This window comes from Bufo gargarizans, chromosome 9 (genome assembly GCF_014858855.1).
Source record: "Bufo gargarizans isolate SCDJY-AF-19 chromosome 9, ASM1485885v1, whole genome shotgun sequence".
NCBI classification, from domain to species: domain Eukaryota; kingdom Metazoa; phylum Chordata; class Amphibia; order Anura; family Bufonidae; genus Bufo; species Bufo gargarizans.
Window position 1 is genome coordinate 12,623,229 of NC_058088.1, and position 72,089 is coordinate 12,695,317.

Sequence of the window (72,089 nt, forward strand, 5' to 3'; positions counted from 1 at the left end):
AATATTGCTTTCAGAAGAAACTCTTGATTGGAATAATTTTATTCCATAGTCAATACTAGGCTTGATCATTTATATTACTACCCAATATCCGAGATTTGTCATAGCTGTGTGCAGAGCAAGGGTTCGTATCTTTTATTAACGCTATTGAGTTTTTATATCTAAAATTGTGGTCAAGACGGATTGTGTTATATTCTTATGTCTGAGAGGTACTGTGTATACGCTGATATTTGTGTTGGGGCCATCTTGTGGCGGATTTTGGGTACTGCATTATTACTATTATTGTTTTTTTATTTATTGATTGTATATAAATTATTGTATAATTTATATTTTTGCATAAGATGCTTGTACCTTGTTTTACTGATTGCACAATATAATTAAATAACCGATCAAACTCTTTTTGAGGTGTCATATGTCCACATCGAGGATCAAAATCATTTGAAATTTTTCTTTGATCTCTTCTTTTATATAAAGCCTTTTGCTTTAGATCCCCGACAGGACCTCCTAATGCTGAGGATAGGCTGGGTGAGTTGACATGTTACTAGGTGAAGTAAGCACCAGCAGGAGAGTTCTCCACGCATCCAAGGTCAGAAAAAAAATCACTATCAAAATAATTTTTTCTGTGTTGCCATATTCCATACCTCATTTTTTATTTTAAGGCAGTTTATTTTGGGCTTGTTTTTCGTGGTATGGGTTGTAGATTGGTACGAATTACTTTTTGATAAATTTAATTTTATGGGGTCTACCGTATGGGGTAAATAATATGCTTAGCTTTATTCTGCTGGCTGATGCGATTAGGAGTATGCCAAATTAATATACTTTATTTTTTACACCATTTGCATAATAAAATTATTTTTTTTTAATACATTTTTCACTTAACATTTTTATTTTTTAAACTTTTTTTGTTCCACTTGGGAACTTGCACCATCCTGATTGCTTTTCTATTACAGTGCATCATACAAGTCAGTTTTGGGCCCCATGCACAATTTTCTTTTCCATATCCAATCTGCATTTTTTGCAGACTCGATGCAGACCCATTCATTTTTATGGGGCCACAAAAGACGTGGACAGCACACAGTGTGCGGTCCACATTAAGGTAAGAATTAGTTATTTTCCGTATTGAAGACAAGAATAGTTCAGGACCTGCGGAACAGTAAAGCGCAGGGCAAACACGGCCGGTATGCATGTTTTGTGGATCTGCAGACCACAAAATGGATAGTCATGTGCATGAGGCCTTACACTGACAGTAAGCATAATAGCCACTACTTGTGGTGGCTATCTAAGCAGTTTCTGTAGCTGGCAGAACCAGAGGTCGATCAGTCTCTGGTCAACATAGGCAACTATCAGCACCCCACATTCACAAGACACAATGCTTCGACAACAGCATCTGAAGGGCCTAACTGCCAGAACTGCAGCTGGCGCTCATCCTGCCAGTTGAGCACCTTGACAGCTGTACGTCACAATAGACACCCACTCTGGCTGTTGCATGCACAGCTCCTGAGATCGTGTCATCCACTCCATGTGGTAAATCACTAGGTGCCAGAGATTTACACCGTTTGATGGGATGGTTTAACCATTACAGATTGAATTGCTGGTTCTCAAAGGAGAAAGCTCTAGGGCAGTTAATTTTCAGTTACTCCCTATGTTTAATTCTTGTGCTGCTGGTAGGACTAAGGGAAAACAGATTAACGTTAGAAATCTTTGCTTCTGAGGTTTTTTTTTTCTCCTGCAGGGACTAATTTTTCCCGAAGCACAGCCAGGTTGCCTAACAGATAATTGCTGTTTCCTAGAGTTCCCAGGAGGGGGACACTTTGTAATCAGCTTATTATCAAGTGATCCATTTAACAAGCAGGGATTGTTCAAATAGGAGAATTCCTTTAACGCCAGCTTGCAGATTCTCCACACTGGGGATCCATCTTTTATCCTTTGTAAATCTGTAACTTCAGAAATAAGATCTGTTCCAATACCGTTCGATCCGCCTTCGCATTGGGTTTATTTATTATTTACAAAGTATACAAAAGAAAATGAAAACCATGGAGTTAGGGCTCCCTCTAGGGGCCCGTAAAAAGCAAGGAACGATTAAAAAAAATACAATATATCCTCAGACAGTTTTCACAGAAAACAAGTTTACAGGATCGGACTCAGAGCCTTCCCCCATCCTGTGATGTCAATGGGTACAAAGGTCAGAGCTTGTCCTGTTAATACTGTATTTAAATATGTTTCAGAAGGGTTAATGACAACGACCGCATTGAAGTGGTATCGAAACAGGAAAATTCTCATTGGATACTGATTGACAGCGATGAGCTCCTCACGTGTAGGCCACGACAGTATAAACACTCAGCATTATCGGTATATAGATACCCTGTACATCACACAGAGCAGCATGTTCACTATATACATTGTACAGATGCTCAGCATCATTGAAATTTACCAATTATACATATTTAAAAAAAAAAGTGGTCAAAAAAAATCAGTGGTTTTCAATGCCGATAAAGGAGTCCATATCGATCCAAGTCTTCCCGCATTAGTGTAGGGGGTTTTAGTCAGTGTAATACTTGTTCTTAGAAGGGAACACCGAGTCACATAGTACTGTTGTAGTGTTAACACAGGGAAGTAAAATTTCTGGAGGAAATGGAAAAATGAACCGGAGACTCATAGAAGGTGCAAGTGAAAAACGGGAAACCAGGGGGGTGAGGACAACAAAACACACACAAATATTGGAGAGGTCGCTTCTCCTTAAGTCACATTCGCTTTGTTTCCTTAGCAGTGGCATTCCAGGGCTCCACGCCATCTCCCCCACCGCAACATTGATAGTTCCTCTTAAGAGTCAAACGTTTCTAGAGTCAACGGAATAGGTGAGGATCCCCAAGATCACCCTGTACTTGGGAGTACTAGTTTGCTTTTTAATGTCATTCAAGTAGAGTCTTAGGTAATGTGAGGCAGGTGGAATTATCTGCTCTTTTCTAGTGGGGGAGATATTTGGGCCTCACAGAAGCCATAATAAAAAAAATTATAATAATAATCCAAAAAATTCTCAAGTCGCTTGTTCGCTTTCTTCCAGGAAAACACTGATTAAAAAATGGTCTTTGAGGGGGAGGGGAAGTGTCACTATAGGGGAGGGCCATTGATGCCTGGATGGTAGAAGGCACAGCCATTTTCATATCGGCAGTTTCCTTTCAACATGAAGTGACGGCAGACAGGGCGAAGGGACATATCTGAAAAGAGAAGAAAAATGTTGTATAAAGGGGCAGAAATATCAGGGGGTACCCCCACCTTAAGGCACTTATGGCAAATGACACCTATCTCCAGAACAGGGGTTGTAGCCGTTGCCGCATGGAGAATATATAGAGAACTGGGCAGGCACGGAAGCAAGCTCTCTCCAATCAAGAAAGTGCGTTTATACAACCATCTAATTTCATGCTCCACCTGGACCTGGCAGCATGGGGGCAGGATATCCTATAAGTGTCTAAGGTGGGAATAACCCTTTTAAAAAGTGCCAAGAAAAGAAAAAGCGCAAAAGCACTCCAGTAGTTGCTGGCCTTACCTCCACCATGTCCTCGGTGTTCTCCGCCATGACCCCTGTGTTCTCCACCGTAACCTCTGTGTTCCATTCCATGAGGTCCATCTCTTCCTCTACCAGGAGGCCCCCTCTCACCTCCTCTTCCACCTCTCCCTCTGTATCCTGGATCACCTCCTCTTCCACCTCTGTTTCGATGGAATGGAGGAGGAGGGTGTCCTCTCTCTCCTCTCATTCTACCTCTTCCTCCCATGTTTTCATGATGTTCGCCCCGCATGTCATTAGGTGGAGGCTCCCAGTAACCATCACGGGGAGGAGGTGGTCCCATCATCCGTGGACCACCAGGGGGTCCATGTGGACCTATAAAACAAATTTGATTTTCAGTCATTTAGATGTACAATTTCAAAAGATTGTATTAAGCTTCAATGGGAGGTTGGCTTTATCCTTAAAATGTAGGATAACCACAATTATATGGGACAATCAGAAAGGAGAACAAAACTCATAAGTGGTTCCAGACACGTGCAACTATTTCACCTGAATACAGCAGTTGCAATGAAACTAAAAAAAAAAAAAAAACACAAAAGAAAAAGAAAACAAACCTGGGTATGGACCACCAGGCCCAGGGGGTGGATAGTGCTGAGGTGGTGGTGGCTGCTGTAGATTTTTTGGTGCTGCTGGTGGAAAGCCATTGTTTGCCAGCATGGGTCCTGCCATTCCTGATCCAGCTATAAGAGTAGAAATAACAGATAGTTCGTCCAACTGCATGTAAATTTATGTTTATACAGAAAAATTCTCCACCATTCTAGGGACTAGGATAGTAAGAGACTATTGGATTTAACGTTTCCTACCCTGCTCTGTATATGTATAGTGATGGCATGGACTAAGGAGCTGAGACTATGCCAAGAACAGTTTAAAAAGTCATGCACACGACCATAAGTATTTTGGAGGTCCACAAACCGTGGCTCCGCAAACTACAGAAGTGGCTCTGTGTGCTGTCCACATTTTGCAGACAAGTACAGAACATGTTCTATCCTATGCGGATGAGGAAAGCACATGAAAGTCATCAGTGTGCTTTCCGCAAAAGAAAGAACATGTCCTATGGAACTTCTCTGTGCTTTCCGCATCACCTTATTACCGTTCTGCAAAAGACAGAACACTAAGGTCAATAGGTCCTCAAATAAAAATAAAAAAATGTAAAAAATATTTTTTTTTAAAAAGGGGTTGGGGGGGGGGGGGGGGGAAGCACACAGACCATTTCCGTATTTTGCGGACTACAAAATGCTTATGGTTGTGCGCATAAGGCCTTGGGATGGGAAAGCTGAAAAAAAAGCCAACGTTTATTGATCCAATGCAACTCACTGCCACTTACATGCTCCTGGTGGTGCCTGGTTCTGATTCTGTGTCTGACTTTGTAGAGATCCAAGCAGCAGTTTTATTTTGTCAGAGAAATCTGGTTGTTTCATCAAATCCTCTGTCTTAGCAGCACCCTGGACACTCTGAAATAAAACAATACAGTAAACACAGGTCATCAAAAATGAACTAAAGCGCTGCAAATTAATAATGGATACAGATCGTTGACTGCTTCAGTGTCCCCAGAAGCCACACTATATAAAGATTGCACATGCAATATTTTCTCTTACCATTATGGAAGTCAAGATCTCCTGCATCGTGTCAGGCAAGGGACTAGTTTGGGCTTTGGTGTTACCCATACTGCCCATTAGGTTAGCAAGCACAGGAGGCAATTTAGCACCGCCAGACAAGTCTGGAGATAGAGAAGCCCCGCTCTGATCCATCGGTTCAATATATGACCCATCATCCATGGAACAATCCTACGGAAGAATTAAAACAGATTAATAAACAAGTACATAACTGTACAGAGTGATAAAACATAGCTACATGGATTTATGAACATTGTCCGAATCCTAGAACAGACATGCAGGCACTGCATCAAGTTTATCACACAGGCACACCTCGCTAAATGTGTTAGAAGCTCTTCCCTACACCACCTCTTGGCTGACATAAGAGGGTGCCACTTTTTAAATCAAGATGGGTTCAGAGTGGGCAAAAAAAAAACAAATGAATATTTACCTTACCCATCATCGGCAGATGCTCCGGTCTACGTTCCTCTCCACTTCCTGGCTGTGTGGGTAGTCCAGAACAGGAAGTGGAGGAGAGCAGGACCAGAGTAGCTGCGGGTGATTGTTTTGTTTGCCCTCTCCAACCCCATTTACATTTAGGATTATGGCACCGGAATACCCCTTTAATTCACACTCTTGTGCCAAATTACTGAGGTGCATGCTACAACTCCATTGTCATGCACTCCATAAATTTGGAGCATGGCACGTACGACAGTTATTTTGGAACAATCTGGCCCCACTGTATAGGAATGTCAAAGACACCAACATAAAACCTTCATAGAGACACATGTATTGCTGGTTCATAACTGACAAAGGACCTGGAAACTAGTTCTAGCTATGAATCCACGAAGAAGGGATTCACATTACTATGAAAGCATTAGTTAGGATCTGGTGACTGAGAACATATGTACCTCATCCAGTGGTATGAGCTTTGGAGGTGAAGGTTCATAAGGCTCTGGGTCTGGCTCATGCGGTGTGTCAGGAACACTGTGGTGGGTAAAATAAAATAAGTTACAATTGTAATTTACACCTACTGGGGTATAATGGCTGCTTTGCCAACATATAAAAAAAAAGAAAAAAAAAAAAGAAGAAAAAACACAGCTAGAAATGTATATACCTTTCTTTGGATAGAAAGATCTCCTGCAGAATACCCATCTCTCGCTCAGCTTGGGTATGCTTCTCAGTACTATTGCTGCCCATTTGTACAAGGGATCCTGAAAGTATCAGTGGCCGTGGCAGTATCCAAGGCGTCGCTTCTTCCATATTATCGTGACTAAGCCTCCGGGCATTTTGGAAAGCACGGCGGTCCATTAGCATTTCCCGTTTGGCAGCTTCACCAAAGTCCTTAATCTTATTTACATTGACTGTAAATGAAATATATGAAATTATAGTTAATACAAGATAGACCAGGAAAGTCCATACACAGCTGTCCCATAAAGATAAGTTATCTGTTCACCAGATGGGCTGGGTCTGACTACGGGGATCCCACCAAGAACAAGGAGGGGGCCCTGTGTTCCCATCTGGTGGCGGCTGAGCATGCAAACCGCTGCTCCATCCATTCAAAATCTATGGGACTGCTGACGATAGCAAAGCCCCCGCCCCAGTCGATCACACTATCCTGTGGATTGGAAAAGAGTTAGCATTCTGATATGCTAAAACATACCTCTCTCTGTTTCATCCAGCTCAAAGTAGAAATATTCCCTGAGGTGACTCTCATCTGGCCAGCTGACAGTTTTCCTCTTTTTTCCCTTTTTTGTCAGCTGAGGGACTTCTGGTTCAGTAGGCTTTACTTCTGTTAATGCAGGTGCAGAGGCTACAAAAAAAATATATGATTAGGTACAGACCTAGCAAGAATGAAACCGTAAGAAACAGTGCGAGAGTTCAGTGGAACAAGGCCTTACGTCCTATGGGCTCCAAAAGTTCTACAGCAGGAACTGGAGTTCCTGGTCTCTCCACTTCCATCCCTTCAGCCGGTGGCTCTGGTTCAGGAGAAGATGGTTTGCTCACATTGGATGTCTCTCCTTGACACTTGCTGTCAAATGGACTAGACTGCAAGTACAAAAGTGGTACACTATAGATACAGATAGTACATCAACCAAAAACAGGGCAATGAAACTGCACCAAACTTACCTTATTACTGGTTGGAGATACTGCTTTTTTCTTCTTTTTGATCTTTATTCCAGGAATGGGGGCAGAATTCAGTGCATCCAGAAAACCTAAACTCTCCATAGCTGGAGATAGATAATGCAATGGGTTATTTAACCACTTCAGCCCCGCTAGGTGAAACCCCCTTCATGACCAGGCCACTTTTTACACTTCGGCACTACACTACTTTCACCGTTTATCGCTCGGTCATGCAACTTACCACCCAAATGAATTTTACCTCCTTTTCTTCTCACTAATGGAGCTTTCATTTGGTGGTATTTCATTGCTGCTGACATTTTTACTTTTTTTGTTATTAATCAAAATGTAACGATTTTTTTTGCAAAAAAATGACATTTTTCACTTTCAGCTGTGAAATTTAGCAAAAAAAACGACATCCATATATAAATTTTTCGCTAAATTTATAGTTCTACATGTCTTTGATAAAAAAAAAAATGTTTGGGCAAAAAAAAATGGTTTGGGTAAAAGTTATAGCATTTACAAACTATGGTACAAAAATGTGAATTTCCGCTTTTTGAAACGGCTCTGATTTTCTGAGCACCTGTCATGTTTCCTGAGGTTCTACAATGCCCAAACAGTAGAAAAACCCCACAAATGACCCCATTTCGGAAAGTAGACACCCTAAGGTATTCGCTGATGGGCATAGTGAGTTCATAGAACTTTTTATTTTTTTGTCACAAGTTAGCGGAAAATGATGATGATTTTTTTTTTTTTTTTCTTACAAAGTCTCATATTCCACTAACTTGCGACAAAAAATAAAAAATTCTAGGAACTCACCATGCCCCTCACAGAATACCTTGGGGTGTCTTCTTTCCAAAATGGGGTCACTTGTGGGGTAGTTATACTGCCCTGGCAATTTAGGGGCCCAAATGTGTGAGAAGAACTTTGCAATCAAAATGTGTAAGAAATGACCGGTGAAATCCGAAAGGTGCACTTTGGAATATGTGCCCCTTTGCCCACCTTGGCAGCAAAAAAGTGTCACACATGTGGTATCGCCGTACTCAGGAGAAGTTGGGGAATGTGTTTTGGGGTGTCATTTTACATATACCCATGCTGGGTGAGAGAAATATCTTGGCAAAAGACAACTTTTCCCATTTTTTTATACAAAGTTGGCATTTGACCAAGATATTTCTCTCACCCAGCATGGGTATATGTAAAATGACACCCCAAAACACATTCCCCAACTTCTCCTGAGTACGGCGATACCAGATGTGTCACACTTTTTTGCAGCCTAGATGCGCAAAGGGGCCCAAATTCCTTTTAGGAGGGCATTTTTAGACATTTGGATCCCAGACTTCTTCTCACACTTTCGGGCCCCTAAAAAGCCAGGGCAGTATAAATACCCCACATGTGACCCCACTTTGGAAAGAAGACACCCCGAGGTATTCAATGAGGGGCCTGGCGAGTTCCTAGAATTTTTTATTTTTTGTCGCAAGTTAGTGGAATATGAGACTTTGTAAGGAAAAAAGAAAAAAAAAAGAAAAATCATCATTTTCCGCTAAATTGTGACAAAAAATAAAAGATTCTAGGAACTCGCCGTGCCCCTCACGGAATACCTTGGGGTGTCTTCTTTCCAAAATGGGGTCACTTGTGGCGTAGTTATACTGCCCTGGCAATTTAGGGGCCCAAATGTGTAAGAAGTACCTTGAAATCAAAATGTGTAAAAAATGGCCTGCAAAATCTGAAAGGTGCACTTTGGAATATGTGCCCCTTTGCCCACCTTGGCAGCAAAAAAGTGTCACACATCTGGTATCGCCGTACTCAGGAGAAGTTGGGGAATGTGTTTTGGGGGGTCATTTTACATATACCCATGCTGGGTGAGAGAAATATCTTGGCAAAAGACAACTTTTCCCATTTTTTTTATACAAAGTTGGCATTTGACCAAGATATTTCTCTCACCCAGCATGGGTATATGTAAAATGACACCCCAAAACACATTCCCCAACTTCTCCTGAGTACGGCGATACCAGATGTGTGACACTTTTTTGCAGCCTAGATGCGCAAAGGGGCCCAAATTCCTTTTAGGAGGGCATTTTTAGACATTTGGATCCCAGACTTCTTCTCACACTTTCGGGCCCCTAAAAAGCCAGGGCAGTATAAATACCCCACATGTGACCCCACTTTGGAAAGAAGACACCCCGAGGTATTCAATGAGGGGCCTGGCGAGTTCCTAGAATTTTTTTTTTTTTGCATAAGTTAGCGGATATTGATTTTTTTCTCACAAAGTCTCACTTTCCGCTAACTTAGGACAAAAATTTCAATCTTTCATGGACTCAATATGCCCCTCACGGAATACCTTGGGGTGTCTTCTTTCCGAAATGGGGTCACATGTGGGGTATTTATACTGCCCTGGCTTTTTAGGGGCCCTAAAGCGTGAGAAGAAGTCTGGAATATAAATGTCTAAAAATGTTTACGCATTTGGATTCCGTGAGGGGTATGGTGCGTCCATGTGAGATTTTATTTTTTGACACAAGTTAGTGGAATATGAGACTTTGTAAGAAAAAACTAAAACAAAAACAAAAAATTTCCGCTAACTTGTGCCAAAAAAAATGGCTGAATGGAGCCTTACCAGGGGGGGAGTGATCAATGACAGGGGGGTGATCACCCATATAGACTCCCTGATCACCCCCCTGTCATTGATCACCCCCCCTGTAAGGCTCCATTCAGACATCCGCATGATTTTTTACGGATCCATGGATACATGGATCGGATCCACAGAACGCATGCGGACGTCTGAATGGAGCCTTACAGGGGGGTTATCAATGACAGGGGGTGATCAGGGTAATCACCCCCCTGTCACTGATCACCCCCCCTGTAAGGCTCCATTCAGACGTCCGCATGATTTTTACGGATCCATGGATACATGGATCGGATCCACAGAACGCATGCGGACGTCTGAATGGAGCCTTACAGGGGGGTTATCAATGACAGGGGGTGATCAGGGTAATCACCCCCCTGTCACTGATCACCCCCCCTGTAAGGCTCCATTCAGACATCCGCATGATTTTTTACGGATCCATGGATACATGGATCGGATCCACAGAACGCATGCGGACGTCTGAATGGAGCCTTACAGGGGGGTTATCAATGACAGGGGGTGATCAGGGTAATCAGGGTGATCACCCCCCTGTCACTGATCACCCCCCCTGTAAGGCTCCATTCAGACATCCGCATGATTTTTTACGGATCCATGGATACATGGATCGGATCCACAAAACGCATGCGGACGTCTGAATGGAGCCTTACAGGGGGGTTATCAATGACAGGGGGTGATCAGGGTAATCACCCCCCTGTCACTGATCACCCCCCCTGTAAGGCTCCATTCAGACGTCCGCATGATTTTTACGGATCCATGGATACATGGATCGGATCCACAGAACGCATGCGGACGTCTGAATGGAGCCTTACAGGGGGGTTATCAATGACAGGGGGTGATCAGGGTAATCAGGGTGATCACCCCCCTGTCACTGATCACCCCCCCTGTAAGGCTCCATTCAGACGTCCGCATGATTTTTACGGATCCATGGATACATGCATCGGATCCGTAAAAATCATGCGGACGTCTGAATGGAGCCTGACAGGGGGGTGATCAATGACAGGGGGTGATCAGGGAGTGTATATGGGTGATCACCCCCCTGTAAGGCTCCATTCAGACGTCCGCATGATTTTTACGGATCCATGGATACATGGATCGGATCCGTAAAAATCATGCGGACGTCTGAACGGAGCCTGACAGGGGGGTGATCAATGACAGGGCGGTGATCAATGACAGGGGGGTGATCAGGGAGTTTATATGGGGTGATCAGGGGTTTATAAGGGGTTAATAAGTGACGGGGAGGGGGGGGGGGGGGTGTAGTGTGGTGTTTGGTGGGACTGTACTGACCTACCTGAGTCCTCTGGTGGTCGATCCTAACAAAAGGGGCCACCAGAGGACCAGGTAGGAGGTATATTAGACGCTGTTATGAAAACAGCGTCTAATATACCTGTTAGGGGTTAAAAAATTCGGATCTCCAGCCTGCCAGCGAGCGATCGCCGCTGGCAGGCTGGAGATCCACTCGCTTACCTTCTGTTCCTGTGAGCGCGCGCCTGTGTGCGCGCGTTCACAGGAAATCTCGCGTCTCGCGAGATGACGCGCCGATGCGTCCAGGAGGAATAAATCAACCACCTCCCGGACGCATCGGCGCGTTAGGCGGTCGGGAGGTGGTTAAGGGTAAAGCAGCAAGGAACGGAAAATTACTGCTAGAAAGTATAAAGCATTTAAATAAATATGGGGTACAAACAAAAGCACAAGGAAATTACTGATCGAGAACTACGGATCTGGGAAATGGAAAAGCACAAATAGTAAAACTGCAGTCGATAGGCAGAAATGTATGAAAGGCTTGATACATGTATGTTCTCCCCATGTTTGCATGGGTTTCCTCCGGGTTCTCCGGTTTCCTCCCACACTCCAAAGACATACCGATAGGGACCTTAGATTATGAGCACCATTGGGGACAGTTGGATGCTAATGTCTGTAAAGCGCTGCGGAATATAGTAGCGCTATATAAGTGCATAAAATAAATAAATACATACGCTGAGGAGGAATGATCTTGACTTTGATTTCTTTGGCAGCATTTGGCGTAGTATTAAGAGGTTTATACTTTTTCTCGGCAGGAGCAGCATCAGCAGTAGAGGGTATCGATCTGGTGGGACAATACATGAGTAAGTTAAACAGACCATCAGAAAGCCATGGGCGGTAGGAAGCAGCTATATGAATTACCTCTAGAGTAGAACCCTACTATAATGGAGCACACACCCTGTTCTGTAAGGTCGGAGGACTAAAAGCTCTGAGCAGCGCAGGATACATCTCAGCTGCGCTTTAATATACAGACATGACACCTAGTGTTTTGTATGCTGAATAAAGCTGGTCAAATACACAAGATAGCTGTTTGTTAAAGGCTTGCTCAGCTGACAGCTATTGCTCCTAACCCTTCCATGCACACTTGGTTCAGGCGAGCATGCATGTGTTTTCATAGAGAAGAGGGAAATAAGCCTCTGGCAGCTTTTTTGTCCTGTGAGAACAAATGATTGGGTACGTTGAAATCTAACATGCCCAAACCTTCTCTCCCGCTGACATGTGCAGTTGGAGGACAGGCTGGACACACTCTGTTAGATGGTCAGCCAGTTTGTTCAACATTTATCTAATGCATATAAGAACCTTAAGGGGGTTATCCGGGAATTTATATTGATGACCTACCAACCGGTGAAAATCTGCAGATAACTGACGTAATGCAGCTTTGAAAATCTGTGCATGCGTGTTTTGCTGCTAGATGTGCATGACATTTAACCCCCCCTCCCCTCCCATATTTCCGATGCCTGTTATATTAGGTGATCCGCCAATCTCTGAGACATGGCTCACTGGGGGTCCTCGGGTGCCTGCCTAAATTTGTACTGTACCAAATGTGGAGGGGAGGTGATTATGTTGGGCTTTTGTTGTGTTCTGCCTACCCTCCGGTTTGCAAAGTTATTGTTTCTAAGTTGCGTTACTAACCCCATGCACTCCCTTTTTCTTCCCTTGATGTTCCTAATACTCCTTGCCCTTTCCTCTTCCCCCTTCACTTCCCTTTCTTCTTGAAAAACCAACTATAGTATTGGAAGGTTGGCGTAGTAACATCAATATTTCATTCTGATTTGGGACTTTTATTGATGACGTTATTGAACAAAATTATGTACAACACCACCTATCATCCTGCACTGTATGTACCCTTTAAATATGTCAACCTGGAATAAAAACATTTGAAATACAAAAAAATTATTATATATTCTACTGTGTTTGCAGTGTGGAATCCAGCACCCTAGCCTAACATTTACAGGCCACTTCCATTATGCGCAGGCAGCATATCACCAAAGCAATCAGCTTGCTCACCCCTGCCTCTTTACTGGGACTGGTTTCAAGTATTTTTCAGATATAACTGGAACAACTGTTGGTTTCTTGCTGGGGACAGGAGACTGGGCTTCAAGTTCAAGACCTGCAGATGAAGGAAGATAAAAAATAAGTAACCCATCAAATCAATGTAGTTATTTGAGAGAAAAACTGAAATGCTCATAGTGACGCCACTCACCAGTAGATCGGAATTTTGCATGACTTGGGGCTGTAGTGCGTAGGGTTTTTGGTTTTTCTTTCTTCTTGTCACCTTGATCCTCAACTTTAGATTCAGTTTTAGCCTCTGCGCTCCTATCAGCAATGGGCGATCGCAATTTTGTATCTTCTTTCTTTTTCTTTTTTTCCTTTTCTATTAGTGTAAAATAAAAAAAATAAAAAAATACAAATAAAGTAAGGTGAGGGTTGACTGGATTCTCAGGTCATATAATCATAGCCTTTCTTGAGAAGCAGAAAGCCATTTCATCATACCTGGAGGTATGAGGTTGCTCTGAGTTCGGATAACATTCATCCAGTCACCGACCAAAACCCCTGCTAACTTCCGAAGCTCTGGAAGAAAATGAAATGAAGAAAAACATTTAGCTTTACTTCCTTTAACAATACGCCATACGGCTGACTGCAGCACATGAGTAGGTTCACATTAGAATACCTTCATCCTCGCTGGTTTTGCTGAGCTGCTTGACTAGTTTTGCTGTGTTGTTCTGTGGAGATACAACAGAGAAGTATTTGAGAATTTAAAATCTCTACAGAATATTCAGTGTTTATTGTGTCCCTAAACATTAGAGACATGCATAAAGTGGAATTCCACCATAAAGGGTTTTTCTGAGATATTTTTATCCACAAGATAGGTCATCAGTATCTGATCTGTGAGGGTTCAACACCTGGAACCCCCACCAATCAGCTGTTTGAGAAAGGCGCTCGCAGTCGTGGGGCGGCGTTCTCTCTGCTCACCGAGCACAGCGCCGTATAGTGGCTGAGCTTGGTATTGCAGTGCAGTCCCATTCACTTCAATGGGAATGAGCTGTGCCTAGGCCATATAACCGATGAACGTGACCTCACATGGCCTAGGCAAAACAGTGAGAAGGCCGCAGGAATGCGGTGAGCGCAGTTGCCTTTTCAAACAGCTGATCAGTGGGGGTCCCAGGTGTTTGTTTAAACTACCTCTAAAATAATACATTTTCTGACACTGCAGATTTTTTCTAGAAAAGTCTGTTCCAAACATCTGAACGGGACTCTGGCTGCAGCATGAATGGAGACTTCTGGAAGTTTATGTGAAAATAATTGGTCATACGGTAACTATGCAAGTGATGAGCGTTTCTTTACCAGCTTCAGGTGGTCCACGGTCAGAGGTAAGTGCTGCAGTGTAAGGAGAATCTGGTGGAGCAGTGGGCTGTTGTTATTGGTGCGGGCATAGGTCAGCCAGTTATTCAGCAGCTTGTAGCCACCGACACGAATAAACCTGAAAGTCAAACATCAAACAAAATGTTGATTTTCACAGGTCCAAGTCTATCCCCTCCTCTGATTCTTGGCTAGAATTACAATATTATTTGTTTCAATGGTAAAATACTTAAACTAATTTACACGGCAATTCGTGTGAGAATACTGAAGTTCGCCTGCTAAATTTCACCCCAGAGGAGCCAATATGGATGCCTGGAGATTTAGTATGATATATATATATATATAAAAAAAAAGGCAGCCTCAGATTCGGGCCGGTTTTCGGCACCAAATCCAGGCCCAAAATCCTCCACCTGAACATACCCTTAGAAGGTGATCATGAACTATTGTTATAATGAACCATTATGTGATTGAATTACATGTAAACGTTTGATGCAGTGGTTATTTTTTGCCTGAAAACATGACATGACCAAAAAAAAAAAAAAAAAAGTCACTTACTTGGAGAGAATTTCTGGGGCTTGCGTCTGGAGGACAATGTTAAGGTAGATACAGCGGCTCACCAGCTTTTTAGACTCTTTCATTAAGCTGAGGAAAACATTTGGAAATGTTAGAGACTGAAGTGACCCCAGACTGAAGTAGTGATCTTAACACCTAGATACACCTACTTGAAAATTTTGGCCATTGCATCAACAGCTTTCGCTTCTCCTTCTTGACCAAGGATACTGTCTAGCCCCTTCAGGAGCTCGAGGGGGTCTATAGGTCCAGACCCCATATTGTTAGTTGCTAGGAAAACAGTGAGAAAATGGGTCATTAATTTACAAGTCGGCTTTCATCATGGACATATAGTAAGGAGGTTCCTGAAAGTAGCATGTGATAGATTCTTAGGAGGTGGCCAGGAACTGAGCTTGGACCCCACTTGGTTTTAGTGTTCCTAGCAGGAAATATAAAAAGGCTGCCCTACATTTACTGATGTGTTGGAGGTCACTTTAGGACATCAGGGTAACGGTAATGACTTGGGGCGAATATGAGAAACTTTTTGAATGTTAAACAGCTCATGCACATGGAAGCAACACATGTGTAGAGCAAACGATGGGCCCAGATCTTGGCCCCCAAGAACAGGATAGACTTTCGAGGGTTTTCCCGATCTCATGACAGGATCAGATCATGTCCTTAGCATGAAAGGCTATGGCTCATGGACAGAGAACCAATTTGATCATGTAGAGGAGCCTGATAATGGCAGATCATAGATAAGAACAATGGTGGCACATTTTATGGAACAGATATCTATAGCCTGACCCATTTATGCCAACCAGAACACTGATTGTTATCGTGCTGCCATTGGGCCATAAATCTATATCCCTAGACATAGAATAATATGTAAGGCTGGTAGTGTAGGAGTAGGGGTACATTCACACAGCCGTATGTATATCTCTTCTGTGCGCTTTCCGCAAAGGTTAGAACAGGTCCTATTCTTGGCTGTGGCTTAAGGACCCTATGAACTCAATGGCCCTACAAAAAAACGGATGCAACACGGACTGCACCCCTACTTTGCGGATTACAAAATACATATAGTCGTGTGAATGTCCCCTAAGCCGGAGGTCACATTGGGTTCAATGTTTATGTTCTCACCTAATGTATTGATGGAAATAGGCAACTGCCATGAAGCTGCATACATCTGCCATGAAAAGTCATATCCTGCGCTTATGTGTATTTTGTGTTTCAGTACATTTGGGGCTACATGGGGGTTTGTCCATTAAAGTCTACAACATATATGCCCCTACCTACATACACCAGCAGCACCTGAGCCTCACATCTTCCTGCACTATTGTGCCACTAGCTCTGTAAGGGCTCTTTCACACGAGTGGATGCCGTGCGTGGAATCCGCTGCGTGAAAGAGAGCCAAGCCCCGCTCCGGACAGCAGAGACACAGAGCACTAACATGACTGATAATGCTCCGTGCCTCTCTGCGATCCCAGTGAGATGAAGTTGTCACCGACATTTTGTAGTAAAAAGGTCACAGAGGGGCACGGAGCATTATCAGTCATGTTAATGCTCTGTGTCTCTGCTGTCCGGAGTGTGGCTTGGCTCTTTCACGCAGCGGATTCCACGCACAGGATCTGCTCGTGTGAAAGAGCCCTAATACTTTTTTTTTGTAATTTAATGGCACAGATTGCGAGCGTGGCTCGTACCCACACCATTAGCTAACCCGATATAGAATTTCCACCAGTCATTACAATATAGATTTGTATATAAGCTGATAAGCATGCACGCGAGAACAGAACAGATGTTTATCATCTCAGTCCTTATAATGACGTTTAATCGCTGGCTGAAGGAAAACCGGGATGGGAAACCGATTTCCTTCCAAGGGCTCCTTCCCCCTTTTAACTGTCCCAGGGCTTGTTCATCTCAGCTCCACGTTGTCTTCTTTTAACCAAAATAAAGTGAGACAATAATGAAAAGGCATGAGAGGCGTTCATCTCCTGTTAGAAGAGTTGGATCCGGTCCCAATTTTGGGGGGAAAAAAAGAAAAAGAGCTGAAACGTGAACAAGCCCCGAAGCTTAAGGAGAAGCAGGATATCCTTGAAAGCAAAATTCCCAATGGCAGATGTTATAGATTCCTATCATTACACTCAGTATGGAGATCATCATGCTAGACGCTGGGAATGGGTCACAGTCATAACTTAGGTCGAGGCAAGTCGTTTGTAAAGCTGCAGAGAACATCAGGACGCTGTTATGCACTTATGGTAGTAGAAACGACAAAGAAAAACTCTGGTTTACATCCTTATCGGCAAATGTATGAACTGAGGAATAGGATGAGTACAAAAAATCAGGACGCCGTTATGCACTTATGGTGGTAGAAACGACGAAGAAAAACTCTGGTTTACATCCTTATCGGCAAATGTATGAACTGAGGAATAGGATGAGTACAAAAAAAAAAAAATTTTTCTACTCCTGAAAGTTAAGCCAGCGAGACCCTCCTGCAGACGGACAGAGAAGGTGCCTAGAGGCAGAGATCTGGCTGTTACAGTCCTTGCATAATACATGTAGACATGGTCTTTCCCCTGCTGTCTGGTAGGGGGCGACAGAGACTTTGTAATGATGGATTAAAGTCCCCTTTCACACTGAGGCTGTTCCTGGATGATTTCCCCGCACAGACGGAGCTGCACACACATACACTCAGGGTAAAGGGCCATGCTGGCAGATGGAAGGAGTCAGCACTGGTCTGGCTCCATAACATGGAGGAATCTTCACTGCGCCTGTGACTGAACAACTGTCAGGGCGCACACAGGGTCAGCACATCCTGTATGTGAGAGACACTGCAGACAGTGGCTCATAGGCTAGGGCCATAGAAATGAACGTAACCACAAAAAATATCCAGCGATTCTGTGGTCGCCCGAAATGTGTGAGTCGCTCTGCAACCCTATTCATTTTCTGCTACACCTGTCGCCCCCAGCCTTATGTCTGCATGAGAGATGCAATCAACCACTAACGAGTGTTTGCTCATTTCCCGGCTGATTCCTGGGGCAATGATCAGGAAAAGCGGTCATTGGCCCGATCACCTGCCAGTGTAAATGGGCATTGACAAACAGATCTCGCCTTTTATCCCAATCTTTTTTTTATCACCCCATGTAACCATTTGGGATTTGCCATTGCGACAAAAACAAACGTGCATTTACACTGAGATTGCTTAAAACTGATGCAACCTAAGTGCACCATGTCAGCTTATGGCAAAGGGGCCCTCCAGTTTCAAGTTACCCCTTATCCACAGTGTAGGGGGATAAGGGTCTGGCTACGTGAATTCATGGAATGGATTTCAATGGTGTTGCTATGGGACATGCTACCTGCTGTGTTGCGACACTTGCAAAAAAGTCCGATTTTTCAGCGACTACTGTGTCGTACCATGTCATACTGACAGACCACTGAAATACATTATATAAAAGGTCGCCACATAGCCATAGCCTTTTATGTTGCACGGGAATGGACCCCAACTGTTGGATTGGTGGGGCACCGACCACTGGGATCACAACCATGTCCGGCAGTCCCACAGATTTTGAGTGGTGGTGTGCATCAGTCAAACAGGGGAAACGGGTCCTCCATTTCCATAATTTGTGGGGGTCCTAACAGTTATCCTTTACCCAATGTAAAACCCCTTTAACAAGTAAATGCATTCACACAATATCAGCACACGAGCCGCTTGCCCACACACACACCATACATTCGAGGGCTTGCATGAGATTAGAAATGCCGTACAGTAAAATAGCGCGTTACCGTGTAAAACAGAAAAAAAAATATAATCATGATTTTAATCACTTTTCTGTCCAAAAAGTCAAAAGTATAATAGAAGCGATACCTCTATTGGGAAACCAGGAAGCTTACAGTATATCGGCATGCTTTCTGAGCACAAGGGCCCCTTTACCGGGCAACTGTACAGTGTCTGTGTGAAAGTGGCCGGAGAGACATTACACAGTCCAAAGCTCACGTCTATCGGCTCCGCTCCTGGTTTTGGCTCCTAATCACTGACTGTGTGAAAGCGGTCTTACATGTTGCACTTGGGTAGACTGTAAACTTACCTGATGAAGGGGCCCCTTATTTTCGGAAAGTTCGCCAGTGCACCATAGTTATTCTCTTTACTCAATAAAGGTATCTCCTGTTAAACTTTTGTCCTTGACATGAGAGTATTTAAAGGGAACCTGTCACCAGGATTTTGTGTATAGAGCTGAGGACATGGGTTGCTAGATGGCCACTAGGACATCCGCAATACCCAGTCCCCATAGCTCTGTGTGCTTTTATTGTGCAAAAAAAAAAAAAAAAAGATTTGATATATATGCAAATTAACTTGCGATGAGTCCTGTCCCTGAGATGAGTCACGTACAGGACTCATCTCAGGTTCATTTGCATATGTATCAAATCGTCTCCCCCCCCCCCCACAATAAAAGCACACAGAGCTATGGGGACTGGGTATTGCGGATGTGCTAGCGGCCATCTAGCAACCCATGTCCACAGCTCTATGCACAAAATCCCCGTGACAGGTTCCCTTTAAAAATCACAGATTTTTCTCTGACACTGTAGCAGGCTTTTTTCTTCTTTTTACAATACAAGGTCAACGGGCCGAGACTGGCTTTGCGCTATTTCATTGAATGGAGGCACAACGCATGACCTGGAGCGGCGCTGTGTCGGGGGGGGGGGCAAATAGGGACACACAACCAACATGCGGACAGTACACACCTGTCTCATAAGCCATAGGTATGAGCTGCCGTCGGCACTCCAGCTGTTGTGAAACTGCAACTCCCAGCATGCTGCATTCTTCTTTTATGGGATTTCTGAGAAGAGCTGAACAAATATGCATGCTGGGAGTTGTGGTTTCACAACGGCTGGAGTGCCGGAGGTTGCTGACCCTAGTTATAAGAGATTGGAGAATATATATATAGTAGACACACACACCCACGCATCCATATGTATATACATACGCACGGACACACTGGTACTTGTAGTATCTTACCAACACTTGAGCCGGAGCCATCTGCAGGATCATCCTCTATTCCATTCATTACATGCAATGACGAAAGCGTTAAGAGTGGCCTCTGCGCTAAAAGCATTCACACGGCCGCCACAACAGCAAAACTGTTAGCGCCGGCTGCGTGTTACTCACCTTCTTTTTTCCTGGTCACACTTAGGGCAAGAAATCTGACAGGTAAAACCTACCCTACATGCTGATATAAAAAGTAGGAACAAAATATATTAAAAAATAAATAAAAGTAATAAAAAATAAATAAAATGTAAAAAAAAAAAAAAAAAAAAAAAAAGACTCCCTGGCAAATTTGGTTAGCCAAGTCACCTTTATGCTAAGTATCTACTACAAAAAAAAAAATATTTAAATGTACAATTTTTAGAGACGTGCAAAATGTGTGTATTTTTTGTGAACTACCCCCCCCCCCCAAACCCCTAGATGACGACCAAGGTCAATCATATTAACATCTGAGAGAACATCAAATGCTCACGATCGAGTGCCAGATGCGAAGCAGAATCCGTGCTGGATAGGAATCAGTATATGACTTCTCTCCATAAAGGAAGAATCCATCACACCAAGCAGCATCACATGAACATCGGAAAGGCAACAAAATAATGTAAAGATTGCTGTGCACAAAAATATACCGGTAGTTATTAATAAAAAATGGTTGCTAACAAAGTAAACTGTGCAATACCAAAACTACAATAGAAAAAATAAAAATAAAAAAATAACGTAAGATCGGTAACTAAACACAGTAAAGGCTTTGGTTGTTCCCTACAGAACTAAAAATATTGTACTGACTGAGCATCGAAAACCGCAACCTGACTGCATTTTCATGCCTCTTTTGCTGTGTTTTTTAGAGTAATATGTAAGTTTTAAGACATACCTGGGAGGTGAAAAACCCACGATAAAAAATATATATAAAAAAAACGTATAAAATGAGCTTACTGGTAAAAAATAAATCCATCTGTCTTACAAAAACCTATTGTATCGGCTACAACAGAATACAATGGCATTAGTAGGGATCGAAGCAGAAAAGAACAAGTTAAGCACATGTGTCATAAAAAGGCAATAGATTATCAATATGTTCACAGGATACTGTATAAACACATAAGTCTGTGGCAAATGACCCATTATATATTTTCTATATGATCTGCGGTCCTATTGTACACTAGTTTACGGTATAAAATGCTGGTCGGGGGAGACCAAACACCTTCACCGTCTAGCCTCTTCTCTCCCCCCCCTCCTTTATCATCACGAGGAGATGGCAATTGTTAACGAAACAAGGGCGTTCCCAGGGGCTGATCCGGAGGCCAACCCCCACTGCAGTACAACCCCCTGTCCGCCCGAGCTGACAACAAAGGAGAAGCAGGAAGCCATTTTGCTGTTGGAGCTTTGAGAATTGAAAACAACAAGCTGGGCAGCCATCTTGGGTGGGAAAAAAAATATATATATATATAAAAATCTATCTAAAAGCTCGAGATTAGCAGAAGGCAAAAAAAAAAAAGTAAAAAATTGCAATACACGTAAAAATAAAATCTATATAAAAAAAAAATGAGAGCTTAAAATCTTGCATTGCCACCTTTTTCTGCAAACAAATACAAAACTATATGCCGTATAATACACATCATAATAAAGTCATAAAATGGATAGCTAAGATGAAGTGTGTTGTAATCTTTAAGACGAAATGGATAGGTATGAAATGCCAAGCATGTCTAAAAAATTTAAATAAAATGCCACAGAAAGACAAGCGTCCGTCCCTATGTCACACGGCCTAAGACACAGTCATAATTGGAATATATCCTGCGCTGCACTGCTGCTCGGAGGGATTATAGCGTGGCAATCTTTATTGCTAGATTGCATGCAATTCTCTTAGGTCTCTTTTTTTGGCTCAGCTGCCATAGAAGGTATAAAAAAATTATAATGATATCTCTATATAATTGGGACCCGCTGCTGTGTAAATATTAATTCCTCACGGACACAAAACAACAGTAATACGGATGTAGAGCCCCAGACGGAAGTCGAAAAATATAGAAGCGTATCCATAGAGTTTATAGGGTCCCTTTTGATTTATGGCCCTGGTCAGGGGAGGGATAATATCTTGAAATTTGCCATCGGGGTTCATTTCTGCATCGTCTCTCCCTGCAATCTTTATGTACAGATTGCTCATGGATCTTTCGTGTTCTCATCCAGGGGGGGAAAGGGAGGGCGAGGAAAAAGCCTATTATCGTTCCCTTTCTGCCTCCTCGGGTCTCCCACACAGAGATGAAGCTTTTCCTGACCACCGCTCCCAACATCATCTCTCGTGTGGGAGCTCATTTCTAGATGTCTGCGGCTCATAAACGCCCGCTTATCCAACCTCTATTACTATACATCTTCTATGTATTTCGCCAGCTGGACTGTATGAGGTGAATAGGCATGCCAAAATTATAGAGACATGTAATGGCGTAGTCACGAGAGAAAAAAAATATATTAGGGGGTTCAATAAGTTCTCTGCAGCTTTCGTCTTGCCTCAAGGATTCAGACTGTGCCGTCATTTCTAGAGTCCATAAAAAAGCATGGGAAGGTCAAAGCGTGGGCTTTTTTTATGTTTTTTTTTTTGAAGGGGAAGATCTAGATCTTTCGAGTGGGTAGGATCTACAGGTCTATATTACAAGTTGGTTTTCCAAGGTTGGTCGAAAAAAGCAACACTTACTATCCAAAACTCTCCTCCTGTGCTTCGTACGTAGGTATTGGGCTAAAATAAAAAGAGGAAGGGCGAAAAAAAAATGAGGGGGGGGGGTAGGGAGGGAGGGGAAGTGGGTTAAGTACCCTTACAACGTGCCTCTGGTTTATGACCACATGGAAAAAGCTGCGGTGGCCATTTTAGAAAGGGCGTATCAATGTCGAGGCACTGGAAAATATCCAATATTTAAAGAAATCGTTCAAAAAACAGCTATAAGGGACATGGGAGGGAGGGGGTTATCTTTCACATGGAAAGACGGGTGACTAGCATTTATTACCACTGTTACTCTATAGACTAAACCGCCCTATGGTGGATTACGGTGGTAGTTTTCGTCTTTTTACGGGAAAGGAAGGGGTGAAAAAGTGTTAAGTCGTAGGCAGAGGCTTTCTTGAGCAGTTTGATCTTCAGACTCCAAAAATGTGGGGAAAGGGGAGAGAAGCTTCAGGCTCTTTAAGTTATTAATCTTTAACTGTCATCCATAATCATGGTGAAGACGTAGAAAAGCCAGAATATTCGTGAAGACCTGTGAAAAAAAAATAAGAGAAAATGGGTTGAGTACAAGGCAAAGCAAAGGGAACAGCAGCAGATAATGGCGTCTGAACAAACAAGGAAGGACACGAAATGGCGGCTGGTCGGAGACGAAGGACACTATGAGGGGGAGGGGAATTTTGCCAGTAACGCTAACAGCACCTAGACCCTACATACCTGACGACGAAGCCTGGAATGGCGGAGGCGTGACGCATTCTCCTTTATATAGGCTCGGCCCGTCAGGAGGGGGCGGAGAAAGACGAGAGTCGAAATGAGGAGCGCGATTGGCTAGAAGGTGCAGGCAGATTATAAGAGCGGTTAGCGACCGGTGACGTCGCGCGGCCGACCAATGACAGGCCGTTTACCCGCCGAGGCGCGTGACCCGCCCACGGATTTTACCTCGACGTTAAAACAGCTTCTAACGGTTTAACACCCGAACAACCGAATAGATTAGTGTCCGTCTTCCTTTAAGCGGACCAAACCGCGATAAGGCGGCGGTTTACCGAGCTAAAATATCGGTATTTATGCTGTATGAAGCAACTCTTAGGCGAGATGACGTAATAGCGTTAACGCCCTTAGCTTGTGATGACTGGGCAGCTTCACTAGAGCGCGGGCTGTCGTTTTGTAAAAACCCTCACAGCTGGCAGCCATTTTGCGTGAGTCACCGCCCATGCAAATACAGGGCCAGTCTTCAGAAAGATGGCGCCTGTTGTAGTCCAACTGAAAAAAAACTCACGTGTTCTGTAAGTTTCATACGTCTATGAGCTCGAATAAAAAGCCTTCTAACTTCTTTCTGTTTTTTATACATATCCCTAAAGAAGCATTATTACGGAAGAAACAGCCGTCATTTGAAACCCGGATGCTGCGTTACACTCTAAAACGAACAGTGTCCACAGACAGTGTGAATAAAGTTGATACAATAGCAGCAACTCTTCACCGCCTAGATATAAGGAATATATAAATCTCTGAGGCGGAGGCCTGTGGCGTTGTTTGTCGATGTGTGCATTGTTAATAAAGTTTTAATGGTAAAAAAAACAAACAGCTGGTTGGCCGATGCCCTTCTGACGAGACCTTTCCTCTCCAAGATGGCGGCCTCCTTGAGCAGGCTGTGTGTGACCGGCGTGAGAGGGGTTCTTTGGAGCAGGGTAATTGGGGGGGATTGTAATGAGGGGTCGGCAGTGTGTGGGGATGTGTTGTAACCTGTGTCCTCCCTGCAGGCCGCAGCCCTGCCCCTTGGGGTCCGCTCACTCTGTAGCCCCCCCGAAGAATTTGATTTGGTTTCTCGCTATAAGGAGCTCCCCTGGGAGTACCTGAGCAGTGAAGGTAATCATCATCATCATCATCAATCACAGGCTAGTGCTCTCTGTTATCAGCCTCTAGTGCTCTTCAATGTGTTCGATGACACATTCACCCTCTAGTGGTAGAACTACAACCCCTAGCATGTCCTGACAACCTCCGGCGGTGGTGAGAATACAACTCCCAGCGTGCACATTTGCTTGGCCGTTCTCAGAGCTCCCTTAGAAGTGAAGGGAGCGTGCTGGGAGTTGTAGCTCCACATGCTGAACTGGATGGACGGACGTCTTTTTTTTTTTCAGCCTAACAGATGATGACAGCTGACCCCTGTACTAGGACACGTTGGGAGTTGTAGTTTTGTACATCATGTGGAATACTGCTGAGATTTGCAGGTCCCCCCCAGTCAGCGCCCGTTAGTGTACCCCGCTATAGGGCTCCATTCACACGTCTGTAGTTTTGGGTCAGCATCCGTTCCACAATTTTGCGGAATGGGTGCGGACCCTTTAATTTCAATGGGGCCGCACAAGATGCGGAGAGCACACAGTTTGCTGTCCTTATTCCTAGTTATGTTCCGGGAAAAAATTTAGAGCATGTCCTATTCTCGTCCGCAACTGCAGACAAGAATAGGGATTTCTATCATAGTCCTGGCCATGTGCGGTCCGCAAAATGCGGAACGCAAGGGGACGGTATTTATGTTTTGCGGATCCGAAATTTACGGATGTGTAAATGGGCCCTAAGCTGTACCTGCGGAGCGGACGTGCGGCCTTACATTTTACCATTTCTCCTTTCTCTCTAGAATACTTGGAGCGCTATGGACAGAGATCCGTCTGGGCAGATTACAGAAGGAACCACAAGGGACCAATCCCCCCACAGAAAACCCGGAAGACCTGCATTGTGAGTCATGGCTGGCGGGCGGGCGGGCAGTCTTTACGTTGGCTTTGATAGGACCTCTTTTCCTCGCTGCTCCTGTTCTGATTACAGGCGCAGTGACATAAAGGAGTTGACTCTACAAACAGCCAGGGGGGCAGGAGCCTGAGGGGGCCCAAAGACCCTTGTGCCCCATAAGGCTACTTTCACACTAGCGGCACAGACCTCCGGCAGGTGGACACCCTGTCGGATCCGTCCTGCTGCTAGTGACCGTGTGCCTCTGGACTGCCGCTCCGTCCCCATTGACTATAATGGGGGCGAAGTTCCGGCGAGAGGCTGCTGGAATAGAACTACGACATGTCCGACATTTATTCCAGCAGCCTCTCGCCGAAACTCCGCCACCATTATAGTCAATGGGGACAGGGCGGCAGGCCGGAGGCACACGGTCACTAGCGCCAGGACAGATCCGACAGGCTGTTCACTCGACAGAACAGCCTGTCGGAGGTCCGTGCCGCTAGTGTGAAAGTAGCCTAAGAAGACGCTGGTATTATAGAAAGTGCATGCAGGTCAAGTTACACCTCTGGCTGGAGGAAAGGGGTAAGGTCAAGAATTTGGCATGGCCTCAGGCACCACAAAGGCTATCTGCTCCTCTGGCTACAAAGGGCCCAAGCTGAACTCTTGCACCAGGACACATGAGCCTTTAGCTAGGCCCCTACAAACAGCGCCACTCTCGTATATGGGTTGTGTCTGGTATTGCAGGTTGTCCTGCAGTAACTACTCAGCTTTTTTTCTTCCAGAGAGGCAGTAAAGTGTGCGGGAATCCCTGCCCCATCTGCCGGGACCAGAAGCTTGGTGTGGATTACCGGGTAAGTAAGCTCATGTATGGGTGCGGTGACTACCTGCGTGACCTCGCCCTGTTACTACGCCGGATCCTCCTGCACCAGCCCGGTGATTGTGACTGATCTTGTTTCCACAGAACGTGAAGTTGCTCCAGCAGTTCATCTGTCCGCACACCGGAGTGGTGTATGATCCTACCAGAACAGGTTTGTCTTGCTGCACAGCGTGACTCGGGGCGTAGGTCGTGGGGGTAGAGATGCTACTCATATGTTTATCTCTTAGGTGTGTGCATGAAGCAACACAAGCGGCTGGTGAAGGCCATAACTGAAGCCGAGGACCACGGTGAGCAGAAAATTAAGAAAGGGCTATAGGTGGCCTATCCTCAGGATCGCTCATCTATATCTATTCGGTGATCAGCCATTTGTAGACGCTGTGACCTCTTCCTAGGCCAGTGACCTCACATTCATTGGTCACATGGTCTATGTGCAGCTCAGTCCTATGCAAGTGAATGGGCCTGGGCTGCAATGTATGGCGCTGTGCCCAGTGGCACTCACCAGAGTGCCACAGCCTCTTTAAACAGCTGATCAGCAAGAGTGCCACTTGTCAGGCCTCCACTGATGACCTATCCTGGGGATAGACATACCTCCGGAGAACCCCTTTAATGAATACTGAAGGATATAAGGATACAGAAGATATTTCTTTTTATCTACACTATTAGAAAACTCTCAGTTAAAGGGAACCTGTCACCAGGATTTTGTGTATAGAGCTGAGGACATGGGTTGCTAGATGGCTGCTAGCACATCCGCAATACCCAGTCCCCATAGCTCTGTGTGCTTTTATTGTGTAAAAAAAAACACAGATTTGATACATATGCAAATTAACCTGAGGAGTCCTGTATGTGAGATGAGTCAGGGACAGAACTCATCTCAGGTTCATTTGCATATGTATCAAATCGTTTTTTTTTTTTACACAATAAAAGCACACAGAGCTATGGGGACTGGGTATTACGGATGTGTTAGTGGCGATCTAGCAACCCATGTCCTCAGCTCTATACACAAAATCCCGGTGACAGGTTCCCTTTAACCTTCATGTCTTGGCTGGAGGGGAAAGCAGTTACTAAGTGTCTCTCGCTCCGGAGGACCTCTCCTGTCCTCTATTACACAAATAAGCCATTGATGTGAATGAACACTGCAAAATCTGGATACTGGCCGTGTGCATCCTGCAATCTCCGCAGGCCCCTTTGTCAATGGTTTTTCTAGTCCTCAATATGGACAGGATTAGGACATGTTTTATTTTTTGCGGGGCGGACACGTACACAGTACACTGTGTGCTGTCCACATCCAATCCACAAAAAAATATGGTTGCGTGCATGAGGCCTTAGTGGCAGAAATCCTCACAGTTTACAGCTGATCCCTTGGGGTCCCTGCAAGAACGGGGGAAGGCACTTTGTTGTTGTTAAGGGACTCCTAAATTAGGATTTCCTTTAAGGCAGGCATGTCCAAACTGCGGCCCTCCAGCTGTTCCAAAACTACAACTCCCAGCATGCCTGGATAGCTTACAGCTATTAGGGCATGCTGGGAGTTGTAGTTTTGCAACAGCTGGAGGGCGGCAGTTTGGACATGCCTGCTTTAAGGGATTGTCCAGGACTAAAGTGTCACCTGTCCATAGGTTGTATTTGGTATTGCACTTCAGACCCATTTACTTCAGTGGAGCTGACGTACAAGGTGCGTCGCTGTTTCTTGGATCACCCCTTTTAAGGTGTTGTCTCACTTCAGCAAATAGTATTTATAATGTAAAGAAAATTAATACAAGCCACTTACTAATTAAGGTATTGTGATTGTCCATATTGCTTCCTTTGCTGGCTGGATTTATTTTTCCATCACATTATACACTGCACGTTTCCATAGTTACGACCACCCTGAAATCCAGCAGTGGTGGTCGTGCTTGCACACACTTTTGGAAAAAGCACCAGCCTATGTGCGCTCCCACGGTCCCGGCCACCAGAGAGGCCGGTGCTTTTTCCTATAGAGTACAAGCATGACCACCACTGCTGGATTGCAGGGTGGTCATAACCATGGAGACGAGCAGTGTAAATTTATGTACCATTGTGATGGAAAAATGAATCCAGCCAGCAAAGGAGGCAACATGGACAATCACAATACCTTAATTAGTAAGTGGCTTGTATTAACTTCTCTAAATCATTAATGCCATATGCTGAAATGACACAACCTCTTTAAAGGGAGTCTGTCACCAGATTGTGACCTTATAGCGCTCTAGCATAGCAGTCTATGATTCTAATGGTACCTTTTGATGTTTGCTTGTGAAGTTCCCCCAAGGCAAAAACTGACTTTTATTCATATGTAAATGAGGGCTCGCAAGTGCCCGGGGCGGGGTTCACCTCGTTGGAGCCCAGGCTGTTCTGCCTCTTTTCGTCATATCCCCAGCCTCTTCCTCTGCCCGCCCCGCTCTTCCTTTGCGTCCTCCTTCTCTGCAGCGAGATCCTGCGCCTGCGCTATCCATTGCTTGGCCGGGGCATGCACACTGCGATGCCCATTGTGAGCACAGCATCGCAGTAACTACTGCGCATGCGCCGGCTAGCAGCGAGGAGGCGGACCAGAGACACCCACAATGGGCATCGCAGTGCATATGCCCCAACCAAGCAATGAATAGCGCAGGCGCGGGATCTCGCTACAGAGAAGGAGGATGCAAATAAAGAGCTGGGCGGGCAGAGGAAGAGGCTGGGGCGGGGATATGACGACAAGAGGCAGAACAGCCTGGGCACCAACGAGGTGAACGCCGCCCCTGGGCACTTGCGAGCCCTAATTTACATATGAATAAAAGTCCATTTTTGCCTTGGGGGAACTTCACAAGAAAACATCAAAGGTACCATTAGAATCATAGACTGCTATGCTAGAGCGCTATGTAAGCAGTCTATAAGGTCAAAATCTGGTGACAGACTCCCTTTAAAAGGGCCCATGCACTTGAATGTACCGTATTTTTGTTTTATAAGATGCACCCCAGGTTTAAGAGGAGGAAAATAATAAAAAATATATTTTTCCTCAGATCAGACCCCCCCATAAATATCAGGACATCAGATATGACCCCCTTATCAGGACATCACATCAGCCCTTCATGTCAGACACCCATCAGACCTTATATTAGCCCACATAGTGAGACCCTCATCAGACCTTATATCAGCCCACATAGTGAGACCCCCATCAGACCTCAGATCAGATTAAAATAAAAACCATCTCTTACCTGCCCTGCGCCACGGCTCCTCTCCACCTCCGGCAGAAGTCTCGCTCCCCTGTCTTCCCGGCCTGTGCTGATCTGTCACCTGACTGCGTGCAGCGTTGGGTCATAGTGTGCGCACTACGTCCTGACACTGTACGCGGTCAGGACAGTGCAGCGCCGGTCCCAGCAAGAAAGACCGAGGAGGGTGAGTATTACATGCGCTTGCGGCACTTCACCCCCGGCACCTAATGCATACTAATTCATTATGGAAGCGCTCACTAGTATTCGCTTTATAAGATGCACAACAAGTGCGTCTTATAAAGCGAAAAATACGGTTGTTGTTTTTTTCATGTCCGTTATGTTTTTTTTTTTAAGGCCCATATGTAGTACCATTCACTTCCATGGGGCTGCATAAACAATGGAAATTACTCAGTGAGCATTTCTATATCCATATGTCGGTTCGGCAAAAAAATAGAACATGTCCTATTATTGTCCACCTTAATGCGAAATACACACAGCTGATATCCGTGTTTTGCAGATCTGCAATTTATGGACCGCAGAACACCCAACGGTCGTGTGCATGAGCCCTAGGAGTGAGGCAAGCTTCCATGTCAGTTTCCATAATTCTCATAGACTTTAGTGGAAATAACTGCGCAGCCATCACTCATGCAGTTGTTTCCTGGATGCTGCTGCCTTAGTTCAAACAACGGGGTAGTGGGGGGTGGTCTTTGCATAGGCTATAAATGTCTAAAGGTTTATTACCTACCTCTGAACATGGGATCCTCATTCTTTGTAATGGGGAGGGGATCATGAAATAAAAAGATATATGCCTAATATGTCAAGGAATAAGAAATGGCCTATATAACCCTTTTCCCTTCCCATCTGTAGGTTTACTGACTGTATTGATCAAGCACAAGGATATCACCTTTGGGGACTACTCCCGGGACCATGGTGCTGTGGCTCCAACCCCTCCAGCCCCAGCAGGCCCCTGGTACTCCTGGTATGAGTGGCAAGAACCATCAGCACATGACGTAGCCAAATTACAGAGGCTTTACAAGCCCTATTGGCAGCAGATGAGGGGGGAGCAATGAGAAACCAATGTCACGTAGTTAATTCTGTGTCCTTTTATATATATATTTTTTCTGTATGTAATGTTGAGATGATGTCTGATAATAAATAACACCGCCTGTATTGTTGTATGAGTGTTACTCACGGCGTCACCCATAATACTACATTACCACGCTCCCAGCCACTGGTCCACATATGAGAGCCAGATTTACTAATGAAAATGCAAAATGATCTGCAGGCAGCACGTTACAGAGCGGGAGGAGCGGAGCAGATGGATATATAGTTTTATGGGAAAAGGTTCAGTAAAACTTTCATTCAATCAAATTCCTGCTCATTCTGGGCCTGGGAGTCCAGGAGGCGGCCCTATCAGTGACTGACAGCTATCTCTGTATACACAACCATAGAAGGAAGGCTGTCAATCACTGATAGGACCGCCTCCTGGACTCTGAAGCCCAGAATGGCCACTGATATAAATTATGGCATAAGTTATAGTGACTCTTTTTTCATAAAACTAAATATCAATCTGCTCAGCTCCTCCTGCTCTGTAACATGTTGTCTTCATCAAGTGGACGTGACCTAAAAGGTTATTTTATGGCGGCCAGGGGGTGGGTGGAGTTACAGAATCACCCGCGTAGCCTGTGCTCCTTCTGTAGCTCAGGATCTCTCTGTGCTACGTTGTTCATGTATCTTCCACTCACTTCTATGGGACTTATGGAAATGGCACATGCTGTTTCTGTAACTCTACCCCCCTCATCCCTGGTCGTCACTTACAAGGGTTATTCCAATCTCTGCCATCAATGACCTACATTCCTGCGCAAAATAAATCCACTAATAGGTGGTATGAAGTGAGACTTGATAGACTAAAGGTGCATCAGACAAATCATCGAGCCACTGTGGTAAATTGTGCATACACACTGCCTGTCCAAAAATAATAATAAGTCGCCACCTGGATTTAACTTAGCAAATAGTTCTGAGCCTCCTATTGGATAATTACTGCCGGGCGATTATCTTTCAGCAATAAGTTATTTAACCCAAACTGGTGCAATGAGTTGCTTCTCATTTCTTAAACAACCATGTCGAAAGACGCATCTCGTGGTCGTGGAAAAGATGTTAGTCTGTTTGAGAAGGGTCAAATCACTGGCATCAAGCAGAGAAAACATCTAAGGAGATTGCAGAAACTACTAAAATTGGATTAAGAACTGTCCAACGCATTATTAAAAACTGGAAGGATAGTGGGGACCCATCGTATTCGAGGAAGAAATGTGGCGGGAAAAAAAATCCTGAATGATCGTGATCGGCGATCACTTAAATGTTTGGTGAAATCAAATCGAAGAAAAACAACAGAACTCAGGGCTATGTTTAATAGTGAAAGTAAGAGCATTTCCACACGTACAATGCGAAGGGAACTCAAGGGATTGGGACTGAACGGTTGTGTAGCCGTAAGAAAACCACTAATCAGTGAGGAAAACCAGAAACTTCAATTTGCTAGGGAGCATAAAGATTGTACTCTAGAGCAATGGAAGAAGGTCCTGTGGTCTGAGGAGTCCAGATTTACCCTGTTCCAGAGTGACGGGCGCATCAGGGTAAGAAGAGAGGCAGATGAAGTGATACCCCCATCATGCCCAGTGCCTCCTGTACCAGCCTGTGGGGGCAGTGCTATGATCTGGGGTTGCTGCAGTTGGTCAGGTCTAGGTTCAGCAACAGTAAGTGCTCCAAGAATGAGGTCAGCGACTACCTGAACATACTGAATGACCAGGTTATTCCATCAATGGATCTGTTCTTCCCTGATGGCACGGGCATATTCCAAGATGACCATGCCAGGATTCATCGGGTTCAGGGAGCAGGAGACATCAGTGTCACACATGGATTGGCCACCAGAGTCCAGACCTTAACCCCATTGAGAATCTTTGGGATGTGCTGGAGAAGGCTTTGCGCAGCAGTCAGACTCTACCATCATCAATGCAAGATCTTGGTGAAAAATTAATGCAACACTGGATGGAAATAAATCTTGTGACATTGCAGAAGCTTATCGAAACAATGCCACAGCGAATGCGTGCCGTAATGAAAGCTAAAGGCGGTCCAGCAAAATTTTAGAGTGTCTTTTTGGTGGCGACTTTTTTTTGGACAGGCAGTGTATTTAGACTGTTAAACAGTCCAATATTGGTAAATCTGCCCCAATCTGTCTATTTAGCATTTAGGAGAGGGCTACAAGCCAATGGCTGGCAGCTATAGTATTGGTACAGTAGTGGCATCCCTGGCTTTTCCTACATATGTACCATGCATTATGGCTGCCATGTTGCATCTGGTTTGCAGACGGATGTGACAACGTTGCGTCCTGTGTTATTATGTAAAGGAGAATTGTACATTGTCTCGTACTGACGGGCCGCCATGTGGGTGCTCATATGTCACTGTTGGTAATAGGCCAGACACAGAAAGCAGACTATGGAAGTAACAGCTGTGGGGAGCAGGGAAATGTATGCAGGTGAGTGACCAGACGTCGGGGGTTCTTTGGGACTGTTATATTGATGGTCATCAACATCAGATTGGTGGGGGGGTGTGACAAGAGAACTGCTGTGCACCGTGTATTACATAACGAATGGAGCTGTGCAGTAGTTACTCCAAAATGACTGATTGACAGGGGTGCTGGGTGTCACATCCCTGCAGATCTGGCATTGATGGTTTGTCCTGACGGCCCATCAATATAAAAGTTACCGTGAAACCCCTTTAAATCTTGAAATGGAGCGCTATGCATTTAGGCCAGGGATCAGCAACCTTCGGGACGCCAACTGCTGTGAAACTACAACTCCCAGCATGCAAACATGCTCGGCTGCTCTTCTAACTCCCATAAAAGAGAATGAAGCACTCTGGGAGTTGTAGTTTCTGAACAGCTGGAGTGCAGGAGGTTGCTGATCCCTGATTCAGGCATATCAGGGCACGTGTGGTATAGTCCTACCTTATCCTGCCTTATGACCCGTGAATTCGGGCTCGGTTCTTTTGCTCCTCACTTTTAAACTCAATTATTTCAATAAAGAGTTTTAGTTATTTTGATTAAGCGTTTTCACAAGTCGTAGAGGAGATATACCCAAGGTCCGCTGACCAGCCTGGAAAGCTTGCTGGTGGCCACTGCTTGCTTCATTCAACAGCCGAGCACAGGTCGGGGATTCCCATTGTGGAGATGCTTATTTCAGAGGAGGGATCCACATCCCTGAGATATTTCCGTCATATCCTGTGGAGAATACCTTTGTGACCAAGATGGGAATAACCCTCATGCAAACCAGGAATGTGGTCTTATCAATACAAGAGACAGAAGCGTGTATTGTATCCAAAATGAGAACTTTTATATACAAGAGCTGTACAGATATGTGTCACGTATAACCCATGCCAGGCTGCTGCTGACCAGGCATCTCCTCCAGCCGTTCTTCCTGCAAGGCAAAATACAAGTTGTGATTGGTAGCCATACATATCATACAGTCCCAGGTGCAGATTTGAACTTTACTGCTATTCTAAACACTTACCTGAGTTCTAGAATTAAAACATGGCCGCCATTTAGCCGAGTTCCTCTTTGCTCTTTCCTGCTTGTTTAGGCATCTTTTTACTGCTTGCATCTTCCAGTTCCCTGGACTTGTAGTAATGTGGTGCCACCTCGAGGAGCCAGGAACTGTCGATTTCAATGATCTGCGGGTATAACGTAATTGTCAGAGATGGGTCACAGTTTACCAACCACTTAGACAGTAAATAAAATATTCAGACAAAAATGTATATTGTCGGGCACACGGCACCGATACTGTCTAACTGCTCAGTTAACCTATAAACCAAGGTGGATCACCCCATGGATATGGCACTTCGTGATCATGCTAGACCAAAAGAAATGTCATCTGATAACGGGTTGAACCTCTTGAGGACCACAACATTCTTTTCAATTTGTTCATTTTCAGACCCCCAGTTTACAACCTGCTCCTAGTTTCAGACATTTCTTTATATGGACGTGTCCTTCCCAGCAATACATGCTGGATGTGAGGTCTGTGTGTCCAGGATGCTACTGCTTTCCCCCTGAAAACTGCCTTGTGTGCACTTTCCTCTCTATCTACAGTGTGTGAGCTGCCCTCACTGGATGCCTTCCACCTCTCAGCACTCTGATCTGCTCATCCAACCTCCACCTTCTTTCTGCTATCTCTAACATAAAGAGAAGGGAGGGGGGGCAGTAGAGAGCGCTGCCAGGAACGGTGCCACATTTAAATCAGATTTCAGCAGCAGGGGCAGACTGGGAACTTAAAGTGGCCCTGGAAAAATAAATAACAGTGGCCCCGTTTTGCAGTCGGGTCCAAATTGATGAAAGACAGGGCCAACAATACCATGTGGAGCTGCGGCTGTGAATTATAGCTGTTGTCCTGCACCCGGCAGTATATACTCATCTTGAAGTGGCTGTTGATGTATCTGAACCTTTTCTGATATGCTCCACTAGGACGTATAGAGGAATTACGATTCTCAGGGCTGTATGTGGATGATGACGTGACCCATGATGCGGATATAAATATACTCTCAACCATCAGATCTCACCTGTCTCATAAACTCCTTGGTGGTGAAGACCAGCTCGTGGTATATGACCCAGCGGGGCTGATCCTCGTGTAAGCTGCTGTTTGGGTGGATGAATACAGACTGCTGCTGTTTCACGGTCTTGTATCCACTGCGGGTAAGCCTGGCGGTGTGGTAGAAATACCCGGCTGTGATTGCCTAATATGTAAAATGACATAAGGAACAATGAAAACAAGTCGGTTCCACAGCTGGATCTGTTACATGATTAGAAGTCAAATCCATCAAATCGGGGAATCAACGGAGCAGTGATCCCGTGCTGGATTACCAGGCAATGTGGCAGGGTGACACATAAGAGGGCATAGTTAAAGGGGTATATCGCTAAAACCTCTAGGAACACACCTACACCGAGAACAGAGCAGGGGAAGGTGGCAGAGGGTGCACTGCGCATGAGCAGCTGCCCTCCATTCATTTCTATGGGGCCGCCTGAAAATAGCTGGGTGCTGGCTCGGCTATTTCCGTCGGCCCCATAGAAAGGAATGGGAGCAGTAGCCGCGAAAGGTGCACTCCCATTCCCTTGTATGGAGAGAGCGCTTGGCGGTGGCTGGGGTCCTCCAGCTACCACTCTCTCCGCTCCGTTCTCGCTCCAGAGGTAGGACCCGCACCTATCAGACAATGGGAGCATATCCTAGCGATATGCACCCATTGTCTGTGATGGGAATACCCCTTTAAGGGAATACTGTGTACAGAACTGATGCACATTGCAGGATGTGAAGGGTTATTGTCATGATCCTTGTGTCATCGGTGGAGGTACGACACCCGGGATCCCCGCCGATCAGCACCGGCGCTTGCAGTAGCACAACTTTGCTTAGGCCTAGGCACAGCTCAGCCCCACTGAAGTCCTTTCCGGTCCTACACTAGTTATGCAGGAGTGTTCCTTTAAATAGGTATTCCGGTTACATTAAGTTATAGGGAATAACTATTAGATCGGTTGGGGTCCCAGCAGTAGGACCCTACCTATCACAAGAACGGGGGCACTGTATCCCCTGAAATGAACGGAGCAGCCAGTCGAGCATGCCTACTACCGCTCCATTCATTTCTATTGGGTTCTGCCAAGTACAGCGCATAAAAAGAGCGGCCACATGCATGCCTGACTGGCTGCTCCATTCATTTTAGGGAGCTGCAGGGGGTACAAGGCTCCTGTTCTTGTGATCGGTGGGGGTCCTACCACTGGGACCCCCACCCAACTAATAGCTATACCCTATCCTGTGGTGAGGGGATAACTTAATGTTATCGGAATATCCCTTTAAGTATTCCCAGGGAGACTGGCACGTGGACTTGGTAAGCCAAAGCTCTGACTCCGACTCCACAGCCCTGTTTAGAACCCACCACTGCCTCAAAGTTCAGGGGACATATTGTTTTTACCATTATACATTGCCCAAAGTGTTCAGGTTCACTTGAAATTCAGTTTAATCCAGAATTTACATTGTGTGTAGGATCGGAGCGCTCCCATTTATTTGGCCATACCTTGCGTATTGGCACGGTGTCCTCTTCATAGGACTTCAACTCAATTTCTATCCGCGTCATGAGTCCTTCAAGCTGCTCTCGGACATCACGGGCGCGGCGGAGGGAACGAGCCTGAATGAAGTTCTCATAGCACCACTGTAGAGAGTGACCCGTCTCTACCCACTGAAAAAGACCATAAGATAACGAGGGTTCGGAGACATCCAAGCGTAAGGCCCCCCTCCGGGAAACCAGATGTGTTTTAATAATCCTGGAAAATCTCTATAAATGCCTTTGAATTGAACTGACATGTGGCTGTAAAGTTCCAAAACAGTCATGCACATATGTACGGTCATATATTTACCTGTGTGTACACATTAAGCAGTACCATGTGGTCTCCCCCGGGCACCGTGAAGTTGGCACGTGCGGTGTCTGCATGAACCAGTTTGTCCTTTGGTCGATAGAAGATTGCATTATTGACAGACAACATGGCGGCGATGGTCAGAATCTGCTCAGGAGCACCCATATCTTGAAAAGAAAAAAAAAACAAAAAACAGAAAGACGTATTTGTCAAGGTGACAGAAAAGCAGGCTGGGGCAGGAGGGAAGAAAAAGCAGGAGGGTCAGGAGCTGGGAGATCACGACTTCCATGGCCAAAGCAGACAACGCAACTCACTTCTCAGAAGCCAGAATCATCTTGGACAACATGGGATCCACGGGGAGCTCGGCCATTCTTCTCCCGAGCTGCAAAACGCAATGGAAAAACCGCATGTAAGGAGGAGACACGGATGAAAAAGCATCACTAGACCACCATTACCCCTCGCCACTAGTATCACCTTGGTAAGCTCCCCCAGATGGTTAAGGGCCCCCAGGGCATACAGCTGCTCCAGCGCTAGGACCAGCGTCTCATGGGGTGGGGGGTCCATGAAGTCAAAGTGAATGAGATCGTTAATACCTGGAGAAGAGAACAAGAAGATAAGACAGAGCAATGATGGCGACAGTCTACTGAGATTTCCTGTTATATTTGTGGTTTATCCAATTCATGTAAAAAAATACCAAAAGATTTTATTTTTTTTATTCCCTCCACACCCAACGGGACCTGTGAATGGAACGATACCTACCTGTTCTCCTCTGCTTGTTCAGGCTCTGTGGATCCCAGGCCACTTCACTTCCTGTCCCCGTCACAGGCAGGGTCACATGCGCTGCTGCAAGCCAACCACTGGTCTCAGCAGTGACAGTGTTCCCAGGCAGCACGTGACCCAACAGTGACATGCTGCTTGGGGACACTTCACCGTTAAGGCCAGTCATTGGCTGCAGAGGTGCAAGTGACCCCATCCATGCAGGGAGTTTACATGCAGAGACCGGAAGTGCAGTGAAGACAGCCATAGCTGGGACCCAGTGGCGGCAGAGCAGGTGACGTATAGGTCCCTTCAAACGTCCCAACAAAGTAGGGTATTAAAACAGATTGTGGACAACACCTTTAGGGCTCATGCACACGGCCGTAATATCTGTCGAATCTGATGAGAACCCATTCATTTCAATGGGGTCGCAAAAGATGTGAACAGCACACTGTGTGCCGTCTGCATCTGCACAGTCTGTTCCGTGGCCTTGCGCAAAAAAAAACCCCAAAAAAAAAAAACCACAGAACATGTCCTATTTATCATCCATTTGTGGACAAGTTAAAAAATAAATAGTGGCATGTACTCGGCCAGGATCCGTGTGTTGTGGATCCGCGTTTTGCAGACCGCAAAACACATCTGTCTGCATGAGGCCTTAAATAAAGTAATATTCCCATCTTGCAAAGTGAAGGCATATTGCTACGCTATTTCATAGCTTTATGATCATGGGAGTTCGATCCCTTGAATTCTCGCCTCCCCCCAGTGATCATAAAGCGATGACGAACTGCTTATCATGAGACAAGATTGATGAGACGAGAATAACCCATCAAAGTGACTGCCCTACCTGTACGACCACTTGAGGAAGCGGTAGGAACTGCACATTTCAAGTGTAGCGGCCACTAGAGGAAAGATGCGGTATTACATGGCAACAATTCAAATGAATGGGCGGCCATATACTACATGGTCACCCCGAGTCTTCCAGGGAGGGAGCCACTCTTTGCAAGCAGTGCTCTATGATTTCTGTATATGCCAGTTGGGCATACAAACATTACAGGCCTTGTCCCCTTTTGGGTTTCGATGTCTCACCACTTTTAGGATATCAGCTTGATCTACTTTTTGAGAAACTTGTCCTGGCTTAGGGGGTACTTTCACACTTGCGGTAAAGTTTTCCGGTATTGAGTTCCGTCCTAGGGGCTCAATACCGGAAAAAAACGGATCAGTTTTATCCTAATGCATTCTGAATGGAGAGTAATCCGTTCAGTATGCATCAGGATGTCTTCAGTTCAGTCACTCTTACGGCATTTAGCCAGAGAAAATACCACAGCATGTTGCAGTATTTTCTCCGTCCAAAATCTCGGAATGCCGGATGTGGCATTATTTTCCATTGAAATGCATTAATGCTGGATCCGGCACCAAGTGTTCCGGCAAAATGGATCTGTTTTCCACGCAGACCTTTACAAAAGGAAAAAAAAATATATATATACACCGGATCCGTTTTTCCGGATGACACCGGAGAGACGGATCCGGTGTTTCAATGCATTTGTCAGATGGATCTGCATCCGGATCCGTCTACAAAATGATATCAGTTTGCACACGGATTTCCGTATCCGGCAGGCAGTTCCGGCGACGGAACTGCCTGCCGGATCTTCACAACGCGAGTACGAAATTCCTGATACATTGTCCCACAATGTATCAGTGTAGGTAAAGATTACCAACACTGGGTGTAGAGATGTACTAGGTTCAGCTCACAGAGCATTACCTATACTGATACACTGCAACAAACTGCAGCTGTGCTGGCAGGGCTAGAGCAAAATGGCTTTTCAGTTCAGTATCACCAGAAATGTTTCTATTCAGCTTCAGCAAGTAGAGAAACTGAAACAGGGATTAGGGGGATACAACTCCCAACATCCTCCTCACCCAAACTCTTCAGCAGCAGAACCACATTTCCCAGGTTAGTTCTCTGGATTTCTGGTACAGTTGCATCTTCCATTTCGTTTTTGTACGCCCATGCGGTATATAATCGGAAACACTTCCCTGCAGCAACACGGCCGGCTCTCCCTGCTCTTTGGTTGGCAGATGCCTTGGGGGGAAAAAGGAGAAGAAATCAGGTTGGAGCCCAGTCATAAAGCAAAACACATGGCGGCAGTACAATTATTAAAAATAAATTCTCCCTGCAATTCTGACGCATCTTTTCTTTGAACGCTACATTGTGCAGTTCCTCAGTTATTCCTCCTGGAAATGTATGACTAAATTGATAAATGGGTGTTACAATCCCCTGGCTAATAGTTTGCAGAAGGGGTAAAAATGATTGGCCGAGAGTCATCTTCCTTTAGGCTACTACTTACTCTGTGCTCCTCCATCTAGACCTGTTCACTGCCTCGTACATTACTCTGTGCTCCTCCATCTAGACCTGTTCACTGCCTTGTACATTACTCTGTGCTCCTCCATCTAGACCTGTTCACTGCCTTGTACATTACTCTGTGCTCCTCCATCTTGACCTGTTCACTGCCTTGTACATTACTCTGTGCTCCTACATCTTGACCTGTTCACTGCCTTGTACATTACTCTGTGCTCCTCCATCTAGACCTGTTCACTGCCTCGTACATTACTTTGTGCTCCTCCATCTTGACCTGTTCACTGCCTTGTACATTACTTTGTGCTCCTCCATCTTGACCTGATCACTTCCTTCTACATTACTTTGTGCTCCTCCATCTTGACATAGTGGACCACCATGTCCCGTTACAAACCCTCTCTTCCCTCGGAATCAGAGACCTGACCCACTCCTGAATGTCCTCATCCCTCACCAACAGACATTCAGTGTCTCCCACTCACACAGCACTTCATTACATTCTCTCTGTCAGAGTCCCTCAAGGAGCTGTCCTGGAGCCCCTACTCTTCTCCATCTATATCTACGGCCCAGAACAACTTAGACTCCCACGGCTTTCAGTACCACTTTTATGCCGATATAATTCAAATCTACCCCTCTGTCCACTTCCCTACTATCCAAAATCCCAGCTATATCCTCCATTCTTCTCCTCCTGCTTTCTAAAACTTAAAAGGGGTTCTCTGGGAATTAAGAAAATGAAAATACTTAAATATTACTTTATTATAAAAATATTCGCAAATACCTTTCATTATTTATAATGGCTCGTTTTGTCTAGGAGCAATCTTTAGAGGAAACAAAATGGCCGCTGTCCCATTAGTTCACACAAAACCTGTCCTGATCACACATGAGGACAAGTTACTTCACAACACTGAGCTAAAGAGCTGCCTCATCCTCCTCTCTACTTGTCAGGGATTATGGTCCTGAATACAACTGATAAGAACTTTAGTTAAATCTCTGGGGAATTTAGTTCATGAGGAGGAGACATGAAGTACAGAGAGGACGGACAGGACAGGCTGTGGTAATGTGGGGCTGTGGTAATGGAGACTGTAAACAAGTGCTGCTGCTCATTACCCCCACCTCACCCTCCTCTCATGTCTCCTCATCATCTTCCATTCCCACAGAGATTCACCAGTATTCAGGATCATGATTCCTGACAAGCAGAGCAGAGAGGAGGATGAGGCATCACTATGGCTCATTGTGGTGAAGTAACTTGTCCTCCTGTGTGATTAGGACAGGTTTTTTTGTGTACTGATAGGTCGGGGGCCATTTTATTTCTCCTAATGATTGCTCCCTAGACAAAACAAACCATTATATCTAATGAAAGGTATTTGGAAATATATTTATTATAAAGTAATATTTGAATATTTCAATTTTTTTAATTCCTGGAGAACCCCTTTAACATGGAGAAAACAGACTTCTCTTTCCTCCCTGTTACTCAACCTCCTACCAGACCCTACCTACCCATCAGTCACAGGTAATGGCTTCACACTTTCTCCAGTCTCACAGGTCCACTGACTCGGGATAACATTTGATTCTCCCCTGTCCCTCATACCACAGATCCAAGTCCCTACCACCTTCTGATCAAATACACTTCTTGCACCCGCTCTTTTCTCAACCCTAGCCAGCTAAAATTCTAGTGCATGCCTTCATCATCTTCCGCCTGGACTACTGCAGCATCCTCCTATGTGGCCTCCTATCTAACACTCTTCCGCCCCTTCAATTCAACCTTAAGTCTGCTGCTCGGTTAATCCACCTCTCCCATTGTTTTCCCATCGCTTCTCTCCTTCACTGGCTCCCCATTTCCCAGCAAATGCACTTCACAATACCAACGAGGACATACAAAGCCGTCCACAACCTGTCCCCTCCTTCTCTCCCAATACATGCCCACACTTAATCTTCGATTCTTACAAGACCTCCTTCTTTGCTCCTTACACAATTATCTACAAGATTTCCACCTGTGCTTCCCCCATACTCTGGAACTCACTACCCCAGAACATCACACTCTTCCCCCAACCTCTTTGAGAAAGCCTACAAACTACAATAACCATATTACTACCGCACTAATGTCCGAGCAGCTTCAACCCACTGTCTCTCCTTCTCTTCCCTTCTGTATCCGTCTATCACCAAGTCAGTCTATGCCTATTGTACTTGTTTTTGTCTTTTACTATGTATGTAAACCCCTTCTTATAATGTACAGGGCCCTGGAATTCGTGGCGCTTTAGAACAAATATTAATAACGGAGAAAAGTAGTGAGAGGCATCACCTTTGAGCAGGGAATGACAATGAGGGACTCCATCCCTGTACGAGCATTGTAGCTTTTCTGCTTGCAGAATCCGGGGTCAATGACGTAAATTATCCCATCGATGGTCAGTGATGTCTCTGCAATGTTAGTGGCTACGACGACCTCGATAGGAAAAACAACTATTATTAAGAGGACTATGCAAATAATGGACTTCCTACAATCCACTTCTCCATTCTAGGCCATACTCCACTCCAATTGCCTCTTCATACCTTTCTTGCTCCGGGTGGGGTAGGATCAAATATCTTGGCCTGCATGTCAGACGGTAGGTTGGCGTATATTGGTAAAATCAGCATCTCTGCGATCTTGGAACCCAACCTTCGACAGCGTTCTTGTAACATTTCACAGCAGGCCTCGATCTCCTCCTGTAACACATATACAGCAGCAGTCAGTATAAGCGCCATCCATCTGCTCAGAGCAGTCAGTATAAGCGCCATCCTCCGCTCAGAGCAGTCAGTATAAGCGCCATCCTCCGCTCAGAGCAGTCAGTTAAGCGCCATCCTCCGCTCAGAGCAGTCAGTATAAGCGCCATCCTCCGCTCAGAGCAGTCAGTATAAGCGCCATCCTCCGCTCAGAGCAGTCAGTATAAGCGCCATCCTCCGCTCAGAGCAGTCAGTATAAGCGCCATCCTCCGCTCAGAGCAGTCAGTATAAGCGCCATCCTCCGCTCAGAGCGATCAGTAGCCAGTATAAGCGCCATCCTCCGCTCAGAGCAGTCAGTATAAGCGCCATCCTCCGCTCAGAGCAGTCAGTATAAGCGCCATCCTCCGCTCAGAGCAGACAGTATAAGCGCCATCCTCCGCTCAGAGCAGTCAGTATAAGCGCCAGCCTCCGCTCAGAGCAGTCAGTATAAGCGCCATCCTCCGCTCAGAGCAGTCAGTATAAGCGCCATCCTCCGCTCAGAGCAGTCAGTATAAGCGCCATCCTCTGCTCAGAGCAGTCAGTATAAGCGCCATCCTCTGCTCAGAGCAGTCAGTATAAGCGCCAGCCTCTGCTCATTACTTATACCCTGGTGAAAAGTGGGTTCGGTAGGATGAGGTCATATCGCAATAAGGTGGTATCCAGCCTGAAGACTGGGACAGATAATCCAAAGTACAATATGTAACAGGGACCCCCCCTCCCCCCCAAGTAATGCACACACCTTTTAGTCTGATGTGGCATTTGGGTGTCTTCTAGCACAAAGTCTCACGTGCGACTGTAACCCCTGAACCATGCAAAGGTTAAAGAGTTATATCCACCTCAGACTTTGATGGAATATCACTAGGATATGCCATCAATGTCAGATAAGTGTGGGTCCTACCTCTAGGACCTGCTCCTATCCCCAGATAGGCCCCTGACGCTTGCACAGCCACTTTTGTATTCATCACTCTGTGACCGCCATAGCAGTGAATGGTGGGCGGCCTTGCTTGCATGGCGCGCTGTCCTTCATTTCGGTGAGCCTGTTCTAGAGATAAGAGCAGGTCCCGGAGGTATTACCTGCGCCTATCTGACAAATTCTACGATATGCCATCAACGTCTGAGATGAGAATACCCCTTTAATATTATATTTTCTTTTTATATATTGTAATACGTAGTGTGGTGCTGCTACTGCCCTCTTGGGGTGACATGTAGTAACAGCAGCCAGGTCCACAATATTGGCCATTCTGCAATTGGCACACACAATTGTATACTAGTTAAAGGGGTTGTCTGAGCAGTACTCACTTGTTAGATCCCCTGTTGGTGCTGCATTGGTTAACAACAGTTTACTTTTTCGGCGGCGATGACATGCCATACATCCACATGACCGCTGAAGCCAATGAATGACCTCAGTTGTCACATGCCGCACTTGCTAGCAGCACAGTTAAGGCCAGTGAATGGCTGCAAAGGTCATGTGGACGTATGGAAAGTTTTTGGAGTGCATCTTTAGCCACGTGACGTCTGCTGCAAACAAAGTGGCCGTGTAGCCCCCGCAATACATTTATGAAGTGATGTCGTGTATGTGTCATTGGAGAGAAATAAAACGAGACATCCATAGAACCACCCATCATCGCCCATGATTGGTCTGTACCTGTCCAGTCAGAAAGACCAAGATGTCTCCGGTCGGCTGTGTGACATGAATCTGCAGGACGGACACCACGCACGCCTCCAAGTAATCAGCCTCTGGTGCCTGGAGAGGATGAAGAATATAAACGGTTAACCAGGCACCAGGCTACATCACCTCGTGGTAATACTTCTATTCCCCATGAATTAACAATGCGGGAGAAACCTTCCTGTGTTGCACCATTGCCCTTTTATTCTTCCTGGAAATGTATGCGTAAACGGACAACTAGAAGTTACCATTCCCCCCCTTGTGAAAACAGTGCCGATCGTGTCCTGTGGAGGGACACTCCCTATTGAAAGAGGAAATGGTAATGCCCATATGTCAATTTAGTCATACATTTCCAGGAGGAATAACAGAGGAAAAGATGTACAAGTACATACAAGAACCGACAAGTCAGGAGAGTGGAGAGATACGCTTTCAATATTGATTAGAAGTTTATCTATTCAGCAGTTTTTAGCTACAGGGGTCGTCCTCCGCGGATATAACCTGGCTGTTACCGAATAGGAAAGCTGCACGCGGAGCACCTCCTTTACCACAGGGTAAATGCGGTATAACAAGAAGCCTATACAGTCACACCAAGTCCACCATGCATAACAGGTCTTTATGTGTAGTCACCTGCTCATCTACATACCTTGGTGTAGTAAATATCTACAGGATACCGTCGGCCAGGGATTCGGAAAATGGGAGCATCATCGAAGAAAGAAGAAAAGCGCTCGGTGTTGAGGGTCGCACTGGACACCAGGACTTTGAGGTCTGGGCGGAAACGGGCAATGTCTTTGATGAGGCCAAAGAGTACATCTGTGTGCAGGGTCCGTTCGTGAGCCTCGTCTATAATAACTACACTGGATAGTGGAAGCACAGAGCAGATTACTTAGGGAGAAGTCAGGACTGCACAAAGTTATTCGCATTAGATCCCAGAGGGAGGAGAGCGCAGATGTAGTACCTGTAGCTGGCCAAGTCTGGCTCGGTGAGAAATTCACGGAGCAGCATCCCGTCCGTCATGTACTTCAGGACCGTGCGCTCAGATGTGCAGTCCTCAAACCTAATACTGTATCCAACCTAGGAGCAGAGAACAGTGAGAATGTAAAAGCTGAGGGACAACTAATATAATCAGTATAATAGCACCCAGATGGGGTGTCACCCAGCCCTGTATGGTGACTATGCCCAGCCCTTCGGCTGTACAGCTCCTGCATCAGAGCAAAAATCAAGCAGATATCACATTACGGAATCCAAAATTTGGGGCCAACGCCCTCCGAGAGGGCCACTATGGCATTCTTAAAGGGAACCTGCCATCAGGTTCACAATGCCTGAACCACGGGCAGCATGAAATGCCGGACTCGTCCTCATCTGAAATGCCGCACTGCTTCAGAAGAAATCCTAGGTCTCAGGATTGAGGGATCAGGTCAGGATTTTTTTTTTTTTTTTTTTGAACATAATTTTTATTGTTTTCAGAAGAAAAAGAACAGGTAAGTGTCACATACAGAGCCCAAAATGTATGTTTTGTCTGCAGCATTAAGAATCATTATAAATCTTCTAATATACTCTGTATGGTGTCATCATTTTTAACATAATAATTAACAGAGCAGGTTATATAAACATTACTATAAGTAACATTGGGAGAATAGAGGAAAGGAAATGGATATAAAGGAGTAAGGGGGGGGGAGGGGGGGGCCCCAGTGACAAGGAGTGTTAAGTACATCTGAGCTTTACCTATCTGTTAGGACTGTGTTAAATTTGGAGTGAAGCCAACAATCCCATGCAAGTTTAAACTTGGCTCGTTTATTGGATATGGAAGCATTGAACATCTCACATAGACAGTTGTTATTAACAGCATTTATAATTTCCGCTAGTGGAGGGGGGTTTGGATTCTTCCAAAAGTAGGCAATTTTCATTCTAGTGGCCACAATTACATGAGTAACAACTACTCTAATAGTATGAGGAAATAAGTCTAAATCCACGGAGAGTAAGGCCTGAGCTATAGATAGTGAGATTGGGATATTACATATTTGAGTAAGGATACGATTAATTGAGTTCCAGACCGGTTTGATGTCTCCGCATTCCCACCATATGTGTTCCATGTCGGCTTCAGCTGCAGAACATCTCCAGCAGACATGGGATGATAGAGGGTACATCTTGGATAATCTGTAGGGTGTATAGTACCATCTATAAAGCATTTTCCTGGAGTTTTCAAGATGGTTAATACATTTAGAAGAAGCCCGTATAATAGAGAATGCAGTTTCCCATTGTTCTGAGGAAATCTTCAAGCTTAATTTTGATTCCCATTTATTTAGTAAAGGGGTCAGTGGTGAGTCCGATCTCTCCGCCATAAGGTGATAGCTGAGAGATAGGGCCTTGAGGGTACTTAGAGGGTTTCGTAAGATTCCCACTATTTTACAAGTGTCAGAGGAAGTGGGGAGGGTTACCCCAGACAAAAAATGTCTGATTTGTAAATACTTATAAAAATCTCTATGGGGAACCTTAAATTTTCCTGCCAGGTCTGTAAAGGAGTTTAAAGTCTTATTGGTGTAGAGTTGACTTAGGTTCTTAATCCCTAGGTCGGTCCAATTAGAGATCCTTAAGTGTGGGATACATCTCTCCAATGTCCCCAAGGGGATGTCTGTAAATGAGACATTAATAAGTTTTAGTTTTGTCGTCAATAGGATCCAGAGTTCAAAAGCGGCCTGAATTGTGGGACATAAATTTGGGATGCGAATGTTTCCCAATAGGGAGTTGGAGAAGAAAAATAATTGGGGGTTTTTAACACCCATGATATAGTTTTCGATTGTGACCCAGTGCTTGTTAGTCTGGTTTAACCAAGTGTATCTCAGTTGTTCTAAAATACACGCCCTATAGTACTTGATTATAGAGGGGCATCCCAGTCCTCCTTTGGCAATGGGTAGATACATTACATCTGCCTGAATCCTTGGTTGATCAGGTCAGGATTTTATGTTGCTCGCTACTATGCTGGAAGTTTAAGTAAGAGCTCATGTACACGAACTTGTGGTCCGCAACGCACGGGCACCGTTCATATGCACGCCATTTGCGTATGCTGACCCATTCACTTAAAAGGGATCCGCAAGAGACGGTCCGCACGGCAAAAAAAATGGGACATGTTCTATTTTTTTTTTTGCGGTGCTGAGGCACGGACCGAAATCCAGAGGAAGTGATTTGTAATGCTTCCATGGGCATCCGATCGGTGGCTCTGCTCCACATCTTGTGGATTGTGGACCAATTCAAGTCAAAGGGTCCACTTCTCTGACACAGGGCCCCAATACGGGCAGGGGGCACACACGCTTGTGTTCTAATAGAGTGTGTCCTCGACTCATGACCCCAAGGACAGCTATCGAGAACATCTTTCGCTCTGGAGGACCCAGCACATCCATACTTTACAAAGTCGAATCATTTCAAAGAGACTGCGTAATGCTTTATTTTCCTTTGGCGCAGCGGCAAACCTGAACACTCACTGCCATATTATCCCAAGAGATTACAGTTAAAGGGGTTGTGAAAGAATGGAGGGGGGGGGGGGGGGGCCCCCTAGTTAGCCGGACCTGTAAAGGACCTGCAAAAATATAAACCCTGATTCTTGCCCAAGCCCTTTAAGGCTACATACACACGACCATATTTTGGGTCTGTATCCAATCCGCATTTTTTGTGCCTTGCACGTGGACCTATGAATTTCTATGAAACCGCAAACAATGCAGACAGAAAACTGACGTCGCACCCATGTGCCTGTCTGCGTCCGTTTTGCAATTTATAGAACATGTCCTGTTCTTGTCTGTTTTGCTGACAAGAATAGGCATTTCTATAATAGGGACAGAGGAAAGTGTGGGATACACACGGCCGGTATCTGTATTTTGTGGGTTTGCGGACAGGCCACTTAAGAGGCATCAGTCATGCAGACAGACCTCTCTTGTCTATGGGATCTGTCCCGCATTGTAGCTCAGCCCCATTCACTTGTAACGCCAGACACAGATTATGGACAAGCAGATTTTCTAACCTCACACGAGCTCTTAAAAAGGGTTGTCCAAAACGTATCTCCTATCCTGTGGATAACTGTCTGACTGGTGGGGCATGACCCGCACCAATCACAGGAATGGGGGCCCTGTGTTCTGCCTATATGAATGGAGCAGCAGTTAGACATGCATGTGGCTGTTCCATTCATCTCTATGGAACGTCAGGAGACAGCTGAAGGCTACACGCTGCTATCTCCAGCAGTCCACCGGACTCCCACCGATCCAACATTTATTCCCTATATCAGTGATCAGCAACCTCCGGCACCCCAGCTGTTGTGAAACTACAACTCCCAGTATGCTCCTTTCACTTCTGTGGGAGTTAGAGAACAGCCAAGCAAGTGTGCATGATGGGAGATGTAGTTTCACAACACCTGGAGTACCAGAGGTTGCTGACCCCTGCCCTATACTGTGCATGAGGATAACCTTATAGCTTGGGACAACCTTTTTAAGTTGTCAACTCTGAAGCAGATGAAACTAAGACAATACAAGATGCTTCCGAGGCCCTGGTACAAGGGTATAAAACACCATTTACCTCATTGCCTAATTTCACAGACATTTCCTGCGCGACACGAGCGGCTACGCTCATGGCAGCCACTCTCCGAGGCTGAGTGCACCCGATCTTCATTCCTTTATGAGTGTAACCCTGCACAGACAGGAGAAACAGGGAACAATGAACGGCGGTCTATGTGGGATCTATGGCGATAACATGAGTGGCGGGATCAGACACTAAACCACTTACTTCTTCATGCAGGTACTGGGGAATCTGTGTCGTCTTGCCAGATCCAGTCTCTCCCTCTATGATGAGGATCTGATGCTCACCAATAGCTTGGAGAAGATCTGAGCGATAGGGGAAGACAGGAAGACTGCGCCTCACTTCCTGCATGGACAGCTGCTTCTTCTCCAGCTCAGATAATAGTTTTTCATTTTCATCCTCCTAAAGCAGTGAAATCACAGCTGATTATTCATACATTATTAAGAGGAATAACAGAGGAACGGCAGATTGCAGAGTTCTAAGAAAAGGTGTCAGACTGCATGCCGTGCGCTCACTCTCGTCTGCGAGACTGCATGCCGTGCACTCACTCTCGTCTGCGAGACTGCATGCCGTGCACTCACTTATGCGACACCCGAGGTTCCTCGGTCCAGTAGGGGGCTACTACAGCTACACCCCTGATGTTGCAGGAGGGGAAGACATCTGACCGGCTCAGTGCACAGCATAGTTCTTGCATCACACTAAGAACAATCTACCATTTATAGAAAGGCCCAAAGCACGCATCTTATGAAACCTATGCCTAAGGCATCTTGCACACGAACGTGTTGCTGTATTGCGGACCGCATTTGCTGATCCGCAATACACGGGCGCTGTTCCGTGGGCATTCCGTATCATGGATGCGGACCCATTCACTTCAATAGGTCCGCAAATCTGGAGATGCGGAATGGTGCGGAACGGAAGCACGGAACGGAACCACTACGGAGTGCTTCCGTGGGGTTTCATCCCGTACTTATGTTTCTCAAAAAGATAGAACATGTCCTATCTTTTTGCAGAACGGACGGATCCGCTCCGGCTGCCCCACGGACTGCGCTCGTGCATTGCAGCCTGTAGGACGACCACGGGGTTCGTGTGCAAGAGGCCTAAGGAGGGATTAGGATTTTCCTCCATAATGAGCTTTAATAGCGCTCTGCTATGGATATTACATGGGACAGAGGATGAGGGATTCCATTAGCTCACCATCAAGTACTGACAGCAACATAAAACCACTGCTTACTGCAGCCTGTCCAGGCAATGGAGAGCTCTACAGAACCTCAAAGTGGTTGTCTTATCTGAGACATTGCTGGCATATCACTAGGATAAACCACCAATGTCAGATCGGTGCAGGTCCCACCTCTGGGACCCGCACAGATCTCCAGCCACCCTCTATTCATTCCTATCGACTAGCCAAAAATAGCCGAGCACTGGCTCAGGCCTCTCTGGCAGTCCTATAGAAGTGAACGGAGGGCACGCCGCGCACGCTCTCTACTGTCGGGACGTTATGCCACCAATGTCTCAGATAAGACAAACCCTTTAAATTTCACAATACAATTCCCATAAGCTTACCTTCTCCACAGTCCCCTTCATTTGCGTGGCGCTGACAAACTGTATCACCTCATCTTCCTCCATTACATAGTCATATTCCTTCTGACCACGCGCATGGGCATCTTTTGCGCCGAATTTTAAAGCCGCGGCACCGATGTGTTCCTCCTCCCATCGCCTCTGTTCTTCCCGAGGAGCAAAACGCTCTTCACTCACTGGCTCCTCGTACCGATCTGGAATTTTCTGCACGGCAATAATACACAATCAGTATTCATATCTGAAATGTTCAGGGTCAGTTACTTCTACTACATATCTTGATGTAAATCTGAAACCAATGTGAAAATTGGAAAATCCACCGCGTACTCCGTTTTTCTCTTTCGGGAGCAGAATCTGAAATTACCCCTAAGCTGTTACCCTGTAGTGATCACTGGTATATTCCAATACAGGCCTGCATCGGAATATACTAAATTCTGTAACAGTTAAAAATCTAAATTCTCGTACAATGATTGCTTGCTATAGTAACCTAAAAAAATAAAATTTAAATAAAAAGTAATAAAAAAAGTTTCAATATATAGAAAACAAATTATATATAAAAAGTTCAAATCACTCCCCTTTCCCCAAAAAAATAAATGAAAAATTAACAAAATTAAAAACATCATAGGCATAGCCGCATCCGAAAACCCCTGTACTATTAAAATATTCATCCCATACGGCCAACGGTGTAATGGGAAAAAAAAATATTCTAGTCTGTCACTTCATCTCCCTAAAACAATTGAATAAAAAGTGATCAAAAAATGGCATCAATGAAAAGTACAGATCACCCCACAAAAAATGAGCCCTCACACAGCTCCATAGATGTAAATATAAAATAGTTATGGGGGTAAGAATACGGCGTAAACAAATTTCTACAAGTTGAGTGACGCGAGCTTCGGATACTTAATCTGAAGTCGCTTTGTTGAAAACTTCGGAATAATATTGTAGGGAGATTCATCTCCGTACAGTATTAGAATGTATGGGCTCCGATGAGCCGAAGTTAGTTATTCACGGGTGACTTTGTTGAGGTAAGTTCGGTAATTGATTTATAAAGTGGAAAACCACTTTAAAACTTGAATCTGAACCAAAGTCAGAACCAAAGCAGAGTTCGGTTTCAAGTGGTTTTCTACTTTATAAATGGACTACCGAAGTTACTCAAAGTCACCCTGTGAATAACTACTTTGGCTCATCGGAGCCCATACATTCTAATACTGTACGGAGATGAATCTCCGTACAATATTATTCCGAAGTTTTGAAAGAAGCGACTTCGGATTAAGCATCCGAAAGTTGCGTCGCTCAACTCTAATTAAAACACAAGAAAAACTATTAAAAAAAGCTGTATCGCTGTAATTGTACTGACCTGGAGAATGAAGGTAACATGTTAGTTTTACCGCATCAGGGAACGCCATGAAAACAAAACCAATAAAACTGTGGAGTTTTGGAACTTTTTCCAACTTCCCACTCCAACGTACACCATATAAGATGGAACCATTAGAAAGTACAATTTCTCCTGCAAAAATAAGCCCTCATCCGGCTATGTGAACAGAAAAATAAAAACGTTATGGCTCTGAGAAGGCGGGGAGAAAACAGGAGAAATTGATTGGTTAAAAAAATCTACCAGTTTGAATATACAGCCCTATGCGTCCCCATGGTTACAGACCACAAACAAACCCAGTGTAGTCAGATCCTGCAGCCATGCATTGCCCTCTACTCTCTCGGTCTTCTCTTTTAAGGTCTGTAGATGGGCAGAAAAAGCCGGGCCAATGTAGTGGAGACACATAGGTCTGCATGGGAGCCGTATAAAAAAATGTTGTTTTTTTTAACATAAGTTGCTTAACTTTTTATTTTTTTAAATTGAATCAATTGAAAGAATAAGAAAATATTTGTTGCACAAGTGAATTCTCCGATTCCCTGAGCCGATGACATACTTTACTCCTAGTCTCCTCAGGCATGAAGTAACGGTCGTGTTTTTCCATGCGCTCCTTCTCTCCGGCTTTCTTGTACTCTTTGGCCAAATCCCTGACTTTTTTCTTGTACTCAAGGTCTTTCTTCTCTGTCTTCGTCAACTCGGTTTCCACAAAGAAATACTCCTCATCTACTATCTCCGCTTCCAGGTCCTCGAGCTTTTCCTTCTCTCTTTTCCCGAGATAATCTCTGCGAGACTTTTTACGTAACTCTGGAACCTGTGGAGGACAAGTAAAGTGAAGGTAAAATAAGGCAGATATCCACTGTGGTAATGGCGGTAACCTGGGGGTTGTCTGAATGGGGCTAGGACTTTAATACCAGACGGCAGGAGTGCTGTTTCGAGAATAAACGGATACTTTTTTTAATGCGTTGGTCGTGTCTGATAATGCAGTTCAGCCCCAGAGGGAGCACCGTGATGAGCCATGATCGTAGAGCTTTAGGGGGTTAAACATCTGCAAACCCCGATCCCAGCCACCAATGCAGATGTCAGTCTCAGCAACACTCCCGCTCCCGCAGGTGCCTGATCAGCAATGGCGTACATGTACCTCAATTTGCGTTAAGTGGTTAATGTTCAGAAACCAATCGTTTGCACCCACTTCCGTCTTGGGGAACACTTACCATTTTTTTACGATCCTCCTCTGCCATTTTGAGCCTCTTCTGTGCTTCTTCGTAAGCCTAATGAGAAAGTACACACTCTGTGAATGAAAATACCAGTACAGACCACTGCAGCGATCCTCATCCACGCACAAGTGCATCTAAGGGCCCATTCACACGCCCGTAGTAGCACCGTGCCTCTGTTGAAGACTGCAAACCGTGGGTCCCCAAAACCTGGGCACCAGCTGTGTGAACTCTGCATCGTGGTGCGAACCCACTGCCGTCAATGGGTCCACGATCCTCAAGATACGGCAAAAGATAGGACATGTTCGATCTTTTGCGGAGCGCAGGCACAGACCCGCAAGTCCACGGAAAACCCTTCCGTAGGCTTACGGGTCTGTGCCTCCACTCCGCAAAAGATAAGACATGTCTTTATCTTGCGGATCACGGACCCATTGAAGTCAACAGATCCGCATCACGATACGGAGTTCACATGGCCGATGCCCAGTGTATTGCGGATCCTTGGTTTGCGGTACACTATGCCAGTGTGGATGGAGCCTAAAGCCTCTAAATGTTGGCCAGCCATCTAATGTGTAGGACACACGCATGCTTCGCTGAACCATGTATGGGCATAAGGCGAAAGGGTCATTTGCTAGACAAGCCTTCAGCCGACAGCTATCTGGGGATATGGCTGGCATTAGAGTCCGATGTTGAATCGTTGTGGTTTCTATAATTCTCACTAAGCAGCAGCGTGCATGGCTGACCAATGCTAAATGCAAACTCCTCCACAGTGGGCTGGATGGGGGAACAGGGTCCCTCAATGCCAGCAATTAATGGGCACTGCAATATCCACAGCAATTCCTAGGGAAAAAAAGGCCTGAAGGACCTTAGTGCCATCTACCCTTGAGATTTCCATGGGGCATTAAAGAGGACGTCCCCTCTCCTGACTTGTCCGTTTTAGTAACTACTTGCCCTCCCCATGTAATAACAATTCTGAAGCATCTACTCACAGGCTGCACACTCTCCCCAGGTCAACCAAGTCCGCTGCCTTGGATTCTGCCCTCTCCTCCTGACCGCACATCCGAGCCCTTTCCACCACCTGCTGCCTCCAACTTAAAAACATCTCCGGCATTCCGCACTTTCCTCAACTTTGAGTCTGCGAAAATGCTTGTACATGCCCTCATCATCTCCCGCCTAGACTACTGCAACGTCCTCCTCTGTGGCCTTTCATCTAGCACTCTCGCACCCCTCCAATCTATCCTCAACTCTGCTGCCTGACTAATCCCCCTCCCACCCTGTTACCCCTCTGCCAATCCCTTCATGCCCAACGAATTCAGTTCAAAATACTAACAAATACATACAAGGCCGTCCATAACCTGTCCCCTCCCTACGTATCTGAGCTACTTTCCCGATACACCTGCACACGCACTCTCCGATCCTCACAAGACCTCCTTCTCTCCTCTCCTCTTATTACCTCTTCCCACAATCGCCTCCAAGATTTCTCCTGTGCATCCCCCATACTCTGAAACTCGCTACCCCCAACATATCAGACTCTCATCTACAGTGGAATCCTTCAAAAGAAACCTGAAAACCCACCTCTTCAGACAAGCCTATAACCAGTGACCCTGCTGCCTCTATACCGCCATGACCAGCTTCACCCGCACCTACTGTGTCCTTCTCCCATACCATGTAGATAGTAAGCCCTCACGGGCAGGGCCCTCTCTCCTTCTGTACCAGTTTGTAACGCATCTTGTTTATGATTAGTGCGATTGTCTGTATTGTCTATGTGCAACCCTTATCATATGTACAGCGCTATGGAATGAATGGCGCTTTAATAATAAATAAATAATAATAATAATCTATTCTTATGACTGTGTTGTGGCATTCCTCTATTATTCCTGCTAAAAGTTTATTAATGAATTGCCAGCAGTTTGCAATAAAGGTCCAACCGCGTGCTACCAGTTGGGGGTGTCCCTGCACAGTATGACACTGGCAGTAGTGATTGGATAGTGTCAGATTGTGCAGGGATACAAAGCCCCCCCCCTCCCCCTCAACTGGTAACACCCAGCGGGACCTTTATTGCAAATTGTTGGCAATTAATTCATAAATTTCTAATAGGAATAACAGAAAAACTGTACAACATTGAGTCATAAAAAGAAGCTCCTGATTTATTATAAGTTCCTTCTAAATAAGGACATGTCCAGAGAGGTGACAGCTCCTCTTTAGCATGTAACTGACTTCAGTTGACCATGTAGTACCTAAGGGGAGCCTAACATTTAAAGCTACTCACCCACATACCCGCGACTCACCTTCTTATCCGATCTCTCCACAATGTTCCTGGTCTTTTCCTTATCTCTCAGCTTTACCCTCTCAGCAAAGGCATCTCTCTCTTCCAGGTCCTTCAACCTGGCCTGCTCCTCACGCTCCTCCTCATCATCAGAGATGACCTGTGGTGACGGCACCTTCTCATTCCTGGCAGATGCAAGCACCGAATGAATATTCACCAGGGTGACCTCATTCACCTCTCCTCCACCCGTGAAGGCACGATACTCACTGTGCTCGGTCATTTTCGCTGTCCGATGATTCCTCTTTTTTCCTCTTCCTCAGATGTTTCTTCTTTCCCTTCTTCTCGTCTCTGCTCGTGACCTTCTCCTCCTCTTCGTCGCTGTCTTCCAGCATAGTATAAGACTTGTTCTTCTGCTGCATTGCTAAAGCTTCTCTTTCGGCAGCTCTGGCTGGGCGCTCGACTAGGGCTTTACGGGGCAGCTATGCCAATGAGGGAATGAAGAGAATTCTCGTTATTAGACTGGCATCTCGATTATCACAGTGCATACATGGCCAGAAACCCACACAGGAATACAGAGCAACCAATGGGGACACTTCACTCAGCACTGCGATATAAATACAAAAGGGAACTGCCAAGGACATAAAGGGCACTGCTAAGTACATAAAGGGCACTGCTAAGTACATAAAGGGCACTGCTAAGTACATAAAGGGCACTGCTAAGTACGTGGGGCACTGCTAAGTACATGAAGGGAACTACTAAGTACGTGGGGCACTGCTAAGTACATGAAGGGAACTACTAAGTACATGGGGCACTGCTAAGTACATAAAGGGCACTGCTAAGTACGTGGGGCACTGCTAAGTACATGAAGGGAACTACTAAGTACGTGGGGCACTGCTAAGTACATGAAGGGAACTACTAAGTACGTGGGGCACTGCTAAGTACATAAAGGGAACTACTAAGTACGTGGGGCACTGCTAAGTACATGAAGGGAACTACTAAGTACGTGGGGCACTGCTAAGTACATGAAGGGAACTACTAAGTACGTGGGGCACTGCTAAGTACATGAAGGGAACTACTAAGTACGTGGGGCACTGCTAAGTACATGAAGGGAACTACTAAGTACATGGGGCACTGCTAAGTACATGAAGAGCACTGCTAAGTACATGGGGCACTGCTAAGTACATGGGGCACTGCTAAGTACATGGGGCACTGCTAAGTACATGGGGCACTGCTAAGTACATGGGGCACTGCTAAGTACATGGGGCACTGCTAAGTACATGGGGCACTGCTAAGTACATGGGGCACTGCTAAGTACATGGGGCACTGCTAAGTACATGGGGCACTGCTAAGTACATGGGGCACTGCTAAGTACATGGGGCACTGCTAAGTACATGGGGCACTGCTAAGTACATGGGGCACTGCTAAGTACATGGGGCACTGCTAAGTACATGGGGCACTGCTAAGTACATGGGGCACTGCTAAGTACATGGGGCACTGCTAAGTACATGGGGCACTGCTAAGTACATGAAGGGAACTACTAAGTACATGGGGCACTGCTAAGTACATAAGGGAACTACTAAGAACGTGGGGCACTGCAAATTACATAAGGGAACTACTTCCTCATAAATATGTCGCCCTTATCTGATAAGGGCAGCCAATCTGAGCTGCAGTGTAAAGCAGGAGGGACCGAGAGATTACCCTCTTGCTTCTACGCGTAACAGCAGGATGATAAAAACAAAAGCAAGTAATCGTCCCCGCCGATGTCACGGCCATATCTAGAGTCAACGCTCTCACCTTCCCCCACAGCTCCTCGGCGAAGCTGCGCACTTTGTCGGTCACGTCGACGGCTCCGGTGTCATTCAAGCGGCTTAAGAAGTCTGTGGAGCTTGAACTTCGCCTGGCGGTGCCAATGAGGAATTGCGCCACATGCCGATCACTCATACCCAGGACATCGTGGAGCCGTTCCTTCACCCACACTTCTACTGAATCCATTTTGGGTACTGCTTACAACTGTCAGATGTGCGGCGGTGAGGGCGGCCTGGACGTCATGCGGGGGAGAAAGGAGGCAGCTGCAGGAAGATGGCAAGGCAAAAAAAATAAAAAATTAGTTAAAGGGGCAGAACACCTTACAGTTGCCTTGGCAACGCAGCGCTCTGCATGCATGTCTCTGTGCCTGCTACAGACAATAAGTATCCATGTTGCTCTCAGCAGCCAATCAGATTCCAGCTTTCATTTCTCCAGAGCAGATTTGAAAATGTCAGCAGTGATCTGATTGGTTGCTATGAGCAGCACTAACACGTTACGTCCGCACCAGGCCCAATCACTAGAGCCCTCTCCTCACTAGCTCAAAACATGAGACTCAGCACCTCCATATGCAATAGAACGCGTATGTAAGCCACCGAGATCAAGTAAATGAAAACGTACATCCTACCAGCTCACTTTGCCCCAGACGAGCGTAATCCAGCTCTGGCGCCTATGGATGACGTCATTTGCTCACTCAGGAGCGCTCGCTTCCGTATCGTGAAACGCATGATGCGTCTCAATGACGCCACGTCCTCATGATGCTCTGTACAGTGCGCATGCCCAATAAGGATTACTAGAGGCCGAAGAGTGTCAGGTTTTCTTGTCTCCCGCTGAACATGATTGGATGGAAGGGAGAGCTTTGCTGTGCTTCGAAAACATGGTGACATGCAACTTCATTTTTTTAATATAAATAGGCAAAAGCAAAAGGATTACTTTTCACAGGGCTTTTTTCAAGCTTAGCTGATTGCTCTCTGCTGGTTTTGTGTCTTTTCATTTCAGGGGATTCAAGACCTCAATAAGTCAATAAATGGAAAATTCCTTTAAGAAGTTGCTAATATATATTCTTGGCTATAAAAGTCATCCAAAAATACACCACAGAGCTACAATAAAAGCTACTAACCCATAGACTACTGATTGAAGGGATTTTCCAGGGACCACAACCCCCACATTTTTTAGTGAAGGCAGAGAATTTTCTAAAGTAAAAAATAAGTCTTTCTCACCTGCCGAATCCCTTGTCACTCAGGTGCGCCCTGTTATCTAGGTTTGTGACTCTGCAGCAATGATGTCCCCGACTACTCCATGTAACGTTGTCGCATTTCCCAATGGAAAGTACAAGGGTGAAAAAGGGGTGCAGTGGGTGCGGCTTAATACAGGGTGTTAATTGACAATAATAGTTTGTTCACACTATGGGGGAGATTTATCAAAACTGGTGCTAAGGAAAACTGGCTTAGTCGCCCATAGCAACCAATCAGATTCCACCTTTAATTTTCCAAAGGATCTCTGAAAAATGAAAGGTGGAATCTGATTGGTTTCTATGGGCGACTAAGCCTGTTCTACTTTACACCAGCTTTGATAAATCTCCCTCTTTGATTTTTGGTGTTTCCTGTTTCCTGTTTCCCGTTAGTATTTTAAAATAAAATGCAGCAAAAAATGATGCAAAGCCATCCTATGTCCAAAGGTGCTATTGAATGAGCTCCTATAGAGAAGCAAATAACTAGGAAAAAGAGATCCCATGGACCTTCTGTATTTCATTGCCGCCCCCTGAACCGTGCGGCCCTATGCAGGAGCCCAGTTTGCCATACTGTTTTTATCCTGTTAAACCAATTAAAAACAATGGTTTCTGGCAACGGTCAGTGAACGAAAATGTGTTTTCTGTCAAAAATATATTAGACATTCCTCTCTAGTGAGAATCATCGCAATTACTGTAGCCTGTAGCAAGTATCGTTAGAGAAATGGTCTACGTGTTCTGCCCTAAACATCGGGAATGGACAGGAGGTGTGTAGTATAAAAAGGAAGGTTTATTGATGTTTGTGTGTGCGGTGCGAGATACAGCAGGTTGGAGTAGTCACCCCCTTTGTGATCCTGGTTGTGTTTTAAAGCTTAGATAGCTCAGCTTTAAAACCAGACCTGGCTCATTCCTCTAGATGCTACACAGTCTGAGATAGGCCTCTTTCACACGAACAATGGGATGCGTTTAGTGAAACTCGCACCATTTTGCAAGAAAGTTCAGTCAGTTTTGTTTGCGATTGTGTTCAGTTCTTCAGTTTTTTCCGCTGCAGGTGCAATGCGTTTTTCACACTCTTGATAAAAAACTGAAGATTTACAAACAACATCTCCTAGCACCTATCACTGAAAAACGCATTGCATCCGGACTTGCTTGCGTTCACTTCTATGGGGCCAGGGCTGCGTGAAAAACGCGGAATATAGAACATGCTGCGTTTTTCACGCAGCTCAGAACTGATGCGTGAAAAAAATGCTCATGGGCACAGACCCCTTGAAATGAATGGATCAGGATTCAGTGCAGGTGCTGTGCGTTCACCCGCACGGAAAACTCGCTTGTGTGAAAGGGGCCATAGAGTCCTTAGTGGCAATGGTGTATCTCGTGCCTCCTTGGTTACTGAAGGGAAAATGAACAGAAAAAAATGTAGCCGGTACAAGTTAAATACCAGTATTGGCCTCCTGATGGTAATACTGGTTAGACTGGTGGTTTACCAGCCAAGAGGCATCCCTTACTCCATGTGATTGCTGCAGCCAATCACTGGGCTTATCTGGGATAGTCAGGCATGTCGGCGCTGGTCCTGTTACAGCAGTGACATACCTGACTATAACACGTGATCAGTGATTGGTTGCAGCGGTCATGTGAGGTATGTCATCGCTGCAGCATCGCAAACAGAAACAAGTCCCAGAAAAATAAAAAACATGAAACAGTGGTGACTTACCCAAATTTAACCAACCAACTACCATGGAATATATATAAAAGTATGGGGGGCACTCAATATCGGGACCACATGGACCACCATACAAATAAATAAATAAATATATAAATCTTTATTTCATAAAATCCTATAATGAAAACCACTATACCTATACAAATATATAGAAATATATAAAACTATAAATATATATGTATATATATAAATATAACACAGAAATTGTTCTCTAGAGATTGTGGAATTATATTGGTGTGTGCTGAAAGGGGTTATATACCTAATGAGGAGGAATCCAAACAAGAGGGACTAAAAGAGAGGCACATATAGGATACTGAACAACTGGGTATTGCCTTAGCATATGTGGATTTACATCTTATCCTTCTATGTATGAACGGTATCTAGGTACATACACTGCTGTTGATATCGAATATCCCAGAAAGGAGGTTTTTATCACTTGTTACCTTTATATTTATTTATATATATTTACATACATATATATATATATATATATATATATACAGTACAGACCAAAAGTTTGGACACACCTTCTCATTCAAAGAGTTTTCTTTATTTTCATGACTATGAAAATTGTAGATTCACACTGAAGGCATCAAAACTATGAATTAACACATGTGGAATTATATACATAACAAAAAAGTGTGAAACAACTGAAAATATGTCATATTCTAGGTTCTTCAAAGTAGCCACCTTTTGCTTTGATTACTGCTTCGCACACTCTTGGCATTCTCTTGATGAGCTTCAAGAGGTAGTCACCTGAAATGGTCTTCCAACAGTCTTGAAGGAGCTTCCCAGAGATGCTTAGCACTTGTTGGCCCTTTTACCTTCACTCTGCAGGTCCAGCTCTACCCCAAACCATCTCGATTGGGTTCAGGTCCGGTGACTGTGGAGGCCAGGTCATCTGGCGCAGCACCCCATCACTCTCCTTCATGGTCAAATAGCCCTTACACAGGCCTGGATGTGTGTTTGGGGTCATTGTCCTGTGAAAAATAAATGATGGTCCAACTAAACGCAAACCGGATGGAATAGCATGCCGCTGCAAGATGCTGTGGTAGCCATGCTGGTTCAGTATGCCTTCAATTTTGAATAAATTCGCCAACAGTGTCACCAGCAAAGCACCCCCACACCATCACACCTCCTCCTCCATGCTTCACGGTGGGAACCAGGCATGTAGAGTCCATCCATTCACCTTTTCTGCGTCGCACAAAGACACGGTGGTCGGAACCAAAGATCTCAAATTTGGTCTCATCAGACCAAAGGACAGATTTCCACTGGTCTAATGTCCATTCCTTGTGTTCTTTAGCCCAAACAAGTCTCTTCTGCTTGTTGCCTGTCCTTAGCAGTGGTTTCCTAGCAGATATTCTACCATGAAGGCCTGATTCACACAGTCTCCTCTTAACAGTTGTTCTAGAGATGTGTCTGCTGCTAGAACTCTGTGTGGCATTGACCTGGTCTCTAATCTGAGCTGCTGTTAACCTGCGATTTCTGAGGCTGGTGACTCGGATGAACTTATCCTCCGCAGCAGAGGTGACTCTTGGTCTTCCTTTCCTGGGGCGGTCCACATGTGAGCCAGTTTCTTTGTAGCACTTGATGGTTTTTGTGACTGCACTTGGGGACCCTTTCAAAGTTTTCCCAATTTTTCGGACTGACTGACCTTCATTTCTTAAAGTAATGATGGCCACTCGTTTTTCTTTACTTACAGTCATGTGAAAAAATTAGGACACCCTTTGAAAGCATGTGGTTTTTTGTAACATTTTTAATAAAAGGTTATTTCATCTCCGTTTCAACAATACAGAGAGATTAAAGTAATCCGACTAAACAAAGAAAACTGAAGAAAAGTCTTTTCAAGATCTTCTGTAAATGTCATTCTACAAAAATGCCTATTCTAACTGAGGAAAAAGATAGGACACCCTTGCCCCTAATAGCGAGTGTTACCTCCTTTGGCTGAAATAACTGCAGTGAGACGGTTCTTGTAGCCATCTACCAGTCTTCGACATCGGTCTGAGGAAATTTTACCCCACTCCTCAATGCAGAACTTTTTCAGCTGTGAGATGTTTGAGGGGTTTCTTGCACGTACAGCCCTTTTCAAGTCACCCCACAGCATCTCAATGGGATTCAAATCTGGACTTTGACTTGGCCATTCCAGGACTCTCCATTTCTTCTTTTTCAGCCAATCTTTGGTTGATTTACTAGTATGTTTTGGGTCATTGTCATGTTGCATGGTCCAGTTCCGCTTCAGCTTTAATTTTCTAACTGATGGTCTCACATGTTCTTCAAGCACCTTCTGATACACAGTAGAATTCATCGTGGATTCTATGATGGTGAGCTGACCAGGTCCTGCTGCAGCAAAGCAGCCCCAAACCATGACACTTCCACCTCCATGCTTCACAGTTGGTATGAGGTTCTTTTCTTGGAATGCTGTGTTTGGTTTACGCCAAACATGTCCTCTGCTGTTGTGTCCAAATAATTCAATTTTGGACTCATCTGTCCAAAGAACATTATTCCAGAAGTCCTGGTCTTTGTCAACTTTATCTCTGGCAAATGTCAGTCTGGCCTCGATGTTTCTCTTGGAAAGCAAAGGTTTCCTCCTTGCACACCTCCCATGCAAGTTAAACTTGTACAGTCTCTTTCTGATTGTAGAGGCATGTACTTCTACATCAACAGTAGCCAGAGCCTGCTGTAGTTCTCGAGATGACACTTTAGGGTTTTTGGAGACCTCTTTTAGCATCTTGCGGTCTGCTCTTGGGGTGAACTTGCTGGGGCGACCAGTCCTGGGCATGTTGGCAGTTGTTTTGAAAGCCCTCCACTTGTAGACTATCTTCCGGACAGTGGAATGGCTGATTTCAAAATCTTTTGAGATCTTTTTAAATCCCTTCCCAGACTCATAGGCTGCTACAATCTTTTTTCTGAAGTCCTCTGACAGCTCTTTTGCTCTCACCATGGTGCTCACTCTCACTTCAACAGTCAGGAGCACACCAAACTAAATGTCTGAGGTTTAAATAGGGCAAGCCTCATTCAACATGCAGAGTAACGATCTACTAATTATGTGCACCTGGTGTGATATACCTGTGTGAGATCTGAGCCAATTTAAGAGGGAATACATGTGAGGGTGTCCTATCTTTTTCCTCAGTTAGAATAGGCATTTTTTGTAGAATGACATTTACAGAAGATCTGGAAAAGACTTTTCTTCAGTTTTCTTTGTTTAGTTGGATTACTTTAATCTCTCTGTATTGTTGAAACGGAGATGAAATAACCTTTTATTAAAAATGTTACAAAAAACCACATGCTTTCAAAGGGTGTCCTAATTTTTTCACATGACTGTAGCTGCTTTTTTCTTGCCATAATACAAATTCTAACAGTCTATTCAGTAGGACTATCAGCTGTGTATCCACCTGACTTCTCCACAACGCAACTGATGGTCCCAACCCCATTTATAAGGCAAGAAATCCCACCTGACAGGGCACACCTGTGAAGTGAAAACCATTTCAGGTGACTACCTCTTGAAGCTCATCACAAGAGACTGCCAAGAGTGTGCAAAGCAGTAATCAAAGCAAAAGGTGGCTACTTTGAAGAACCTAGAATATGACATATTTTCAGTTGTTTCACACTTTTTTGTTATGTATATAATTCCACATGTGTTAATTCATAGTTTTGATGCCTTCAGTGTGAATCTACAATTTTCATAGTCATGAAAATAAATAAAACTCTTTGAATGAGAAGGTGTGTCCAAACTTTTGGTCTGTACTGTACATATATTTATATTTTTATATAGTAGGTATAGTGGTTTTCATTATAGGATTTTATGAAATAAAGATTTATTTATTTATTTGTATGGTGGTCCATGTGGTCCCGATATTTAGTGCCCCCCATACTTATTTATATCCAATATATCCAAGTGTGTGAATATAGGCTGTGCGTGAGCCAGAGGGGTGTGCACCTTTCCGTTTCTGAATTGGTAGGTGAGGCACAGATTTTTATTATAAAAATAACAACCACCATGGAGCCGGTTTTAAATTGGAAAATTGGTTGAACGTTGCTGTATAGATTTCCAAATGAGAAAAATGTATTGAAGTCTGTGGGCCAAAGTGATAAGACAGACACCAGGTCTGAAAATGAAAGAGCGAAAACCAGGAGAACTTTAGTAAAACTGGCCCAATGTGTCAGGAAGCAGAGGATGAGATATAATAACCAGTGGGACTGGGGTAGACAAAGGAATATCTCCTGGGTTATTTGGGCAGAATTTGTAGATTATTTGTCTAATTGTAGAATTTTATACATCCAGGATCTTTAGCCATGGATTTTGTGGCCTTTTTCAGCGTCGTGCCTCCATGTAACATGTCTTCTGGGGTCTTCTGAAAGTTGTTTGCATCAAGGCATGGTTCTCATACTAACCTATGTTACTTGCAAAAAACAGATTTGCTAGTAACCAGGCTTTGTGTGCCTTTGTTTATATGGGTTTTCCTCTGGATAGGTCATCAGTATGTGATTGGTGGGGGTCCGACCCCTGCTGATCAGCTGTTTGAGAAGGCAGTGGCGCTCCAGCTTTTCCTAGGCCGTGTGATGTCTTGTTCATTTGTCACATGGCCATAGAAGTGAATGGGGCTGAGCTGCGATAGCAAGCACAGCCGCTATACAATGTACGGTGCTGTGCTTGGTGAGCTGAGAGAAGGCCGCCGCGCTACTATAAGCGCCGGTGCCGTCTCAAACAGCTAATCAGTGGGGGTCCCGGGTGTCGAACTCCCACCGATCAGATATTGATGACAGTGTAAAACTGGCGGAAAACCCCTTTAATGGGCAAAACACCTGTGAAACCCACACTTTCAATGTCATCTCCTTAAAGGGGTATTCCCATCATAATGATCACTGTTAAATCTGTTGACAGTAATCATTTTGTAAATATATTTGATTAACCAATTCCCACCCTTTAGGAGAAAATTCGTCCCCACTTACCTCATTGTTGTCATTCGGTCTCCCCTGGTTACGGCCACCGCTCTTCTCCAGAATCCCTGTGGCCGCACTTGCGCAGAAGACTCCTTCTTGTTTCCTGGCTGGGCCGCTCGCAGTCCTGAACTCGCACGCCGCCGCGCATGCCCCATGGTGACTTTTTTCTGGCCAGAATAGTACAGAGCCGCGAACGCGCATGCCAGGTCTGTACTATACTGGCCAGGGAGAAGTCACCATGGCGCATTCGCGGCGGCATGCGCATTCAGTCCAGCCCACGGCCCGGCCGGGAGAAGACTTCAATCAAGATGAAGCCCGCCCCAAGTCAGAATCCAGGAAGTGAACGGCGCTGGCAGCAGGTAAGTATGAAAAGGCGCCATGGGAATACCCCTTTAATTTGAACTCCCTTTTGCCAATTAGCTCTTGGAGAAGTCATTGACACAGAGGTTCACTTACTTATCTTCACTGCATTGTGGATGTTTACTCAGTGTCCTCAATAAAAGACATGAACATTTACTTTGCGATCACGTGACCCAAATCCGTCCACATGAGCCAGGTTGCTATGACGGAGAACCGGTCACATGATCACACTCTAGCGCCCATGTGTGATCACGTGACCGTTTCGCGTCAGAGCAACCTGGGTCATGTGGACGGATTTGGGTCACGTGATCGTGAAGTAAATGTACCGGACATGCGCAATGGAGTCCAGAGAACGCCAGGATAGCGATCTCCATCGTCATGAGGGGGACGTCCAGCTGCAGCCACTTCCCTAAGGTAATATGTCTACTGATAGGTTGTGTATTATAGGATTTGTGATGTATTGGTGGACTTAGTTAACGCAGGTTTTAGACAGACTTAATTAGATGTTCTATGATTGTAACTGGGGGAGGGACCGGCTAGTCTTTATATACTCGGTTCATACACTTCTACATTAGCGTGACAAAGGCTAAGATGTAGCCGAAACGTTGCTGTACCAAGATTGTGTGTACTGTCTCATGCACCATGTGTAAATAAAAATCTTGTTGGATTGGAGATGCTGCCGTCTACTTCTGTGATGAACTATCCTCAGGATAGGTCATCAACATGAGACAGGCGAGGGTCCGACTCCCGAGAGCGGTGCATCCTTCTCGCAGCTTACTGGGCACAGCGCCATACATTGTATAGTGGCTGTGCTTGGTATTGCAACTCAGCCCCATTCACTTGAATGGGACTGAGCTGCGCCTAGGTCATGTGACCTATGAACGTGACGTCACATGGTCTACAAAGTGACCTAAGCGCCACAGCCTCTTTGTACAACTGATCTGCCATGGTCCCCATAGTCAGAGCCTCGTCCACCCCGTATTGATGACCCATCCTGAGGATGTATTTGACTATCTGTGCAGACAAAGGGTTCACTTACTTTTTTTTTAACAGCTGGGCCAATTCATATGACGTTGCCTTACTACATGGAGACATTTAGATTGTGAGGACTTCTATTGAACATAAAAGCTGATCCCGTAGTCAACGGCATTGCTCCAGCAAGAATGACATTCCTCTAAAGTGACATCACAGGGGACTCTGCTGAATTAGGATTGACGATACTGGTTTCTGCTGGTTTCCAGTACTGCCTCCAGACCTCTCCACACTGCAGGCAGCAGGACACATTCATCCATTAGATCAGGGAACCATCAACCCGTATGTAGTCTTCTCTGTACTACTTCTTTGGTTTCACTGACTTTGTGTAGATTACTGACACCATTGAACGGATAGAGGGCACTACGACCATTATATGGAGGTCGCAACGTTTTTCTGTCGGCACTCTGACATCTCTAGAAATGGTCCTCTGTGGTAGGATCAGGTCTGTAAAGTACTAACCACGGCACTCAAAGCAGATGTGCTCCTTTTATTCATCCATCCAGCATCTCATAGTAATTTGGTTTTAAGTCTTTTTTACAAAAGCTCCTACTTAGATTTGGATGCCACAACACGATTAAAATAACCTGATAAAGAGAGAATCTACGGTCAGCTAGGTATTAGATCTGCTCCATTTACCCAATAATGTACAATAAAGGTATTGTTTTTATGAGCACGTTATATTCTTCTAGATACGCTTAATACTAAAGACGTGTTGACTATCAAATATATCATACTTTTTTTCTTTTTGAATTTGATTTACATATAGCATGGCCAACTTTCTATCTGGGATTCTGTTCACAGAGGAATTAATTCAGGAGGCCAGAGACATCTTTTCGGACAAAGAATTGCCAGGTTTGTCCTCCACTACATCATGTAAGATAGCCTTCAGAGATCTCTACTCCGGCTACAAAGAAAACATAAAATCGTGGTGGGAAGTGAGATCTCTGGAGAGCTATATCGAACATAAAATTGTCCCGAGGGGATTACGTATTCCCATTAAACCCGCAGCCCGAATTAATTCTGAGGAACTGCTGGGGAAGTGGGAATCAGAACTAACCAATAGTTCCCTCCGTTTGATGACCATTCTTCTTGAAGAAGAGCGAAAGGTCTTCGAACAAACCTCATCTAAACTAAAGGAGCTCATTGAAAGCGCTCTGAAATATAAATCAGACACCGAGTTTAATAAAAGAGAATCATCTCTACAGACATCGGTGGAGCGTTTTCAGGGACTCATAAAAGAGAGGAAACACAGGCAATTTTTAAAAGATTTAGCAGAGTTCCGTGAAAACAAAGCATACAACTTTGAAAATAAAACACCAATCCAGGTCGAGTCCGAGATCTCCTCCTCGGAGACAGAGTTTTCAGACTCAGATACGTCTGGTTTGTTAAAAAACAACTACAGGGGTCGGGCGGATACAATCCGACCCGCAGAACCGGACGTAGGTGGCAAAGATGGGGAAGACAGCGAGGGTATGGAGGTCGAGCTGGAGGAGATGTATCACAACAATATCCCCCCCACCTTCCTCCACATCCTCTTCCTCCTCTTTTCCTATCCCTACACCACAACCTCAGGTGTCTTTTTTAGCGAACAGTCAAGGCCCATATCAGCTCAGGGAACGTACGAAGGTGGTCGACAATCGAACATAACATATAGTCTACAGATTATCAATTTATCATCTAGACCACTAACCAATACGGAAACAAAAATACTAGAGAAAGGCCTTTCGTTCGTACCAACAACAACTTTTAACAAATTTATGTGGATCAAGGATCTTAATTTATTTTGCAGGAGACTTAGGTGGCATAAATTCTATCAGAATCATAATAGTCAAACATGTAAGGATTTGGGCATTAACCCTGAGGACTTCCCGGATCTTCAGAATCTGATGGATCTCTGGGAAGAAGGAACTAGAACAGTGGGGGATGGCCCCTTTACTGATCTACATCCGATTAGCACCAAGTTGCCCCCACCGACAAACTCTGAGCATATAGTTAGCACTGGTTAGCACTGACCTCGAGAGGCTGGATATCAGAAAAAGTAGAGAACACAATCTCTCCAGAAGTGAATTCACCAGCCTCAGACAACTTGAGTCTGATAGCTCTATAGTTATTAAACCATCGGATAAGGGAGGCAACTTGGTGCTGATGGATCATTCTAAATATCAGAGAACATGCCTCGATCTCTTAAAAGATACGAATAGCTATCATATTCTGTCTAGCGATCCCTCTGCGACTTTTCTGTCCCAATTAAGGACAATTCTCCAACTAGGTCTCGAACAAAAAGTTATTAATAAATCTGAGTATCAGTTTCTCTTTCCAAAAAACCCCCAATTGGCGACCTTCTACAGCCTCCCAAAAATCCATAAGGGGTTAAATCCTCTAAAAGGTCGTCCTATCGTATCAGGAATAGACTCACTCACCCATCATTGTGGGATCTATCTTGATAAAGTATTAAGGGACTTTGTATCCTGTTTACCATCGCATACGAGGGATACGATGGATTTTTTGAGAAAAATTGAAACGGTATCACTCGATCCACACTGCTATCTCGCCAGTATAGATGTGGAGTCACTCTATACCTCAATACCGCATGATAAAGGCCTGGAAGCCATCGCACATTTTTTGAGATCAAGAGGGACGCAATTCCAGAATCATAATCAGTTTATTATGAATTTATTGGAGTATACCCTTACTCACAACTATTTTCTATATAACGGGTCCTTTTACCACCAGCTCAGGGGGACGGCAATGGGCAGTTCTTGTGCCCCGACTTATGCCAACCTCCTCCTGGGCTGGTGGGAAGATAGATATGTTTTCCCAGACCAAGCTACCTGGTGGGGTGACATGGTCATCTTTTGGACACGTTATATAGACGATATTTTTCTGATCTGGAATGGTACCTTAGAGGAGTTCAACAAATTTGTGTTAGCCCTAAACAATAATGATATTGGACTAACATTCACAAGTGTCATTGACTCTCGGTGTATTACCTTCCTGGATGTAGAAGTGAGGTTGGTGGACAACAGTCTTACTACCACAGTTTTCCGGAAGCCGACTGCCACAAATAATATCCTACATTGGAGTAGCCACCACCCCCCTGCAGTGAAAAGGGGTATCCCCAAAGGACAGTATTTGCGCATGCGCAGAAACTGTTCAGGGAGGGAAAATTTCTACATCGAATCTAGGAAACTGAAAAAGAGACTATTAGAAAGGGGTTATCCCCAGTCCATCCTAAAGGAGGCCTTTCATGTGGCAGAAAACAGTAAGAGGGAGGATCTCCTAATACCAAGATCAAAAGACAGTAAGGAAAAAATTCTACATATGATTCAGCTAATAGAGAGGTATTGGCGATTCTGCGAACTTACTGGCCAATTCTTATGATGGACGGAGATCTCTCGAGGGCTATCTCTTCCTTCCCGCAAGTCACATATCGCAAGGGGAGGAGCCTAAGAGATAGACTCGTACACAGTCATTATACAGGAACAAAAAAAGAAGGTACCTGGCTTGACAGACAGCCAAAATGAGTCTTTAAATGCGGGACATGTAAGGCCTGCAAATACATCAATCAGACCAAAACAGTGACCTGCTCTATGACGAAAGACCTGTACACCATAGGCAACTTTGTCAACTGCAAAACAAAAGGAGTCATATATATAGGTCAATGTACCTGCCCTAAAGATTATATAGGGAAAACATATAGAGAACTTAGACGCAGAATATGCGAACATGTCAATGACATTGTGAAAAAGAAGGACACATCCGTGGCTAACCATATGAATCACTGTCATAATGGCGATCTTGGATGCATCCGTTTTTCAGCCCTCGAGGTGGTCCCAATGCCTGCCAGGAAGGGTGACTGGGACCAGAAGATACTCCAGAAGGAAACTGAATGGATTTATCGATTCCGGTCCCAGTCACCAGGAGGAATGAACGAAAGACTAACATACACTTGTTTTATTTAACTGGTAATTTTCTGTCCAAAACTGACCTTCCTCTGTTTTATTAAACAACTTATATCCCAGTACTGGACCATGCTGATACGAGAAGTATCATAATAAATAGGGACAGTTTTATCACTAAACCCTTATCCTAGCTAATTTTTACTTATGGACCACCTATGAGATATGTGGACCTCTGTAAAATTAAGATGGGGCTTTATAACAGGGCCACATCCCTTCAATCTCCCACTTATGATTAAAAGATAGCCGGTTTACAGCAACACATAATAGTGGACTGCTGTGTATATACATTAGAGGTCTATGATGAACATATCACTGATACTCCTATCGTTTTAAAAAAATGAGATATGTTTCCGGTTTCTCCATACATAGGGGGGACGGATTTAGACCTTAAAGAATAAGTATTAGCACCTTGCCCATCGCTCGATGCGTGTCAAGATGCGGTTCAAAGACCGGAACCCGAAGCTGATAACTTCCGGTGGCATGCGGTTCACCATGCGTGCCATCAACCGGAAGTGACGTATCGCAACTCTGCATGCGTCTCACAAGCCGGAAATGCCTGGCTTCTCAGCGTCCGGAAGTAACAGTAAGACCGGTGCTTATAAGCTGAGCACTGGCAACAAGTAAACCGGCCACATCCGCTCTCTCCTATGAAGATTATCCAAATAAGACAGTGGGATTGCCCTGCGCAGTAAGTAAACTGGATGAGAACCTGTAGTTATTTTTTCAGGATCTGTATCGATTTTTCTCTCTCCTGTTCACCTTTTCACAGGCTACCCACTTACTGACAGGACCTAGTATCTTTACACCCCCACTGCTCAACAATAGGAGCTAAGTATCAGATATTCATATCCTTTATATCACTGTCTGTATTAATTTCTTTTCCCTACAAAATAGGGTTGTCTATCACCCCCTGATGATCTGCCGGGCGCAGATGAAACGCGTCGGGGTTCGTTTCATTATTATTTTTCCAACCTGTTATCATTTATATAGGTAGGGCTTTCTTAGGTTAACTACAGTCATAGGCACGGGGACAGGGTATCTCTACCATATGGGGATATCCCTGGGCTGAGTGCCTAGTTTGTCAGGGACATCCAGGGAGAGTGAATTCCCTCCCGTCTGATAACCCACAATTCCTGTCCTTAGATCTAAGATATTCTCTCTTTATCAGGTTATTTTAATCGTGTTGTGGCATCCAAATCTAAGTAGGAGCTTTTGTAAAAAAGACTTAAAACCAAATAGCGTTGAGTCTTGATCACTATATGAGCAGCATTCTGCTCCATTTACCAAATAATGTACAATAAAGGTATTGTTTTTATGAGCACGTTATATTCTTCTAGATACGCTTAATACTAAAGACGTGTTGACTATCAAATATATCATACTTTTTTTCTTTTTGATCATAGTAATTTGGCCAACGTTTCGACCCCTCCAGGACCTTGATCACGGCCTTGTAGATGCACGGCATGACACGAGCAC

General features: G+C 44.9%; 3 protein-coding genes across 3 annotated transcripts; 1 reads left to right on the forward strand and 2 right to left on the reverse strand.

Annotated features, from left to right (window-relative positions):
* Positions 1-1,971: 1,971 nt before the first annotated feature.
* PPP1R10 (protein phosphatase 1 regulatory subunit 10) lies at positions 1,972-23,604 on the reverse strand. Its single transcript, XM_044306665.1, has 20 exons — positions 23,569-23,604; positions 22,834-23,386; positions 15,295-15,412; positions 15,128-15,214; positions 14,558-14,693; positions 13,884-13,935; positions 13,706-13,783; positions 13,416-13,586; positions 13,220-13,322; positions 11,887-11,996; positions 7,282-7,382; positions 7,053-7,200; positions 6,815-6,964; positions 6,269-6,515; positions 6,063-6,138; positions 5,155-5,343; positions 4,884-5,010; positions 4,114-4,239; positions 3,542-3,874; positions 1,972-3,212 (listed from the first exon to the last, which is right to left on the reverse strand). The coding sequence occupies exons 3-20, from the start codon at positions 15,399-15,401 to the stop codon at positions 3,106-3,108; spliced, it is 2,448 nt and encodes an 815-aa protein (XP_044162600.1). The 5' UTR covers positions 15,402-15,412; positions 22,834-23,386; positions 23,569-23,604; the 3' UTR covers positions 1,972-3,105.
* Positions 23,605-24,445: 841 nt separating this feature from the next.
* MRPS18B (mitochondrial ribosomal protein S18B) lies at positions 24,446-30,813 on the forward strand. The gene is made up of 7 exons (XM_044268258.1): positions 24,446-24,536; positions 24,609-24,714; positions 25,481-25,578; positions 26,349-26,417; positions 26,528-26,594; positions 26,671-26,730; positions 30,511-30,813. Exons 1-7 carry the CDS (start codon positions 24,477-24,479, stop codon positions 30,711-30,713), a joined length of 663 nt encoding a protein of 220 aa, XP_044124193.1. The 5' UTR covers positions 24,446-24,476; the 3' UTR covers positions 30,714-30,813.
* A 3,172-nt stretch (positions 30,814-33,985) lies between these two features.
* Positions 33,986-58,027, reverse strand: DHX16 (DEAH-box helicase 16). Its single transcript, XM_044306584.1, is given in 23 exon segments — positions 33,986-34,112; positions 34,206-34,365; positions 35,248-35,421; positions 36,748-36,909; positions 37,088-37,237; positions 37,239-37,251; positions 37,399-37,466; positions 37,559-37,677; positions 39,758-39,920; positions 42,490-42,630; positions 42,738-42,890; positions 44,572-44,670; positions 45,236-45,446; positions 45,548-45,663; positions 49,150-49,260; positions 49,357-49,551; positions 50,710-50,928; positions 52,647-52,901; positions 53,302-53,358; positions 55,587-55,749; positions 55,832-56,043; positions 57,359-57,633; positions 57,996-58,027. Coding segments are annotated over 21 exon segments (3,108 nt in total). The 5' UTR covers positions 57,557-57,633; positions 57,996-58,027; the 3' UTR covers positions 33,986-34,112; positions 34,206-34,236.
* Between the last annotated feature and the right edge of the window lie 14,062 nt (positions 58,028-72,089).

Bases quoted from the DNA above. Each gene is read 5' to 3' on its own strand.
- PPP1R10 (XM_044306665.1), bottom strand. From the start codon at position 15,401: ATGGGGTCTGGACCTATAGACCCCCTCGAGCTCCTGAAGGGGCTAGAC. The intron at 13,323-13,415 runs GTGAGTGGCGTC...CTTCATCTGCAG, and splicing joins TGCAAAATTCCGATCTACTG to GTCTTGAACTTGAAGCCCAG. The intron at 6,965-7,052 runs GTAAGGCCTTGT...TTTTTTTTGTAG, and splicing joins ACTTTTGGAGCCCATAGGAC to CCTCTGCACCTGCATTAACA.
- MRPS18B (XM_044268258.1), top strand. From the start codon at position 24,477: ATGGCGGCCTCCTTGAGCAGGCTGTGTGTGACCGGCGTGAGAGGGGTT. The intron at 24,715-25,480 runs GTAATCATCATC...CTTTCTCTCTAG, and splicing joins GGAGTACCTGAGCAGTGAAG to AATACTTGGAGCGCTATGGA. The intron at 26,731-30,510 runs GTGAGCAGAAAA...TCCCATCTGTAG, and splicing joins AACTGAAGCCGAGGACCACG to GTTTACTGACTGTATTGATC.